A 72,089-nucleotide genomic window follows, 5' to 3' on the forward strand; every position below is an offset into this window, starting at 1 on the left:
TTATTTTTGTTTTCTGGTTGAGGACAAGAAGCCCAAAGAGGCTGAATAATTTGTTCAAGGTTGTGGTTAGTTTGTGCTAGGGTTGGACTTGGAACCCAGATTTGATAGATTCTTTTCTCGATCTTCAAGTTTTTGTTAATTTAATCCTTCATTATAATCTCTGTGCTTGGTGGCTATGGACTAGTATTGCTTTTGTATCCATCTCTCCATGGTATCTCTCAATATACACTCAACTGATTATTTGATTAGTAAAGTAAGCTTGGAAGCTACATATTTGGTTATCTGAAAATCAACAATTGTCAGATATAACTTACTATAACCCTTTCTAATGAACCCTGCTGCTGCTGCTGCTAAGTTGCTTCAGTCGTGTCCGACTCTGTTCGATCCCATAGACAGCAGCCCACCAGGCTCCCCTGTCCCTGGGATTCTCCAGGCAAGAACACTGGAGTGGGTTGCCATGTCCTTCTCTAATGCAGGAAAGTGAAAAGTGAAAGTGAAGTCGCTCAGTCGTATCCGACTCTTCACGACCCCATGGACTGTAGCCTACCAGGCTCCTCCGTCCACGGGATTTTCCAGGCAAGAGTACTGGAGTGGGGTGCCATCGCCTTCTCCTAATGAACCCTACTGAACTACAAATCTGGTGGCTTTGCATTTACTTGGAAGAAAAGGGTTACAGACTTGAGATCTAATAATTCAGATCTAATAGGACCCGACTTTGTATGTTATTAATACTGTAAAGTTTTCCAATCACTTTTATATATTTTATTGCATACAGTTCTCACTGTGTCTCTGAGGCAGTTATGACAGCTTTGAAACCCTGATTCATCTGGGTCTGCCACCCTCTGGGGTCACATTTCACTTGAACATGCAGATATGAAGACTCACGTCTCCCTTCTGTGTGGTTCAGAAGGGAGCATTCAATGGTTCTGTGTATTTCCGGGGGAGACAAGCTTGGGGTGGAGAATGGAGAGATGAGTTCTGTTCTGCTTCAGAGGGGCCCTTATGAGGGAAGTTTGCAGCCCCCTGGTCAGTGTCAGCCTACCCTGCTGCCATCTGCTGGCAGGATGCTGTCTGATCCTCACGAGTGCTGTACCCCGCCTGACTGTCACCCTATGGACAGCCTTTCTTCATCCTGACAATTCACTATTCATATCAGATTGCTCTGTATTGCAGACTTTTTTGAAGTTTGGGGGAAAATGGAAGATAATTACACTGCAGGTAGAAAACTACCTTAACTGCCATTCAGATGTTCTTGTTCATAGAAATCTACTAAGCACTTTTCACCGCAGGGAACTTCTTATTCACCTGCTGCCATTTTGTCCAGCCTTCTCACTGCCAACAAGGTCTCCATCTTCCTTTCCGACAACTCTCCACCCTTTTATTCTGGGCCTAAATTTTCTCTTACTTTGGTTTGCAGAGCAATTCCTTTCTTCAGCTTGTTTTTAACCTTATCTTTTCAGACCATGACTCTGGAAGTTCTTACCTTTGATTCTCAATACTTTGATAAAGTATTTTCCTAAATAAAGAGCTATTAGATTTGAATTCCTAGCTATACCAAAGTGACTACAGCTGGTTCTTATATTAAGTATTGATTTTTCTTTCCTTTTCATGAATAATTCTTTCCATTTAGCAGATGAGGAAACTGAGGCTCCAAGTCTATAATTAAATGAGCACCAGAGCTAGTAAGTGGTGGTGCTGAGACCTTATTTTTCCACTCTGTTCTGTTTTTCAAGAGACTTTAATGACAACTTCATTGTTTAATGTTGTCATGATATCAAGCTGTATCTTAATTTATTTTTCTCCATTAGAACTGATTACCTCAAAGAACACTTTTCATTGACTTTCCACTGCTCAGAATGCAAGGAACAAAATCTCCACCCTAAGGAGCAATGGATGTCATAGCTGCTGTTCACATAGCTGAGTCAGGCTGTTTATATTCCTTGTAAAAGTAATTGTCTCATTAATCTTCACCTCAATCACCTAGTCCTGTGCCAAGGTCAAAGATGCAGGTAAATTGCAAATGTGTCCCCATGCACGTGGAACACAGCACCTATGTCAGTTTGGTTTGACATGGCAATGAATGTTGAGGAGTCAGAAGCTGGAGGTGAAAGAGATGGAGGCCCACCTTTTGCAAATGTGCACAGTGTCTCTACTTTTAGTAACACCAGAAATAAGTATGTTAACCAGGCATGGAAAAATCCTGTTCAGCAAGGGAGGGCTAATTTCCCTAAATTCTACCATTGTTGCAGAAACCAGTACTTGATAAACCACGCACCACACTTGGAGAGTTGGAGAACTTAGGTATATTATGCCGGTGGCCCCAGAGGAGTTAACACTCCAAGCTCTGACCTCCCAACAAAGGGGTTACAGAGTTTTTATATATGGACAGGCGTGATTGAGCAGGTTTGTGGGTTTGTAGGGGCTCGAATGATTGCAAAGAGTGGGACAAGGGTGGGTGAGATAAGATCCAGTTCCTAGTATTGTGAGTCCCCACTTTCTGAGACCTACATGATCTAGACTTTGCAAGGAGCAAGCTGAGTTACAGAGCCAGAAGGAGAAGGAGGTTATATAAAAATTTTCATTTTTCCTCTTCACCATAAAAAAGGCTCAGCACTGAAGAATTGATGCTTTCAAATTGTGGTGCTGGAAAAGACTCTTGAGAGTCCCTTGGATGGCAAGGAGATCAAACCAGTCAATCCTAAAGGAAATCAACCCTGAATATTCATTGGAAAGACTTATACTAAGGCTGAAGCTCCAATACTTTGGCCACCTGATGCAAAGAGTTGACTCATTAGAAAAGACCCTGATGCTGGGAAAGATTGAAGGCAGGAGGAAAAGAGAGTGACAGAGGATAAGATGATTGGATGGCATCATCGACTCAATGAACTTGAGTTTGAGCAAACTCTAGGAGACATTGAAAGACAGGTAAGTCTGGCGTGCTGCAGTCTATGGGTCACAAAGAGTTGGACATGACTGAGTGACTGAATAACAACAGCAACAGATTTACTCATTTACTCAGTATTGAATTAAATGGTAAACTTTTACTCCATTCTTAGGCCTTCGTTTGTTTTTTACTCATCATCCTGCTGTCACAGAGGCAATGACTTAAATGCAGAAACACCCATACAGACAAGAGTTTTCACATCAATGCTCAAGTTACATCACTGGGCAATCACTGGAAAAGAACTATATCACAGCAGGTCACTGATTTGTGGGCTAAGCTTAGGAGAAAGAAATAAGGGAAAGGATCCTTAGAGATGGATTATACATCTTTTAGGAGAGAGAATCAAGTGTGTGCTTTTTAATTTGATTTTCTTATTCGACAGTTATTCACTGGGCCAGGTACAGTGTTAAATACAGGAAAAGCAATACATAAGATGCTGAGCCTGTTGTCAGAAGCTGAGGGTAAACAGGTGATTATGTTATGACTGCGCAGATGAGCTGACAGGTGATGGGAGAGAGGTAAAAATCCAGGGTGCTGTGAGACCCTAGAGCAGCACAGTCTTGGTGGGCAGAGAGAGCTTCTTTGAGGAAGTGTCACCTAGAAGAACCCTACGGGGCCTTCTTGGAACAGATTCCCCACCCCCATGTCCTCCACCTACCACTTGTCTGTAGAAAACTTCAGCCTCTTAGAACTTCTCACTTCTCTGAATTCCAAAGACTAAATTTAATCAGAGAAGTGAAAAAATGCAGAAAGAAAGGAAAACAGACAAGCAAGACAAAATAATAGCCCAGCCATTAAACAAAGTCAAGGCCTTTTAGTTCAAGGACTATGAATAATATTCTGAGCCCTGTCCTTTGAGCTATTGTGCAGATGCTGAAACCCCCAGCAGGTGGGAGAAGTTAACTGTGTGCTCCCCACAAGCACGGAGACCTCCAGACTGGTTGGAACTAGAAGGTTGATGATGTCACCTCCCAGTTACCCCACCACTAACCAATCAGAAGAATGTTTACATGCTGATCCCGCACCCCACAATCCCCTCCCTCCTCCTGTTTTTAAAACATTTCCCTGAAAGCGATCAAGGATCAGTCTTTTAAGTACAACTGTCTTGACTCCTTCACTGAAAGTGTTAGTCACTCAGTTGTGTTCGACTCTTTGCAACCCCATGGACTATATAGTCTGCCAGCTCCTCTGTCCATAGGATTCTCCAGGTAAGAATACTGGAGTGGGTAGCCAGTCCCTTCTGCAGGGGATTTTCCAGACCCAGGGATCGAACCCAGGTCTCCTGCATTGCAGGCAGCTTCTTTACCATCTGAGCCACCAGGGAAGCTGGTTCCTTGCAATAAAGGATGCACTTTCCTTCATCAAACCCAGAGTCAGTAGATTGGCTTTACTGTGTGCCAGCAAATAGAACCAAGTTTGGATTGCTAAATGGAAGTAAGCTGGTATCTGAAGGATGAGAAGGAGTTTGTTAGGCAAAAAGAGAGGTGCAAGTGGATGTTCTAAACAAATGGGACAGCAAAGTTCAGAGGTTGGAAGAAGAATTGTGAGAGCAACTGCTGCTGCTGCTGCTAAATCGCTTCAGTCGTGTCCGACTCTGTGCGACCCCATAGATGGCAGCCCACCAGGCTCTCCCGTCCCTGGGATTTTCCAGGCAAGAACACTGGAGTGGGTTGCCATTTCCTTCTCCAATGCAGGAAAGTGAAAAGTGAAAGTGAAGTCGTTCAGTCGTGTCCGATTCTTAGCGACCCCATGGACTGCAGCCTACCAGGCTCCTCCATCCATGGGGTTTTCCAGGCAAGAGTACTGGAGTGGGGTGCCATTGCCTTCTCCGGTGAGAGCAACTAGGTGTGGTCAAAGGGGAAGAAAGAAAATAAGGATTAGTTTTGGACTCAGTGAGGTTGAGATACTTTAGAAGCATCTAAGTAAAGATGCTCAAGAGAAAAATGGAGCAGACACTTGGGGAATGAGCACTGCATGATCTCAGGAAAACCTTCTAGGGGACTGGTCCAGGAGATGTCACAAGTCAGGCAGAGCTGGTGGGATGTGGCACATGGTAAATGTGGCATGTCTGCCGGCCAGATTCAGCTTCAGGATGGCCACTTTGAGACCCTGAAAAGAAATCAATTCATTGCATTTGCAGATGAAGAAACTTGACAACCATGGTTCAGTGACTTGCCCGGTGACTCATCTTTGGTTATTGTCAAAGCAGAGAGAAAACACACATGAGTCCTGAGTGCTTTCCCATGCTCCACCCTGCTTCAGTTTAGAATAGGCATTCACAACCCCCAGTTTGGTGCCAGGTTTCAGGTGAGGTGAGGAAGACCGGATACTCATTTATCTGCCAGGATAAAGTCATGAAAATTCTCCATGCTGTAACTGATCCACTTTGCTTATGCCTGAAACTAACACAACATTGTAAATCAACTATACCCCAATAATTTTTTTTTTTTTTAAGTAGAGAATACAATTCACATGAGCCTATCTAGGAAGCAGAAACAGACTCACAGACATAGAGAACAGACTTGTGGTTGCTAAGGGGGAGGAAAGGTTGGGGAGGGATGAAGTGGGGATTTGGGGTTAGCAGATGCAAACTATTGTGTATAGAATGGATAAACAACAAGGTCCTATTATATAGCACAGGGATCTATATTCAATATCCTGTGATAAGCCATAACGAAAAGGAACCAGGAAAAGAGTATATATATATATATATATATATATATATATATATATATATATTGAGTCACTTTTCTGTACAGCAGAAATTAAACACAACTTTGTAAATCACCTAAACTTCGATAGAATTAAAAAAATAAAACCCACTCTCCATGCTGTACCGAAGAAATAAGGCTTTTCATGCACTTTTTTCTCTTTCTTTTGTGAACAGAGGACAGTGTGTGTGCTTTTCCTCCACTTGGTACAAATGGTATACTCATACCCCTGATTCACAGAACATTCCAGAGTCTCCCAGAAACCTCTGGAATCCTTTGATAACACAGACCTCACATTAGAGAGTAACATTCCCACTCAACTCAGCTAGCACTTTTGGGGCTGCTGCTGCTGCTGCTGCTAAGTTGATTCAGTTGTGTCCGATTCTGTGCGACCCCATAGATGTCAGCCCACCAGGCTCCCCTGTCCCTGGGATTCTCCAGGCAAGAGCACTGGAGTGGGTTGCATTTCCTTCTCCAATGCGTGAAAGTGAAAAGTGAAAGTGAAGTCTCTCAGTCGTGTCCGACTCTTTGCGACCCCATGGACTGCAGCCTACCAGGCTCCTCCGCCCATGGGATTTTCCAGGTAAGAGTACTGGAGTGGGTTGCCATTGCCTTCTCCTACTTTGGGGGCTAGCACTGGGCAAATGGGCTTCCCAGATGGTGCTAGTGGTAAAGAATCCATCTACCAATGCAGGAGACTTAAAAGATGTGGGTTCGATCCCTGGGTCTGGAAGGTCCCCTGGCGAAGGGCATGGCAACCCACTCCAGGATTCTTGCCTGGAGAGTCCCTTGGACAGAGGAGCCTGGTAGGCTACAGTCCATAGGGTCGCAAATAGTCGGACACGACTGAAGCAACTTGGCACGCACACACTCTGCAAAAACTGTTTTTAGTTTCTTTTCATTGGGAATGTAAGAGGTTGAGGGTGACTGGCTGCTTCATATTAGGGCACAAATAATACCAAACTTGTCTTTTACATCTTGAGGAACATCTTAAAACTCTTCACAAGCCACCAAAGCTTTGGGGGAAAACAACAAACAGTTTTCTCTCAAAGCTTGCCAAGCATAGCCGGGCCCCTTGCATCCTCCGAGGCGGGGGCAGGCCTCCAGAGCTTTGAGGGCCTAGAGAAACATGAATGGACACAGTAAATTCCTTCTTTCTTTCATGTTTTGAATAACAAAGATTTTATTGTATGGCGTTGCCAGATCTGGTTCTCCTTTAAAAAATTCTTTAAACTGAATTTCCTTTTGGCCTCAGGCAGGACAAGCCCATTTCATTCACTGCCTTGGGCACAGGAAGTGACACACCTTTGTCTCTTTTTGAGTACTCTGTGCAGAGAGGCCAATACTAGGATAGCGTTTGGAGAAAAGAGTTTCACTCAGAGATCAATCAGAAAGAAGACAGTAGGTAAAGCTCTCAAGTCTGTCTCCTGGATCCAGGGTGCAGTGTGAGATGTAAGGAGTTGGGGGGAATTTCAAACTTGGAAGCTGGTTGCTGGTCTTGAATTAGTCCACACAAGCTATTCCTGCTGCTGGAGTCAAATTTTCCTTACTGAAGAACTTCTTGCTTGCTATGGAGAAGGAAATGGCAACCCACTCCAGTGTTCTTGCCTGGAGAATCCCAGGGACGGGGGAGCCTGGTGGGCTGCCGTCTCTGGGGTCGCACAGAGTCGGACACGACTGAAGCGACTTAGCAGCAGCAGCAGCAAGGGGTTCTGGAGGCAGCATTTCTATTCTTTAGGCTCTGCAGATGGAAGGTTCTTGGTTCCAGGTCATCCTGGCAGCATGGGTTCCCTTCGTGCATATGCGCAATGCTGTCTCTAAAAACCATTCAAGGTTTGATTAATCAGCCTAAGGAGGCAAAACCAGTTAAAACTGGCCAGTGTTTTACACATTAATTTACTGCCCTGCTTCCCTTTCCTTGCTTTTTTTCCCTCTTCTTGTTTCTATTTCTAGCTTCCCCTTTCTTGCTTTTTTCCCACTTTCTTATCTTGCTTCTTGACTCTTTTTCTTTAAAAATTTTTTATTGTAATATTGTGAATTTACAATATTATATTAATTTCAGCTGTACAACATTGTGATTCCATATTTTAAAAGATTTATACTCCATAGAGATCTCTTCAAGAAAATTAGAGATACCAAGGGAACATTTCATGCAAAGATGGGCACAATAAAGGACAGAAATGGTATAGACCTAACAGAAGCAGAAGATATTAAGAAGAGGTGGCAAGAATACACAGAAGAGCTGTACAGAAAAGATCTTCACGACCCAGAAAATCACGATGATGTGATCACTCACCTAGAGCCAGACATCCTGGAATGTGAAGTCAAGTGGGCCTTAGGAAGCATCACTTTGAACAAAGCTAGTGGGGGTGATAGAATTCCAGTTGAGCTATTTCAAATCCTGAAAGATGATGTTGTGAAAGTGCTGCACTCAATATGCCAGCACATTTGGAAAACTCAGCAGTGGCCACAGGACTGGAAAAGGTCAGTTTTCATTCCAATCCCAAAGAAAGGCAATGCCAAAGAATGCTCAAACTACCACACAATTGCACTCATCTCATATGCTAGTAAAGTAAGGCTCAAAATTCTCCAAGCCAGGCTTCAGCAATATGTGAATCGTGAACTTCCTGATGTTCAAGCTGGTTTTAGAAAAGGCAGAGGAACCAGAGATCAAATTGCCAACATCCACTGGATCATCAAAAAAGCCAGAGAGTTCCAGAAAAACATCTATTTCTGCTTTATTGACTATGCCAAAGCCTTTGACTGTGTGGATCACAATAAACTGTGGAAAATTCTGAAAGAGATGGGAGTACCAGACCACCTGACCTACCTCTTGAGAAACCTGTTTGCAAATCAGGAAGCAACAGTTAGAACTGGACATGGAACAACAGACTGGTTCCAAATAGGAAAAGGAGTACATCAAGGCTGTATATTGTCACCCTTCTTATTTAACTTATATGCAGAGTACATCATGAGAAACACTGGGCTGGAGGAAGCACAAGCTGGAACCAAGATTGCCAGGAGAAATATCAATAACCTGAGATATGCAGATGACACCACCCTTATGGCAGAAAGTGAAGAAGAACTAAAGAGCCTCTTGATGAAAGTGAAAGAGGAGAGTGAAAAGTTGGCTTAAAGCTCAACATTCAGAAAACTAAGATCATGGCATCTGGTCCTATCACTTCATGGGAAATAAATGGGGAAACAGTGGAAACAGTGGCTGACTTTATTTTGGGGGGCTCCAAAATCATTGCAGATGGTGATTGCTGCCATGAAATTAAAAGACGCTTCCTCCTTGGAAGGAAAGTTATGACCAACCTAGACAGCATATTAAAAAGCAGAGACATTACTTTGCCTACAAAGGTCCGTCTCTTCAAGGCTATGGTTTTTCCAGTAGTCATGCATGGATGTGAGAGTTGGACTGTGAAGAAAGCTGAGCATCAAAGAATTGATGCTTTTGAACTGTGGTGTTGGAGAAGACTCTTGAGAGTCCCTTGGACTGCAAGGAGATCCAATCAGTCCATCCTAAAGGAGATCAGTCCTGAGTGTTCATTGGAAGGACTGATGTTGAAGCTGAAACTCCAATAGTTTGGCCACCTGATGTGAAGAGCTGACTCACTTGAAAAGACCCTAATGCTGGGAAAGATTGAGGGCAGGAGGAGAAGGGGATGACAGAGAATGAGATGGTTGAATGGCATCACTGACTTGATGGACATGGGTTTGGGTGGACTCTGGGAGTTGGTGATGGACAGGGAGGCCTGGCGTGCTGTGGTTCATGGGGCCACAAAGAGTCAGACACGACTGAGCGACTGAACTGAACTGAACTGATACTCCATTTAAAGTTACTATAAAATATTGGCTATATTCCCTGTGCTGTACCATATACCCTTGTTGCTTATTTATTTTATACATAGTAGTTTGTACCTATTTATCCCCGGCCACATGCTGCCCCACCTCACTTTCCTCTCCACACTAGTAAACACTAGTTTATTCTCTTTATTCCTGGAAAACTGGGGCTCAGAATTTCCTGTCTAAAATAGGAAATTCTTCATATTTCAGCCCGGAAACTTGGGGCACAGATAAAAATATGGGAAATACATTTACACAGTTAACACATTTTGAATTGTTTTTGAAGAAATCATCAAAATTTTTATATGTCTTATGGTACTCATTATCAGAGTACTCCTTATGAGAACGAGTATCAGAGGTACTCACTATCAGAATGTGGACTTGGTAAAACGTGACTTTCGCATGGCTTTCTTGTCCATATTTATCTTGTTGGTAGATTCATTGGCTTCTTTTGACTAATTAGTTCTTTCTGAAGCAAAGATTAAAATGGTATATCTAGTTCATGTGGTTTTTAATAATTTCATGCAAAGTAATTTATCAGTTGATTTTTCTATTGTATATAATTTCCCATTTTCATTTTGTCACTTTTTTCTTCTTGTTGTTTGTAGCTATACATCAATTTTTTTTTAATTGTAGTAGAGTCTGTATTTGTGTTGCAATACAACATAGTGATTCAATATTTTTATGGCATAAGGTTTATTTAAATATTACCAAGTTGTGAGCTGTTTGGAGATGAATTGCTTGTGGGTATCTTGGTTTGCAAATATTTCTTTGCTTTCTGGGTTGCTTTCTTTCATTCCTTAAGGCCCTTCTTTTGGGCACCTGCTTTGAAACTGAAGTAGGTCGTGTTTTCCTGGTTTTGGGTTTATTTCCCATTGCTCTATGAGATTGATTCAAAAAGACCTTGCAGTAATGTCATCCAAACTCAAAAAGACCTTGTAGTTTATATCATCACATGTCCTACCTATGTTTTCCTTAAGACTTTCATAGACCCCCTCCTGACCTTTAGAAATTTATTAATTGGAGTTAATTCTGTGTATGGTGTTAGAATGTTCTAACCTCATTCTCATTTTCTTTGTTTTAATAACCCTCACAAGATCCTTCAGAGTGTCTCTTACCATTGTATATCCCCAGCATCAGGGGAGGAATATTCCCTTTTCTCCACACCTTCTCCATCAGTTAGTGTTTGTGAAGTTTCTGACAATGGCCATTCTGAGTGCTGTGAGGTGATTTCTGCTGAAACTTCCTGTGGTTTCAATTTGCACTTCTAATATTTAGCGAAACTGACCTCTTTTCATGTGGTTTATTTTCAAGGGTGAGTTCATGTTACGTCTCGAGGAGGCTTCTTATAACTCAGCCCTGTTTTGAATTCTTTTCTGATAACCACCCCTAGGACGTTTGTTGAGATCAGCTGTTTTTGACTTACAGACGCTTTGGCCTTGAAAATACTCAGTGCCCGTCAGCACACTTGCTCCTTGGAAGAAAAGCTATGACCAACCTAGACAGCATATTAAAAGGCAGAAATATTACCTTGCCAACAAAGGTCCATCTAGTCAAGGCTATGGTTTTCCAGTGGTCATGTATGGATGTGAGAGTTGGACTGTGAAGAAAGCTGAGCACCAAAGAACTGATGCTTTTGAAATGTGGTGTTGGAGAAGACTCTTGAGAGTCCTTTGGACTGCAAAGACATCCAACCAGTTCATCCTAAAGGAAATCAGTCCTGAATATTCATTGGAAGGACTGATGTTGAAGCTGAACCTCCAATACTTTGGCTACTTGATGGGAAGAGCTGACTCACTGAAAAAGACCCTGATGCTGGGAAAGATTGAAGGCAGGAGTAAGGAGTGACAGAGGATGAGATGGTTGGATGGCATCACCGACTCGAGGGATATGAGTTTGAGTAGGCTCCGGGAGTTGCTGATGGACAGGGAAGCCTGGTGTGCTGCAGTCCATGGGGTCGAAAAGAGTTGGACACCACTGAGCGACTGAACTGAACTGAACTGATCAGCACAGCTTTTCAAGATGTCATTACAGAAAATGGCCACAAAGCAGCAGCATTATTTAACCTGATACATTCCCCTCCCCCCACCCACCCCCGACCCCCTATCGCCCGTCATTTCTGTGTGCTTTTACATTGGAATAGAGGTGATTTCTTTCTTTCTTTCTTTCTTTTTTTTTTTTTTTTCCCATGGGGATGGTCTGCTGGTAAGGATTGGGGGTAGGAGGAGAAGGGGATGACAGAGGATGAGATGGCTGGATGGCATCACCGACTTGATGGACTTGAGTTTGAGTGAACTCCGGGAGTTGGTGATGGACAGGGAGGCCTGCTGCTGCTGCTGCTGCTGCTGCTGCTAAGTCACTTCAGTTGTGTCTGACTCTGTGTGACCCCATAGATGGCAGCCCACCAGGATCTGCCTGGCGTGTTGCAATTATTCATAGGGTCACACAGAGTCGGACACGACTGAGTGACTGAACTGAACTGAACTGAGAGGTGATTTCTGATTTTATGTGTGTTTCAGGTGTACATGAACTTGATTCATTAATGCATGAACAATTATCTATTCTCTTTCAAGTTCTTGTTCCCATCTAGGTGATTACAGTGTGTTCAGTAAACTTCTACCTGCTATTCAGTAGGTCGTTTTCCATCACCTATTAGATACATGTATGTGTGTCTACGTGAATTCAAATCTCTTAATTTACTTTGCCTGTATCTAGAGATTGACGGAGAAGGCAATGGCACCCCACTCCAGTACTCTTGCCTGGAAAATCCCATGGATGGAGGACCCTGGTGGGCTTCAGTCCATGGGGTTGCTAAGAGTCGGACACGACTGAGCGACTTCACTTTCACTTTTCACTTTCATGCATTGGAGAAGGAAATGGCAACCCACTCCAGTGTTCTTGCCTGGAGAATCCCAGGGATAGGGGAGCCTGGTGGGCTGCCGTCTATGGGGTCGCGCAGAGTCGGGCACGACTGAATCAACTTAGCAGCAGCAGCAGCAGAGATTGAGGGCTCCTGCAGAGGGCAAGAGGCACTCCAGAAACATCGTGAGGTCACACTGCCTGCCACATCCTCCCAGGACTCTGAGCCCCACAACAATCCAGCCTTGGGGGACCCAGGCCTGCCCGGTCTCCAGAGATGTGATTCCAGTCAAAGTAACCATGGGATGAGGGGAATAGAGTCAGCATATGTTCTATACTTATTGTGTTTATACAGTTATTTGAACTTGAGTATATACGGGGGAGCCTGGTGGGCTGCCGTCTATGGGGTCGCACAGAGTCGGACATGACTGAAGCGACTTAGCAGCAGCAGCAGCATATAGGTGAATTACAAGGCAGTGGGTGTTTTGTTTTTTGCTTTTTTCAATTCATAGCCACTCCATTCACTTACACATAGATGTGTATATGCTGTATTTCAGGCACTGTTCCTGTATTGATTATTACAGAAATTGGAGTATCATTCCTAGTGTTACCCAGTGGGTCCTTGTGATTTGTTTTCTAAATAGTAGTATGCACATGTTAGTCAAGTAGCTCATTTTCATGTGCCCAACACCTTTTTTCTCTGCTAACAGTAAGTGAGAAGAGTTTTTCCCAAGTCTGTGAACTATTAATCTTGGCTTAAGGAGCTCATATGTATCCATTTTTAGGTTCCACCTAGAAGTGACGTCATATTTGTCGCTGCCTGTCTCTTACGCCACTTGCTATGATCATCTCTGTCTTCTTGCCTGTGCCTGAGCTTGGCATTGTTTCATTGCTCCTTATGGCTGATTAATCTACCATTGTGTGTATAGAACCCATTTTCTTTATTCATTTCTGTGTCCTTGTACACTTAATTTGCAGCCATGTCCTTGCTATGGAAACTGGTCTGGCAGGGATGGCATGGCTACCCTTTGTCTTTGAAAATGTTGCTTTTCCCTGACTGTATGCCCAGGCATGTGAATGCTATTTCCTAAGGCACTTCCATGTTTTGTTTCTAACCATCCTCCATGTTGTTCTTTCTAGTGAGTGAAACAATGGACATTTTTAGTAATCCCATTCAAATTAATCTCTTGATGGGAATTCTGTTCCTGAAACTTCCCCATTTTTATTTTGCTAACCTTCATTCTTGATTATTGCTTTTGTTTGTAGGTATCCATCACTCCTTTTCAACTGGGGCACAGTTGATTCACATTACTGTATTTGCTTTGGGATACAACAGAATGATTCAATATTTTAATGGAATGCAAATGCCAAGTTGTTTCAGTTGTATCCAACTCTTTGCAGCCCCATGGGTGGTAGTACACCAGGCTCCTCTGTCTATGGGATTTTCCAGGCAAGAATACTGGAGTGGGTTTCCATTTCCTTCTCCATTTAATGGAATATCTACCATTTAAAGCTATATGTCAAGGCTGTATATTGTCACCCTGCTTATTTAACTTATATGCAAAGTACATCAGGAAAAATGCCAGCTTGGATGAAGCACAAGCTGGCATCAAGATTGCCAGAAGAAATATCAATAACCTCAGATATGTAGATGAAACCACCCTTATGGCTGAAAGTGAAGAAGAACTAAGAGCCTCTTGATTAAAGTGAAAGAGGAGAGTGAAAAAGTTGGCTTAAAATTCAACATTCAGAAAAGTAAGATCATGGTATCCGGTCCCATAGCAAATAGATGGGAAAACAATGGAAACAGTGAGAGACTTTATTTTGGGGGGCTCCAAAATCATTGCAGATGGTGACTGCAGCCATGAAATTAAAAGACACTTGCTCCTTGGAAGAAAAGCTGTGACCAACCTAGACAGCATATTAAGAAGCAGAGACATTATTTTACCAACAAAGGTCTATCTAGTCGAAGCTGTGGTTTTTCCAGTAGTCATGTATGGATGTGATAGTTGGACTATAAAGAAAGCTGAGCACCAAAGAATTGATGCTTTTGAACTGTGGTATTGGAGAAGACTCTTGAGAGTCCCTTGGACTGCAAGGAGATCAAACCAGTCAATCCTAAAAGAAATGAGTCCTGAATATTTATTGGAAGGACTGATGCTGAAGCTGAAACTCCAATACTTTGGCCACCTGATGCAAAGAACTGACTCCTTGGAAAAGACCCTGATGCTGGGAAAGATTGAAGGCAGAAGTAAGGAGTGGCAGAGGATGAGATGGTTGGATGGCGTCACTGGCATGATGGACTTGAGTTTGAATAGGCAGGCTCCGGGAGTTGGTAATGGACGGGGAAGCCTGGTGTGCTGCAGTCCATGGGGTTGTAAAAGTCAGACATGACTGAGCAACTGAACTGAACTGAAAGATGTTATAACATCTTGGCTATATTTCTCTCTGATGCATACTATATCCTATTTTCTTCTTACATTATACATAGTAATTTTTGTCTCAATTTTTACTTCAATCTGGCAACACCCACAACCAAATCCCCACAGGCATCCATTTTCTGGATTTGTGAGTCTCTTTCTGCTTCATAGATAAGTCCATTTATGTCTTATTTTAGATGGAACTTAAATGTGATTTCTTATGGCAATTTTCTCTGTGTTTCTGACAACCTAGCCTTAGATGAGAATATGTAAATATATTTTTCTGAGAAGAGTGTAATTTTGGGGAATAGTATAATGTCAAATAGAAGTTTATTCTCTAGATCTATGAGTCTGTTTCTGTTTTGTTATATTATTTATAATATTTGTTTGTTTTACTTTTTCAATTCCACATATGAATGATAAGGTACAGGTTTGTTTTTCTCTGTCTGACTTTTATTTCACTAAGCATAATACCCTATATGTCTATCCATGTTGCTGAAAATGACATTATTTCATTCTTCTTAATTGCTGAGTAATATTCCATTATATGTATATACACACACACACACACACACAAACACACACACTCATCTTTATCCATTCATCTGTCCATGAACACTTAGATTGTTTCCATACTTTGGTTTTTGTAAGTAATGCTGCTATGAACATTGGGGTGCATGCATCTTTTCAAATTAGTGTTTGCTTCTCTAGTCTTGCTTCTTTTTCTTGGTTCCTTTTCCCCTCCTTTTCTGTATCACTTTTCTCATTTCTCTTTTGTTGTTTCCAATGATGGCTGGGCAACTTCAGTGGCCATTACACTGCTTTCCCTGGTGCTTACCCATCCTACAGCAGTCTGGGGTTCTCCGCTCTGTTATACCAAGAAAGAAAAGCTATGACCATGAAGGTAGGGGCTGGCGAATGTGTTTCTGGCTGAAAATCTGTCAAGAAAAAAGGCCTTTTTGGTATGTGAAGAGGGGGCTGGAGATGTACATCAAGGGATCATCTCATGATTGAAAAGTGAGTTTGGTCCTCTCAGTCCGACGCCTCTAACTTCACAGAGATGAAGTCACTTTATTCTCAATGACATTCTCAGGCTGTGGTTCTTTCCTCTTCTTGAGGCAGAATTAATTGCTTCTTCATCTTTGATGCCTTTGCTTTCATGTATTCTTGTGTTGGGGCACTATCACCTTGGAATAGAATTGGTTGTCTGGGGTCTGCTTCTTCCCTTACACAGTTGAGCATGTACACATTCGCCCACAACACACACACACACACACACACACACACACACATACACACTCTTCTTTGAGGCCTTTGTTCATCTCTATTTTTCCTTACTTGGTGCCTGGAACATAATAAGACATCAGTAAATGTTTGCTGCATGAATAAGTGACTGAATGAGAGTTGTTCCACCTAGGATTGCCTCCCTCTCTGTCCACGAGTTCTTACCTGTGTGTTCCCTGCTATGAAAACACACATATACATTTCAATGTTTTTTCAAGGTCCTGCTGGGACCTTGGACTGGCTCAGACATTTGATTTTCCAAACCATGGCAATGCAATAGTGAATACAATGGGTTATGTGTTTCCCTGCACTGGTGTTATAGATAAGTGTCTTCTCATCTTAATCTATACAGAAAGATTTCCCCATGTGCCCTCTTCAGCAATCCGGTTATTTTGTAGTGTTTCTGATCAAGTGTGCTTGTACTTCTCTCCTAAGTGACATGTCTCCATCGGCCGCCTGTGTTGCCTAATTATGGTGCAACCTTGGGTTAACTCCTCCTCAAGCTGACTGTCCATCTTCCCTTTTCCTCCACTGTTTTTTATCCCTGCAATAATTTCCAAGCCATGGCAGCTACCCGGGACATGGTCATTTTGTACTGAGCTTCCCTTCTTGTAGCTGAGTGAGTGGCGGGGGGCGGGGGGCGTGGCGTGGGGGCGGGGTGCTGTTTCCTGCCTTCCTGAAGATATTGAAGGGAGTCTCCTGGCATCTCTAAAGGTGGTGTGGAAGAGATTCATGTGTATTTGTGCCTGTGTATTAAGCCTGTGAGTGTGTGTGTGCTCAGTTGTGTCTGACTCTTCGGAACCTGATGGACTGTAGCCTGCCAGGCTCCTCTGTCTGTGGGATTCTCCAGGCAAGGATTGGAGTGGGTTGCCATGACCTCCTCCAGGGGATCTTCCTGACCCAGAGATTGATCCTGGGTCTTCTGCATTGCAGGTGAACTCTTTACCGCTGAGCCACTGGGGAAGCACATGTATTAAGCCTAAACTACTCATATTATAAAAATATGATTGTGGTCAAAGGAGTGAGTTCAGCGCACAGAAATCAAAATTTTTTTAAAAAAAATGAGTGCTTTCCTTTCTAAAGTGGTATCAATGTTGGTGTCTACCCAGATCGGAGTCATTTTGCAGATGTCTGGGCTCTCCTAGTTCACCAGCATTCTGCCATCTGACAGCTGATAATTCAGAATTTGCTGATTCAGAGGCTGCTTATGGGTACAGAAATTTTAATCCACTTACTGTCTATAACTGATAGCTCCTCTGGTTATGTATAATCCCCCATAGGAGTGCTGAGCCTTGCATATGCCAGGTTTTTGACAAGTGATTTTTGCACATATAGGATTAAATTATTTCACAGGGGAGAAAAAAGAACAAGGAATGGGAACACTGAAGGCTCCAGAAAAGGGGAGAGCAAGGTCACAGTAGCTCTTTTTTCTCAGATCCTACAGGAATCTCTGTAAGTTTTCTGGCTTAGGGAAATGACTCTGATATATCAGAATATTTTCCTAAGATTGCCCTTTTCAAAGACCACAAGCCTAAAGGTTTGAACCCAAAAGGAACAGTTCAGAGTCAGGGCTCCAGAAAACTCTTCAGTCATAGAAATCTTTGTAGATACCCTTCCTCTTATTTTTGCAATACCTTATTTGCTGAAGCACCTAGTATGTTTATTATTTTGACTGTTAGTGGTGTCCTTTAGATGAATGTAGCCACTATGAAGAACAGTATGGAGGTTTCTTAAAAAACTCATAATAAAACTGTCATATGACCCAGAAATCCCATTCCTGGGCACACTCCCGGAGAAAACCATAATTCAAGGAGGCACATGTACCTCAATGTTCATTGCAGCACTATTTACTATAGCCAGGACGTGGAAACAACCTATATGTCCATCAACAGAGGAATGGAGAAAGAAGATGTGGTACATATATACAATGGAATATTACTTAGCCATGAAAAGGAATGGAACAGTGCCACTTGCAGAGATGTGGCTAGACCTAGAGACTGTCAGACAGAGTAAAGTTAAGTCAGAAAGAGATAATCTCTAGGTTTCTTAATGACAGGGATTTGACTTCATTCATTATGGTAACTGTGCCTGTTATATACCAAGTATTCAAAGTCCTTAGCTATGAATGTTGTGATAAAATGTGGCAATCAGAGAACTGACAAACCAGCATTTTTCAGGTCCTCTTCTAATACAAAAGAGAGATAGAGATAAAGTTACAGTGACAGTGTAGCAGAGAGAAATGCCACAGGAGAAGGGGAGTCTGGGCCACCGAAGTGTTTACATGTAGAGGAACCAGTGTGTAGCTGAGGCCAGTAGACCTTGGCAGGCTGTGCTGGGGTGGTGTCATGCTTTAGAAGCTTGGTGATCAGGGGATCATACAGCAAAGCAAGCTGTAATCCTAACATAAGCCAGGAGGATCACCTTGGTGCTCAGAACATGGTCAAGGTGTCCAAAAGCATCACTCAAAGCATATCACCACTGACCTCAATGGGACCAGTGTTGATTCTGTGATTACATTTGGAGTGATGGTGCCAGTGGTCAAATTGAACCTTACAGTTCTCTCTCTACTTGGCATTTGGAAGTCACATGGACTCTGGGTCTGAAAAAGGGTCTAGAATATCAAAGAATCATAGTAAATGTGGGTCTTGAGAAGGAGCATCTGGACTTCCTATTGGTAAGAACAGTTTAGTGCACCAGTGATTAACTGGAAAAACAAAAAGAAGCTTTGTTTTTTTTTGATCCCAGGTTGAGGTGACCAGACATAAAGTTTCAAATGTAAAATCTGAAACATCTATGAAATATCAAGGTGGAGGTTCCAGAAGGCACATATGAGCCTATAAACAAGGACAGGATGGGGGTGGAAATAAAAGCTTGAAAATCATCAGCATATAGATAAGACAGTCTTGTATTTAGCTTAATATCCCAGTACCTATAGAGGAGGGGTGAAAAATCAGCCTTTGTTGAATGAACAACTTGATGAATATGTGAATGAGTCAAGTTCCAACGACAAAGTAGAATAATTAGTTTTTTCAAGCAAATATATTAGGAATTTTCATCTAGATTTTTCTCTACTTCAAAGTAATCATGTTGGATGTATTCCTGCAATATCTTTATTGCTCAAGGCAGTTTCGAGCTCCTGTAGGAATTAATTGCATTCAGAGCACATGTTTTTACTTATCTTCAGTGGTGACGACTTTTTATCCTTTGAGGAGGATTGTGATTTTTGGAAACAACTGAAAGCAATTCATAGCCATGTTTGGTGAATGATTTGGGAAACAGGAGAGAGAACACAATTTTGGTCATTAACAGTTTTAAATTTTAAAGTGAAAGAGCTTAGTTCCTAGTTCTGAAGTCAGTTTTAAAATAGGAGCACGAAAACCACAGCCTCCCATGGTGATTACTTTGAAGCCCATATTGTATTTATTTTAGTATAAAGACCTAAAACAAAAGAACATTTATTTTTAAAAATATTTATTTAAAAATTTCATTAAGTATAATGTGAAGATCTTCAGCGTGGGCCAAAAGTATGCTTCCTCAACTTTCTGTTCTTCCTCATTGGAATTCACCTTCTCTTTCTTTTTTGTCCCAATCCATATATCATTCCTTGAGTCATAAGAGCTGGGTTGTTTAAAATGCCCTATGAGTAGACATAAGTACTGCTAACGATAGGACAGACTCTGGCAAATGGCAGGAGATGGGGTTGATACCTCACTACACTTTGATTCTTGTGTCTTTCGTTACACTGTGCATGCATGCCTGCATGCTAAGCTGCTTCAGCCATGTCTGACTCTTTGTGACCCTATGGGCTGTAGCCTCTCAGCCTCCTCTGTCCATGGGATTCTCCAGGCAATAATACTGGAGTGGATTGCCTTCCCATACTCCAGGTGATCTTCCCAACCCAGCGATTGAACCTGCATTTCTTATGTCTCCTGCTTTGGCAGTTGGGTTCTTTACACTAGCATCACCGGGAAAGTTCCTATTGCGGGGATGGTAGGAAAAAACCCAATGGTAAGCTCAGAAGACCTGGGTTCCAGTTCTGCCAACATTAAAAATGTTATTACTTTTCCTTCTACTATTATTGCTGCTGCTATGATTACTAGTGTGTCTGTATTTTAGATTTACACAAAATTATGTATATTTTGTCCAATTAATCTTCACAATAGTCCTGTGAAATAGGAAGACATCAGTGGATCCATTTTCAGATAAGTAAAATGAGTACAAAGTAAACTTTTAATATTCAATCAAGAACAACATTGGACATCTTAGTTTAGATCCTGGAGCTAGACCCTGTAAGACTCATTTTATACTCTTTTCTTTTAATAGGGTGCAATATGTCATTATGTTATCACAGTATAGCTCTATATTTCATGAATTCCTCAGAAATGGGATCCTAGGGAAATACTCTCTCCTGGTAAGAGTTATAATACGTGCAACAAACAAGTTACATAAAGTCAAATACTTAAGGAAAAGATTAAGTCATGAAAGTGTTTGGAGCATATTGTAGTCTTCCTACTTTCCCCTCTACGTTGGGTAGAACCACTACTCTTAGCGGAGAAGTTGCTATGGAAACCAATTTGCACTGTCTCCCTTTGCCATGGTATTTTTCTTAGGCACGCTCTATCTCTCAAGAATCTTAACAGCAGTGAAACAGACATTCAACCCCAGAGGATTAAAAAATAGGATTTGTATTTCTTCTCTCCAGCCTCACCCTCCTCCCTTCAAAGGTATGTCTATTGACAAATTGGTGGCTCACAAACTCCAACAATGGTCTACTTTCCCCTCAGACAGATGCTGACAGAGGGGCTGCTGCCTTGGTGAAGGGAAGGCTGTGACTGCCAGTCTGTGACTCTCCTGCTGACTACAGTCCCACCTTCGGTGGACACAGGCGCTCTGTCCTGGTTTGAAGGACGAGAGCCATTCATCGTACTGGGAGGAACATAGGAAGCACAGAATTATTGTTCATCAACATCAAAATGATCAAGCTGGAGCAGAAAGAGGGGTGAGAATGAGGCTAGTTTTATTTTTAGGGTTCTGAAGGCACTGACCAAATAGGCATTGGGGAAACTTGGAAAGAATCTGGAAACATTGTGTTTGTGGGGTTCTTAATCTTGTAGGAGAGTTTTCAAGGGTTCCACTGCATGTCTAAAAATGGTCTCAAAACTTAGTGATGTAAACTGGCAGCCATTTTACTTTGCTCACTGAACTGTGAGTCAGAAATTCAAGATATTTCTGGCTTAGAAGCTCTCACTTAGAACCTCTTATGTGGTTGTCTACAAAGGTTGCCTGAAGTTACTGTCATCTGATGGCTCAACTGGGCGGGATGCTCAGGATGACTCAGTCATAGGGTGGCATTTAATACTGTCCGTGGGTTAGTCATTCAGCCATGGCTGTTTATTGACACCCTACATGTGATATCGGAATGACGGTTCATGATAGCTGTATTTCTTGCATGGTGGCCGACTTTCCCTGGAGTGAGCATTCCAAGAAAAGTAGGCAAAAGGTACATGAGCTTTGATGACCCAACCCAAGTCTTGGAGCATCATTTCTGCCATACTGAATTCGTGGAAGCAGTTATGAGCCTGGGAAGACACAGGAGAGAGGGATGTAGACCCTAACTTTTGCTGATAAGGCTGTCAAAGAGCTCATGGTCATTAAAAAAACCTCTAATTAGATGAATTTTCTGGAAAACTGCTGAAGACTTAACGTACAAAACTTTTAAAGGCAAATTCTTTCTGGATATCTCAGATCTCCATTAAGAGCATTTGTTAATGCACTGTCTGAAGTATTATCCCTAGGGCATATTGAATAGAATAATTTTCTTTTTAAAAAACTGCCTTTTACTGAGTGCTTCCTCTGTTCCAAGTGTTTTACATGTTTTATATCAGTTAATATCTGTAATACTCTGATGGTAGATAGATAGTGTTAGCTGCATTTTAAAGCTGAGGATTAAAGACAAATTGCCCAAAGACACGTAGTTAATAGGCCTCAGAAGTAGGTGGCTAAGTTTGAAGTGCCAGATTGTAAAACCCAGATTTTTTTTTGTTTGGTGGGGGAGTGATGGTGTTCTTAGTACTCTTGCCTGGAGAATCCAATGGACGGAGGAGCCTGGGAGGCTGCAGTCCATGGGGTCGAGAAGGGTCGGACCCAACTGAGCGACTTCACTTTCACTTTTCACTTTCATGCATTGGAGAAGGAAATGGCAACCCACTCCAGTGTTCTTGCCTGGAGAATCCCAGGGATGGGGGAGCCTGGTGGGCTGCCATCTATGGGGTCGCAGGGAGTCAGACACGACTGAAGTGACTTAGCAGCATCAGCATAGTTGATTTATAATGTTGTGTTAGTTTCAGGTGTACAGCACAGTGATTCAGTTATATATATATGTTAGATTCTTTTCCCTGATAGGTTGTTACAAACTATGGAGTGTAGCTCCCTGTGCTATAGGATAGGTCCTTGTTGTTCATCCATTCTATATATAGTAGTATGTATATGTTAGACCCAAACTCCTAGTTTATCCCTCCCAACCCTCCCCCCTTTGGTAACTATAAGCTTGTTTTCTATGTCTGTGGTCTATTTCTGTTTTGAAAATAAGTTCATTTGTGTCATATTTTAGATTCCACATATGAGTGATATCATGTAATATTTGTCTTTCTCTGTCTAGCTCCCTTCACTTAGTATGACAATCTCTAGATCCATTCATGTTGCTGCAAATGGCCTTATCTCATTCTCTTTATGGCTGAGCAATATTCCATTGTATATGTGCACCACATTTTCCATTCATCTTTTGATAGACATTTATGTTGTTTCTATGTCTTGGCTATTGTAAATAGTGCTGCAATGAACACTGGGGTACATGTATTTTCAAATTTTGTTTTTCTCTGGATATATGCCCATGAGTTGGATTGGTGGATCATATGGTGGCTCTATTTTTAGTTTTCTAAGGAATCTTCATACACTTCTCCATAATGGTTGTACCAATTTACATTCCTACCAACTGTGTAAGAGGGGTCCCTTTTCTCCGCAGTGAGGATATTTTTTTTAAAAAAACTTCCTCTTGAAGGAAATAGGGGCCTTCTCAGGCCCAGCGTCTTCTTCACGTTCTCTTTTTTGTCTTGAGGACAGCCACTTTCCACTCTTTTGTGATGAAGCCCCTTCTTTACCTACATTTTTGAGTCCTTTTCCCTGATAAAATGATTGACAGAGAGCTCTGTCTCCTTGATTTTCCCTCTAGCTTATTTTACTGCCCCCCCAAAAAACTAAGAAACACTTTGTGCTTAAAGAGTTTACTGCTGATCCTCATAGAAAAGACAGACAGAAGGCAACAGAAATTTCACTTTTGCAAGCTGAGTAAGAGTCCACATAGCTTTAGTCTCTGGCCTAAAGTTCTTGATGATATTTTTGCTATAACTGGTAGGTCTGGGACTCCCAGTGCTTGCTTCTAAACAAGGTTAGGTTTGTACTCATTATACTCAGATGGAGACTGACCTCCAGCTTGCCTCTTCCCAGCCTATTATTAGAAACCCTTCCTGGTGTTGTCTCAGGGGACCTTGTTACTAGATCACTGCCAGCTTGTGTCTTCCACTCCGGCCTCCTCATTCTGCTATCTGGCCATGTCTCTGCTGGTGACCCTTGCTGGTGCTCTCTGCTGCCACCACCAGTCCTGCCTCAGATGGGGGCAGTGGGCAGAGAGAAGTCATTACCTCCGTGTTACCATGGCTTTCCAAGTGTGGAAGAGATCTTTCTCTGGATTTCCCACTGCACAGCCAACGCCAGGCTCCTTTTGATCACAAGCTGGAGATTCAGTTATACTAGGTGGAGGAGAGTGAAAAAGTTGGCTTAAAACTCAACATCCAGAAAATGAAGATCATGGCATCTGGTCCCATCACTTCATGGGAAATACATGGGCAAACAGTGGAAACAGTGTCAGACTTTTATTTTTGGGGGCTCCAAAATCACTGCAGATGGTGACTGCAGCCATGAAATTAAAAGACGCTTACTCCTTGGAAGCATTATGACCTTACTAGATAGCATATTGAAAAGCAGAAACATTACTTTGCCAACAAAGATCTGTCTAGTCAAGGCTGTGGTTTTTCCAGTGGTCATGTATGGATGTGATAGTTGGACTGTGAAGAAAGCTGAGCACCAAAGAATTGATGCTTTTGAACTGTGGTGTTGGAGAAGACTCTTGAGAGTCCCTTGGACTGCAAGGAGATCCAACCAGTCCATTCTGAAGGAGATCAGCCCTGGGGTTTCTTTGGAAGGAATGATGCTAAAGCTGAAACTCCAATACTTTGGCCACCTCATGCGAAGAGTTGACTCTTTGGAAAAAGACTCTGATGCTGGGAGGGATTGAGGGCAAGAGGAGAAGGGGACGACAGAGGATGAGATGGCTGGATAGCGTCACTGACTTGATGGACGTGAGTCTGGGTGAACTCTGGGAGTTGGTGATGGACAGGGAGGCCTGGCATGCTGCAATTCATGGGGTCAAAAACAATCGGATACAACTGAGCGACTGAACTGAACTGAACTGAGGTGGGTCACGTACCTCAGCAGGAAATAGTAGCTCTTACCAGACGAGCACCACCTGAAGGGTCCCTGAATGTGAACTTCTTTTCCCACAAAGGAGCAGAGCCCTTCTCCACCTGGATGCTGGCCTGCCACCTACACTAGTAGGTAGTTCTGGTCTCAGTAGCCCTGAAAACCAGAAACAGAAAAGACATCTCCTTCCCTGAATTGAAGTCCCATCCAGGACTCTTCATTTCCTGCCTTAAGGCTGACTTCTTTCTAGGAAGCTTGAGGGTAGGAATATTCACTTCCTTAGGGGAAAACCACCCCTCCTTGATGGTGTATTTTTCTGGTTTCTCCTCTCCTTTTTTTTTTTTTGGCCAACTTCTGAGGTTTGGAGAGTGGCAATTTGGGGATGAGAGGTATCCACATCACTGAGATGATGAAATGAGGATCAGCCACTAGTTCATCACCCACCTCCAAGCTCTGCAAGGGGAGCTGGGACTTCACAAGGAGGGAGCAGGCCATATGTCTTGTGTGTTGTCTGCATCTTGACTGGGGAGGGAAGGAGGGCAGGCTGGGTGGGTGTGGAGATTTCCTTCAACCTAGATCCAACTTTAAGAAAAATAATTAGAGAGCTTTTTATTAATCTCTTGGAAGTAGGGGATGTGAGGCCATCTAACTTATATAATGTATGAGGCATCTAACTCCTACCCAGTAAAACTTAGAGTTGTATCATGTGGTGTAAAAGTCAAGCTGGTCTTGGAAACGCCCTGCAGTCTAGGGGGTGCAGCACACTCTGTAGGTATGTACTTCCTGTGGGTCTAATGTGAATTCTTTGAAAAAGAATCAGGCATCTGTCTTCTTTATTTATTGATTGGTTGTTCTGTGTCTTCATTACTGCGCATGCTTTTCTCTAGTTGCGGTGTCTGGGCTTCTCATTTTCACCGGGGTGGCTTCTCTTGTTGCACAGCACAGGCTCTAGGGTACTCGGGCTTCAGTAGTTTCAGCATGTGGGCTCAGTAGTTGCAGCTCCCAGGCTTAGTTGCCCCGTGGCATGTGGGATTCCTCCCAGATTAGGGACTGAACTTGCATCTCCCGTTTGGCAGGCAGATTCTTTACCAATGAGTCACCAGGGAAGCCCTGGCATCTGTTTTCTTATCCTATACAAGGGGACCCTCTGGAAGGGAAGATAATTCCCAATAGGAAGAAGAACTCTAGAGAGCCAGGAGCTGAGGGAGCATCAGAAGTGAATAGCTAGGAGAGATGTCGTTTGTGGCAGGGGAGCTGCAGGTAGGAGGACCTCAGCCTCCAGCATGGAACAGGTTCTCCCAGTGCCTCATGGAAGATTTGGCACTTTTGCAATGGCACACATCCAGAAGGCTCATGGCCTTCCACAAGTGTGCTGGCCAGAGACGACTGTGTTCCCTCCTTTTCTCCCAAGCCCAGGCCAACCCAAGAGTGGCCAAATAGCTCTGCTAGTGGAGAAGGCAATGGCACCCCACTCCAGCACTCTTGCCTGGAAAATCCCATGGATGGAGGAGCCTGGTGGGCTGCAGTCCATGGGGTTGCTAAGAGTCGGACACAACTGAGCGACTTCACTTTCACTTTTCACTTTCACACATTGGAGAAGGAAATGGCAACCCACTCCAGTGTTCTTGCCTGGAGAATCCCAGGGATGGGGGAGCCTGGTGGGCTGCCGTCTATGGGGTTGCACAGAGTCGGACATGACTGAAGTGACTTAGCAGCAGCAGCAGCAGCAGTGAGTAAGGAAAATTACAGGGAGAATAGTAAACTTCTTATCAAGTCTGTGCTCCCTACTGCTGGCTCCTCAGTCTGGAGCAGAAGACAAGGCAATCCAGGAAGGCAAAGACTGTCTATTTTAGGTGTTTAAGTACTCTGTATGATATTGTAATATTGGATATGACATTGTGCATTTGTCAAAACCCAAAGAAATTTATGGAACAATGAGTGAATCTTTATGCACACAAATTTAAAACCAGTTCAGAATGTTAGAGGATTTCAGGAAAGAATGTATCCTATAATAAAAGAATCTAATTGTATCACAAATGTATGAAACAGCCCACTGAAGGAGTTTCAGGGGGAAGGTGTTGAACTAAGTCACTTTGGAAATTAATGGAGTCTGTAAAACTAAAGGCAAAAGGAACTGCCCATAAGAGATATATTTTAGTTAATAAAGCCGGTTTTCCACAGGGTACAGGTTAACAATTCTGATACTGCTATATATGTATAGTGGAGTGGACCAATTAAGCAAATGGATGGTGGATGGTGGGATCAAGTTTTCTCATTGTAGAAGTGGGAATTTACAGATAAGCAAGAGTAGGGGATGTTAGAATCCATGTGGGGTGGTCCAAAGGTACAAACTTCTAGTTATAAACTAAATAAATTCTGGGGATATAATATATGGTGTGATAATTGTAGTTAACACTACTGTATTTTGTATTTGAAAGTTGTTAATAGAGTATATCTCAAAAATTCTCATCACAAGAAAATAATTGTAACTAGTTGTGGTCATGTATGTTAACTAAATTTATTGTGATGATCATTCCACAATATAAACAAATAACAAATCATTATGTAGTATAGGAAAAGGAGTCTGTCAAGGCTGTATATGGTCACCTTGCTTATTTAACTTATATGAAGAGTACATCACGAGAAACTCTGGGCTGGGTGAAGCACAAGCTGGAATCAAGATTGCTGGGAGAAATATCAATAACCTCAGATATGCAGATGACACCACCTTTATGGCAGAAAGTGAGGAAGAACTAAAGAGCCTCTTGATGAAAGTGAGATAGGAGAGTGAAAAAGTTGGCTTAAAGCTTAACATTCAGAAAACGAAGATCATGGCATCCGGTCCCATCACTTCATGGCAAATATATGGGGAAACAGTGGAAACAGTGGCTGACTTTATTTTTTGGGGGGCTCCAAAATCACTGCAGATGGTGATTGCAGCCATGAAATTAAAAGATGCTTACTCCTTGGAAGGAAAGTTATGACCAACCTAGACAGCATATTAAAAAGCAGAGACATTATTTTGTCCACAAAAGTCCATCTAGTCAAAGCTATGGTTTTTCCAGTAGTCATGTATGGATGTGAGAGTTGGACTATAAAGAAAGCTAAGCACTGAAGAATTGATGCTTTTGAACTGTGGTGTTGGAAAAGACTCTTGAGAGTCCCTTGGACTGCAAGGAGATCCAACCAGTCCATCATAAAGGCGATCAGTCCTGGGTGTTCACTGGAAGGACTGATGTTGAAGCTGAAACTCCAATACTTTGGCCACCTGATGTGAAGATCTGACTCACTGGAAAAGACCCTGATGCTGGGAACGATTGAGGGCAGGAGGAGAAGGGGATAACAGAGGATGAGATGGCTGGATGGCATCACTGACTCAATGGACATGAGTTTGTGTCAACTCTATTAGTTGATGATGGATAGGGAGGCCTGGAGTGCCATGGTTCATGGGGTTGCAAAGAATTGGATGACTGAGCGACTGAACTGAATGTAGTATACCTGAAACTAAGACAATGTTATCTGTCAGTTATATCTCAACAAAAATCGTAAAAGAAGAAAGATTCATGTGGACTAGAGATAGATACATCAGTTAGAATTAATGTTAACTTAAAGGAGCCATAGGTAGTTACATATAGAAATGTTTATACAAAGTCACATACACACATATATTTGTTCTGCCCACTGAGAAGGCCAGTAATCAATGAGCACAACTAGAGTCCAGATTTTGGTTTCTAATATCTTTCTCTAAGAGTAACCAGGGCTCCTTGAAGACATGGCTGATTCTAGGATTGGGGCAGGAGATATGCAAATGAACCAGAAGCATCTTGTAGAGCCAGAAAATAAGGAAGTCAATAAACAAAAACAAAACAAAATGATGACTCATTGGTGGGGCATCATTTGTCCAGTATGTCAAAGGGACACAGGAGTGAACTGAAAGAACCCCCAGTGGCTAAAGCTGGAACAATCTGAGTGACAAATTAAAGTAACATTGGGTCATAACCCAAAGTTCCCTTTTCCAGGGGATCTTCCCAACCCAGGGCTGGAGTCTCCAGCACTGCAGCAGACCCTTTACCATCTGAGCCACCAGGGCAGCCTTATCCAGGAGCCTCCAGATCACAATGCATTAATAAATGGGAGAAGAAGCCATTTTCCTGTGCACAAGAATTCCAAATAAATTATGTAGATATTCCACCCTACAGGAGCATAACTCCCCATACCTTAAATGTGCATAGTAATTTCCTTCCAAAGAATACAGTATGGAAAGATGGGAGGGAAAAGGAATAACTTTACTGATAAATACTACCTCAGCCAGATGATCATGGTCAACATCAACTGTATAAATCATGTTGATAGTGTGCACACTTGATACAGTGTGCTGAAAATGGCATTTTATGTCTGTGATCTTTCTCCCCCAAACCCATTACCTCAGTCTAATCATGAGAAAGCACCAGACTGGTTCTTATAAAGGGGCATTCCACAAAATCCCTGACCAGCTCTAGTAAAATTGTCCAAGTCATCTAAAACAAGGAAAGTCTGAGAAACTGTCAGTGTAAAGGAGCCTCAGGAGATATGACGACTAAATGTAATGTGGTGTCCTAGATGGGATCCAGGCGTAGATAAAGGACAGTAGGTAAAGCTAAAGAATTTGAGCAAAGTATGGACTTTAGGTAATAATAACAATGTATTATTCTTAGCGCATTAGTTGTGGCACGTGTAACATCCTAATGTAAGATGCTAATAATATGGGGAAACTGGATGTGGGAGGTAGATGGGAACTTTCAGTACTATCTGATCAATTCTTCTGTAAATCTAAAACTGTTCTGAAAAGAAGCTCTGTCAATTAAAAATTAAACCAATGGATTCTATATCTAACCATGATCTTATCCAGGCTATAGGAAAGAACAAGTTGACATGGCTTCAAGTTAGAAGACTGTGGAGTTCAAGTCTTCTTTGCCATTAACTCTCCTGTGACCTTGTAATGGTCATTTGATCTCTCTAGATCTCAGTTGATTTATTTATAAATGGTAGTAATATTATTGTATTCGCCAGGGTTCTTCAGAGAAAGAGAACCAATAGAATGTACTATATATACGTATCTATAGAACTGCTGCTGCTGCTCAGTCGCTCAGTCATGTCTGACTCTTTGCGACCCTATGTACTATAACCCACCAGGCTTTTCTGTCCATGGGATTTTCCTGGCAAGAATAACAAAGTGGGTTGCCATTTCCTCCAGGGGATCTTCCTGACCCAGAGATTGAACCTGAGTGTCCTTCATTTTATTCATTGCCAGGGGATTCTTAACCACTGAGCCACTGGGGAAGTCCTCCATACAGATACAGATACATATACACATACACACACATATACACATACACACACACATACACACAGTACATCCTATTGGCTGTATACATGTCATATTATAAGGAATTGGCTTACATAATTATGGAGGCTGTCAAGTCCCAAGGTCTTTAGATTGAGACCCAGGTAGAGACCCAGGAGAGCTGATGGTGTAGTTTCATTCTGAAGCCCAGCAGGCTCAAACCCAGGAAGAACCAATGTTTCAGTTCAAATCTGGAGGCAGGAAAAAGCTGATGTCTCACTTTGAAAGCAGTTAGACTGGAGGCATGCCCTCTTATTCAGGGTAAGATTTTTCTTCTATTCAGGCCTTCAACTGATTGGCTGAGGTCTACCCACATTAGGGAGAACAATCTGCTTTACTTAGTCTACTGATTTAAATGTTCATCTCAGACAAAATCACCCTACTTTGAAAGAGACATCAAAATAATGTTTGACCAAATATCTGGGCACTATTCTTGCCTAGGAAATCCCACAGACAAAGGAGACTGGTGGCTACAGTCCATGGGGTTGCACAAGAGTTGGACACAACTTAGTGACTAAACAACAACATGCAAAGAGCACTCTGATGTACTCAAGAATTACAAGGCCTTTGGCCCTGCCTGCCCTGTCTAATTGCCTATGTCTCTCTCTGCTTCTGGTCACATTGTTTTCTTTTCAGATTTTGTTCTTTCCAGTTCAAACCCTGTATTTTGCTCTTAAGTTCCTGCTTGTTCATGGCCTTGGTGCATCAGGACTGACATCAGCTTACCCACTTTGTGGCTATTCACACAGTCCATGGACTAGGTTCTTAGCCACTCTCTGGGTCCCCTGACTCCCTGCCCAGTTCATGTTTATTTCATGTGGTCCCATCTCTGACCAGTACCCTCCTAGCCAATATTTTGTCAGGCTCCTTGTTCCTTGAACATCCACACGTGCCCTTTTTATTTTGCCAGGAGTCCATCGTGCCCTTTTCCCCCTGGAGGGCAGACTGGAAGAAAAGGAAGGAAATGAAACATGGGATCAGTTGGCCTCACTGTAGCAATTCGTCTGTGATGCTGGTGTCTCAGGTCACTCATTCCCTCAGGACCCTCTGTAGCAGAGTACACAGAACTCACTCTGATGTCTGATGTCCTGGCTGGATGTGCAGGTGAGGGAGCTGCTCCTGTTTCCAAATCTGAAGCCTGCACATAGCTGTTCTCATTACAAAATAATTCCCTTCCCACTGGCTGCTCTGTTTTTCAAGTAGGAAAAAATTGTCCCCCTAAATGGCTGACATTTGTTACTCTCCCTCTCAGATTGCATGCTTAGCTATGTCCTCAGCTCAGCTTCATTTGGGTCTCAGCAGGATCCTGGAACCAGTGGAGATTAACAGTGTGACTAATGTTGGTGTCTAATCAGTGACTAGCTTCCCAGTGGCCATGCCTCCAAGTCTTCCCTTGAAGCTTGTGAGTCCAGCTCATTTTAGACCCCAGCCAGCTGCTCACATCTCTCCTAGCAGCTGCTGAGCATGCAAATGAGAGCTTTTTCGGGAAAATAGTTCTATGACTACTATGGACCTCCACTCTTATCGCAGAGAGGAAATGCTTATCTCTGAGTCATAATTCAAATGAGAGAGCTGCATAATGTCTCACTCCTTTAAACTACAGGGAATCAGTGTCTGTCCTTCTGAAAGTTCTGCTCTTCTGCCTGAACGTAAATGATGCCAAAGTAGGGAATGTCTAATGATGCTTGTCACTAACAGGACACTAACAGGACGCTCAGCATCCTCACCAGGCAGGGCAGCCAGTAGGCGCCTCAGATATTTCAGATACTGTTGTCCCTTGAGATCTCCTTGAGGTTCCCTACATTAATTAGTCTATTCCTGACATTCACATCAGATAAATATCAGGAGGGAACACTCGGGTAAAAGAGGGTTTTGAAACTGTCTCCCATGAATGAGAAAATTAGGGTGAAAATGCCCACCTGCTATCTTTTGTGGGTGAACTGGACTCTTTATGCAAAGATTATAAGGATGGCTGCTTTTCTGCAGAATATTTTTCAGCCTGAAGGCTAGATAGCAATTTGCAGGGATTTGAAAAACCTATGATTATGGCTAGTTTGCTGATCTGTTTTTTTTTTTTTTTCTGTGCCTTTCAGAAGTATTGTGACTGCCTATACTTGGAAAACAATAGTTCTCAGGAAGCTCTACACTACTCCAATTGTTTTATGTATGAATGTTGGTTTAAAAGTGAAGTTATACACAACCATGTGTTAAATAGAGAGCTAGTGGGAAGCTGCTGTATAGCACAGGGAGCTCAGCTCACGGCTCTGTGATGACCTAGAGAGGTGGGATGGAGGGATGGGAAGGAGGTCTAAGAGGGAGGGGATATATGAATATCTATAACTGATTCATGTGCAGCAGAAATTAACACAACAACATAGTAAAGCAATTATACGCCAATTTAAAAATAAACAAAAAGTGAAGTTATGACTCATGTTTGGGGGCGGTGGGGCCAAATTTTATTATTTCAAGTCACTGCTACAAGCTTTTATATGGAATGTCACTATCAGTGATGACCCATTTCCAAGAGCGCCATCATGGAGAGGGGCTATGATATGGGTTAAGAACAAATTCCAAGTTCAGGGATGTGTATGAAGGTATTTCTCTTGGGGAAGAACTTTTAGGAGGAGGAGGAGAAAAATGGAAAGCTATATAAAATGATGAGGGACAAAACTTTATTTTTAGAAATTGAGATATAATTGACATGTAAAATTGTATTAGTTTCATGTATACAGCATGATGATTTGGTATTTCTACATACTGTGAAATGATCGCCACAGTCCATCTAGTTCTCATCCATCTGCACACATAGCTATCGTTTTTTCTTATGATGAAAACTTTTAAGATTGACTTCCTTAAGCAAATGCATTTTTGGAATTCTCTTCCTGGGGTGCATTCTGAAGTTGTTGGAAAGCTGAAAGTGAACCTACCATTGGAAAGTTGAAAACGAACTGGGGTAGGGTCTAGGGGTAAGCAGCCATGGAGTAGCCTGTAGTTCAGGTGAACCAACCCCTTCTCATACCCTATTTGCATAGGCAGCTTACCAGGTAAAGGTGACTCTGAACTTTGGTCCCAAAGCCTTAGCAAGTGTTTACAAAGCAGGGATTTCTCCTGGTTGCCTCAGACCTTTAGAGAGAAGTTGCCTCTGGCCATGGTAGGTGATAAATGAAACCTTAGAAACATCAGGATCTTGGGCCTCAGCCAGTGGAGGCTTACTATTTTTTTTTTTTAATTGAAGGATAATTGCTTTACAGAATTGTGTTGTTTTCTCTCAAACCACAACATGAATCAGCCATAGGTATACATATGTCCCCTCCCTCTTAAACCTCCCTCCTATCCTCCTCCCTATCCAACCCCTCTAGGTCCTAACCCTGTTTCTATTTAACATCTCCTAATAACGTAGATACATGTGCCAAGTTACAGGATAAGGTTCTGATGCTGAGAACCTTGAAACTAACACAACATAGTACATTACAATTCAATAAAAATTTTTATTTACATTTACTGGTTTTCCACTTAACCAAGCATCCTTCCTTACTGTCTTCCTGCCTGAACCTTTGACCTCTTAATACAGTGAATGGACATGCTTGATCTACATACCTCGACAGGTTGACAAAACAGTTTTCATATTTAAAACTCGTGAAGTATTACACACTTTGTCTACATGTCATATTTAGGAGCTCAGCTATTTTCAATGAAAGGTGTACTTAGCTGTGGGCTGAGACCTACAGTCTACCCTGTGGAGTGGCTGCAAGTCACCTAATGTTATATTGGGTTCACTAGTGTATTAATGACCGCGTACTATTATTTAATTCAATCCCAAGTTTCATGTCATTAAGGAATGAGAGACAGGGAAACAAATTTGTGGAACTAATTATTTAAAAGGTACACATGTTGAAAATAATTTATTGGAAACAAAAACTTTTCAATTAAAGCATAATGTATGATGTGTTAGTTTTAAGTGTACAGCAAAGTGTTAGATATATATGCTGCTAAGTCGCTTCACTCGTGTCCGACTCTGTGTGACCCCATAGACGGCAGCCCACCAGGCTCCGCCGTCCCTGGGATTCTCCAGGCAAGAACCCTGGAGTGGGCTGCCATTTCCTACCAGGCTCCTCTGTCCATGGGATTTGCCAGGCTTAGGAGTCGGACACGACTGAGCGACTTCACTTTCACTTTTCACCTTTATGCACTGGAGAACGAAATGGCAACCCACTCCAGGGTTCTTGCCTGGAGGATCCCAAGGACGGTGGAGCCTGGTGGGCTGCCGTCTACGGGGTCGCACAGAGTCGGACACAACTGAAGCAACTTAGCAGCAGCAGCATATATATCAGATCAGATCAGATCAGATCAGTCGCTCAGTTGTGTCCGACTCTTTGCAACCCCATGAATTGCAACACGCCAGGCCTCCCTGTCCATCACCAACTCCCGGAGTTCACTCAGACTCACGTCCATCGAGTCAGTGATGCCATCCAGCCATCTCATCCTCTGTCGTCCCCTTCTCCTCCTGCCCCCAATCCCTCCCAGCATCAGAGTCTTTTCCAATGAGTCAACTCTTCACATGAGGTGGCCAAAGTACTGGAGTTTCAGCTTTAGCATCATTCCTTCCAAAGAAATCCCAGGGCTGATCTCCTTCAGAATGGACTGGTTGGATCTCCTTGCAGTCCAAGGGACTCTCAAGAGTCTTCTCCAACACCACAGTTCAAAAGCATCAATTCTTCAGCGCTCAGCCTTCTTCACAGTCCTACACATATATACACACCTTCAGTTCAGTTCAGTTCAGTTCAGTCGATCAGTCGTGTCCGACTCTTTGTGACCCCGTGAACTGCAGCACGCCAGGCCTCCCTATCCATCACCAACTCCCGGAGTCCATCCAAACCCAAGTCCATTGAGTCGGTGATGCCATCCAACCATTTCATCCTCTGTCGTCCCCTCCTCCTCCCATCCTCAATCTTTCCCAGCATCAAGGTCTTTTCAAATGAGTCAGCTCTTCACATCAGGTGGCCAAGTATTGGAGTTTCAGCTTCAACATCAGTCCCTCCAATGAACACCCAGGACTGATCTCCTTTAGAATGGACTGGTTGGATCTCCTTGCAGTCCAAGGGATTCTCAAGAGTCTTCTCCAACACCACAGTTCAAAAACATCAATTCTTCTCTAGTTGCTCAGAGATCCAGGTTCAGTCCCTGAGTTAGGAAGATCCCTGGAGAAAGGAATGCCTACCCACTCCCATGTACTTGCCAGGAGAATTCCATGGACAGAGGAGCCTGGCGGACTACAGACAAAGGGTTGCAAACAGTCCGACATGAGTGAGTGACTAACATACAGTCACACACACACACACACGTTTCTTTTTTTCAGATTCTTTTCCAAAATATAAAATATTATAAGATAATAATTCCCTGGGCTATACGGTAGGTCTCTGTTGGTTAAAATAAAAAAAAATAATTTTTTGAAGTTTTGGATATAGAAAATGGAGTCTTAGATGATTGACTCATGGCTTGATGTAGTTGTGAGGAGCATTTGGGAGGAGAAGGTTATCAACAACATATCTGCCATGTTCCTTTAAAATGTTCTATGGATCCTTTCTTGTGCAGGATGGGTCACAGGTCTGACCATTTTATTTTTTATTTTGAGTCTTACTGATGTACTTAGTTAAGAAGACATCTTAACTAGAAGACATGCTGAGGTGACATTCTCGAGTGCTCTTTTGGACAAACTCACCAGCTCTTCCTTCGTAGTTCTTACACCTAACCTACTGATTAATTTGGGTCTTGTTCTTTTCCATGGCCTTGGAGGAGGTGCTGGTAATAAGTGTGACTCTCTAGAAGAGCAACAGAACAGGGGAGGAGGAGAAAGAACCAGATATTAGATGATTTACTCCCAGATGCTTCAAAATATTGACAGTATATTGCATTCCTGTCCTTTGCCAAGATAGAAATGAGCCTGACTTCACTGACGCAAGCCTCAGTAAATCTTCCTCATGCTCAGGCAGCCATCATTAAGCACTTCTGGTCTGCCATAGGCTTTGAAGACCCACTTCCAGCCAGACCAAGGAGACACTGGGTTTTATCCTACTCCTAAAGTCCACAGGGAAGCCTGGTGGGCTGCTGTCTATGGGGTCGCACAGAGTCGGACACGACTGAAGTGACTTAGCAGCAGCAGCAGCAGCAAAGTCCATGAGCCATTTGACCTCAGTTGTTTCTGTTACTTTCTAAGCTCGTTTCTTGTTCAGATGCTAACCAGCTGTCTACCAGGACTATTCTTGGTGTCACTTGTCCTGACATCTGGATGATGGAATTCTTCATCAGCTCAGCCATGTGTGTTCTCAAATGTGGACTGGTTGAGTCGGCTGCTCTAGGAACTGGTCACAGGCTGGTCCTCATTTCAGGGTTTCTGGGCTCTGTTTGAGGCCATTTCCCACTGCTCTATTTTCAGAGATTGGCGTGAAGACATGGTAGATTTGGAAGACTTGGTTGCTTTAGAATTTCAATTTTCACTTTTTAATGAGGTGGCACAGCTGTGGAGTTAGATTAGCTATTGGAATTTTATGGTGTGTGAGATTTGAGATGTCAAGGGAAGGGAGGAGGAAACACAAAATAATTAGTTACAAATTCATCCTCTTAACTTTGTCCTCAGAGGATCTGTAAAGTTCACACTGGCAGCTACCTTCAGTGCTGTGGGAACTAGGTTCCATCCAGCTGCTGTCCCTGTCTTGGGGTGGGCCTCTGGCCGGCCAGTTGTCATCTTTGAGTCTTCATTTTCTACTAATGGGGATTTTGAGCTTAGGAACATTAGGATTTTAGCTTTGGTAACCCTTGCCTAGGAGCTTGTTGAACCCACTAAAATTAGATATATAAGTATGGATGTTGGATGAATTTTTTTGGAGGAAGAGTATCCAAAACCTTCATCTAATTCTAAAGGATCTGTGACTGGAATAATATTATGAGAGACTGTATTGGATGGTTTCCATAGCCCATTCTAACCTGGATGTCCCTGGATTCTGGAATGCTTTATAACAAAAAGAAGTGGACGTCAGGCTCAGTTCCTGCCCACTGCCTGTGACGGAGCATCATCTAACTACTTTCATCCATGCTGAACTCTGCTTATCTCCTATAGGCTTTAATTAAATCATTCAATTATTCATTCATCCACTCATTCATTAAATATCTACTAGAAAGCCAATTAACAAATATTGATTGAGCACCTTCTCCATGTCAGGCAGTGTCAAAATGAAGCCCAACTGCTCAAATCAGGCATAATGAGCCTGAAAGCATTTTTGGAATCCCTCCTATACTTCCAGTACTACTGAAACTGGTGGGTTTTAATTTTGGCTGAATATTGGGGATCATTAAAGCTCTTACATCTTAGCCTTAGCCTAGACCCATTAAATCAGAATTCCTACGGGTTAGAGCTCAGGCAGTAGGGTTTTTAAAAAGTTGCCCCCATGGTCCAGTTGATTCCAAAGTGTAGCCAAGGTTGAGAACTGGTAATTGGGCTGGTGTTCCCTGGCCTGGAAATGACGTGAGTGGGCTAAGAAAGACCAGTAGCATGATTGTTTATAATTGTCAAATTGATTGGCATAAACTCCAAACCATGGTTTCAAGTCCTTAGAAAATCTGGCCCCTCTCCACATTTTTTCATTCATTCCACAAGAATTACTGTATGTCCAAGTTGTGCCAACCAATGATCTAGGCAGTCAGGATAGAATGAGGATAAGTCAGATAAGTTCTTTACTGTCTGGAATTTACATTCCAATGAAAGAGGCAAACCATTAGCATGTAAACACATTTATTGATAAGAGAGTCTCAGTGGTGGTGGTTATTGTTTAATCACTAAATTGTGAGTGACTCTTTTTGACCCCATGAACATAAAACAGTTATAAAACTTGTGTAGGAAACACGTTAGGTTAGTGGTCCCAAGAGTGATAGGATGGTGGAAGGTTAATTTAGGTTGACATGTCAGGAAAGGGCTCTCTGGAGAGATAAACTTGAAGCTGAGGTTTCAATGCTTAAAAGGAGTAAGCTTTATGAAAACTAGGGGAGGAAGGACTCTAGGCAGTGATAAAAGCATGTGCGAAGCTCTTGGGGTAGTAAAAATGGAGATGAAATCTGAAGGTGGTCTTTTGCCCTGGTGATTTAGAGCCTTGCAAGCATGGTTTGGGTTTCCTTTGAAATGCCCTGAAGAGAACTTGCCCTGAGGCCCCACTTTAGAATTGGGCATTTATTAAGTATTATTAGGTACAGGCAGTCCTCATATTATACAGTACTACATGGTCAAATCTCAGTTCCCACTGAATCCTGCAAAGCAAGGACAAGATTCCTATGTGTACAAGCTCCATGTAACATGGTACCATGCAAAGTGAGGACAACTGTATCATGCATAATCCTATAATTATTTTTATGCTAGTCTTGTTTTCTTAATTTAATTGAGAGATCATTTGGCAAGGTGATGAGCCATTGAGCTGGTGGATTATTGCTCCCAGCTATTCACTCCCTTTGTGTGATTAGCTTACACCTTCCATGGGAGAAGTAGAAAGCCTTGCCTAATTTACTTTGGGCTTGGTCACATGACTTACCTTGGCCAGTGGGATAAGTAGACTGGACATTTGCTATGTTCAAGCAGAGTCAGTAAATGTGTGTTCTGCTTAGCCTCCCTCTACTGCTTTGCAATTCCTGCCCACTGCATGTCCCAGGAGGAGCTCCTCATTCATCTTGGTCCTACAGGGAGGAGATACACATGGCTGAGCTAAGTGGAGCTAAGGCAAGCCCAGCAGAGTCAATCAGAGTTGTAGTCAACCCACAGCCCTTAAGTAACATGAGCAAGAAATAAACATTCAACACAGTAAGCTGCTAGTAAGTGGGAGGTGTCTGTTTCTGAAGTGAAAACTGACTAATATAGCCTAGGTGGTACTGAAAACGCAGGACTCATGAAACAGTCCTGAAATATTTAATGACTGATTTAATGCAATCAGGAGCATGGTTCCTGAAGTCAGATTGCTTGGGTTTAAATACCAGCTCTGACACACAATCTGTGAGATCATGAGCAAGTTACTCAACCTCACTATGCCTCAGTTTCTCCATCTGTAAAATTGAGATAATAGTAGTACCAACCACAAAGGTTTTTGTAATGATTAAATTAGTTCATATATGAAGTGAAGTGAAGTGAAGTCACTCAGTCGTGTCCGACTCTTTGGGACCCCATGGACTGTAACCTACCAGGTTCCTCTGTCCATGGAATTTTCCAGGCAAGAGTACTGGACTGCGTTGCAATTTCCTTCTCCAGGGGATCTTCCCAACTGAGGGATCGAACCCAGGTCTCCCGCATTGTAGGCAGATGCTTTACCATCTGAGCCACCAGAGAAGTCCATATATATGACCGTACATATATGTCTAAAGTGCTAGTGCTTTTTAACATACATGAAGGACTTAGACAAAAACACTGATTTTAAAAGATACATGCACCCTGATGTGCACAGAAGCATTATTTGTAATTGCCAAAATATGTAAGCAACCTAAGTATCCATCAACATATGACTGGATTAAGAAGATGGGGTATGTATATATGTGTACACACACACACACACACACAATGGAGTACTATTTGACCATAAAAAATAATGAAATTTTGCTATTTTCAGAAACATGGATGGACTTGGGGGGCATTATGCTTAGTGAAATAAGTCAGACAGAGAAAGACAGATGCTGTCTGATATCACTTCTGCTGCTGCTGCTGCTAAATCCCTTTAGTCTTGTCCAACTCTGTGTGACCCCATAGACGGCAGCCACCAGGCTCCCCCATCCCTGGGATTCTCCAGGCAAGAACCCACTCCAGGCAAGGAGTGGGTTGCCATTTCCTTCTCCAATGCAGGAAAGTGAAAAGTGAAAGTGAAGTCACTCAGTGGAATCTAAAAACTACTTTGAATATAACAAAGAAGCTGACTCACAGATTCAGAGAACAAACAAGTGTTTACCAGTGGGGAAAAAAAGGGAGGAGGGGCAACACAGAGGTAGGGGAATAATTGGTACAAACTATTAGATATAAAATGTGCTACAAGGATGTATTGTACAACATGGGGAATATAGACCATATTTTGTAACAACTATAAATGGACTATAATCCTAAAAATTGTTATTACTATATTGCACATCTGTAACATATAAAATTGTACAACTATGCCTCAATTACAAAAAAAAAGGGAATTAAAAAATATGTACATGAAGTGCTTAAAATTGTGCCATGGTACATAGTATTTGCTGCTATTGTTATTATTCAATATTTAGCCTAGCTTAATTTTGACAATACAGTCATCTTTATTATACATTTAAGTTTTTTCTTTCATTTTATGCATTATTTAAGTGACTTCTTACCAACCACAGTTCATTTTATTAAGTCGATTTTGTGTTGAGTATCTAAGAACTTCTCTGTGAATGTAATATTCCCCTGTATTCAGTGAACCTGTTTTTATTCTCATTTCAGGTCAAAGATGAAAAGTTTCAGCAGAACCACATTTTATACATAATACATGTCTTCTACATGATGCTTTAGCAAGTGAGAAAGGATTTTTATTAAGTAGAAAATAATTAATTAAAAAGAAACACAGAGTGAAATGAATGTCAAGCAATGGAGGAGATTCCAATATTGGAAACTGGAATCATGACAGAGGAAGAGATGCTCATATTTAATAAAAGTGATGGACATGTGCTTAAAGCCAAAGAGCAAAAACAAGAATCAAACTTGCAATTTCATTTCAGAGAAAAGTCAAAAGCTTGTAAATCACGAAGTCTGTCAGTACAAAATTTACTTTAATTTCTCTTTCTTGCTTTATTGGTGATGCCTATTCACTCAAGCTTCTATTGTATAATGTACCCCTTTTTGTACAGCTCGCTGTGCCTCAGTTAAGCTTTACTAGCCAGCCCACCCTAAAGCCTAATGCAAGCTAAAGGTTTTTCTTTTATTCCTTTATCTTTATTGGGCACCAAACTTAAGCCATCTATCAGGACTTTATACTCAGTTCCTGAATAGCCATTTGTTACCTGAAACTCTTCCCCAGTTTCCCAGAGTGTTCAAAATATTCACTGCCCCTTGAAATACTTTTACATCCAAAAATACAGACCTTTCAGCCAGAACTGATACTGCCACAATATAACTATTGATTGCCTGAGTTTTTATTTTTGAAACATCATCAGACAGTGGATGTGAACAGAAATAGGAAAGTCATCCAACTTAACCAGGTTTATCTCTGTGATAAGGATGTTCAGCAGCAGAGAATTGTCCCTGGGCATCAGAAGCCCTGAGAACAGAGGGAGAGTCATTGCTGAGGTTTTATTGCTACAGATCATCTTTGGGTGAGCTGGTGATGATAAAGAAATAATAATAAAACTAGAAACAAAATTTAGAGTTATTGGGAGACAGTCTGATGGACTGGAAACCTCATGGACTTGAGCAGCAGGTTATCTGTGATCTGATGTCACATCTTAGAATAAGTGCATCTTTCCATAAGTATTTTAGGTCTCATTTTCCTCATCCATGAGTCCAAAGCATCCTTTGAGCAAAGAGAAAAAAACATTTTTTCATTCAGGAACCGACTGCCTTGTCCCACACTATTTCATCACCAACAACTCACAAGACATAAACCTCCTATGGGCCGGGATATTGCCTGATTTGTTCATCCCTATTTTCAGTGCCTAGTACAGTACCTGACACACAGTAGACACTCAGGTTAGTTCAAAGAAAGGGGTGTCTTTGTACCGATGAGCTGGTCTCATGGGAGTTCAAGTTCAGGAACAGTTTCTGGCTGGACTTCATGAAGGTGAAATGCCATGAAAATTAAGAATCTGAGGCAGGATTGGGGAGCAGTCCCTTTCACTCTCAGCTAATCTATGCCTCTCTGTGCATTTGCTAATTTCTCTCCTTTCTTTGCATTGCTGCCTCCTAACATACATTTGCATATGGCCGTAAATATTTCCCCAAGCTTGCCTCCTGATCCTCATTGGTGGCTGTCCTGTTGTCTCTGTCTCTCAGTTCCTAAGAGAAGAATCTGCTTAGCTGAGTTCATCTGTTGAACTCAGATATGGTAACCTGCAAACCTGCAATAGGATCTTCTGTTGGGTGACCAGGCTTGGTCTGGTCAGCTGTGGCTGGGGCGAGCAGAAAATGCACACAGGACAATGCATGGCTTTTAGGGGTATGGATGGTTACACAGAGCAGTTTCCCTTGAGTGCGGAGTAAGCCAGTAAGCAGACAAGTAATGAATGGCGTGTACATCAGGGCCCAGCAAGAAAAATGGCAGCAATCCAAGAGAGTTTCATAAAGGGAGTTTTTCAAAGGTATGAGCTGGGTGTAGGAAAGCCATAGTGGGTATCACAGTACCCGGGGCTAGAATGCCTGAAGGAGAGGTACCAGCAGCTACCAGAGCTCAGAGACAGAAGGCCCCCCAAGTTGCTACCCTCTGTAGGTGGTGGTGGGATCTGTGACTCTTATGGGCAAGAGCAGGGGAGTAGTGAGTTACCCTGATCTTTATCCCTCTTCCTGCTCTGCTCTCCTGCCATGGCTTCCATTAGCCAGACCCAGCTAGAAGCCAGAGAGCAAGGAAACCATTTAGCAGGGAAAATGGTGGAGATGTGGAGAACAGATATGATGGGCACACTGAGATATCCAGCATGAAGGGCATCACCAGTCTGAGAGGACAGAAAAAGGCAAGGATGCTGAGACAAGGGATTTTCATAACACTTCCCAGAGGCAGGATTCACACCAGAACTCAAGTCTCTTACTAAGCAGGGACTTTTTGAAAAGCCTCAGGGGACTATTTTGTGGGAAAAAAGGTCTCTGATTTATATCTCTGTTAATAATTTATCCTCACTTGGATTATTGGAGATGTAACTAAAGTGATTTTAGATATATATAGTCAAATGTTAAATAGATTTTCAGACACCTGAAGTTATACCTACACTTTTGATTTAAAGCAAAAAAAAAAAAAAAAAAAATTCTTTCATAAAAGGGAATGTATGTGTGTGTGTACATATGTGTGTTTTTGAATGCATATGTGAAATATATATATATAGATATAGATAGATAGATAGATCTGTGATTTGTGTCTATGTATGGATTTGTGTATGGGTTTCCCTGGTGGCTCTGTGGTAAAGAATCTGCCTACCAGTGCAGGAGACACAGGTTCAATCCCTGGGTTGAGAAGATCCCCTGGAGGAGGAAATGGGAATCCACTCCAGTATTCTTGCCTGAGAAATCCCATGAGCAGAGAAGCCTGGCAGGCTACAGTCCATGGGGTCCTAAAGAGTCAGGTAAGACTTAGCAACTAAACAACAACAATAACAACAACAATGTGTGTTGTTATATGTGTGTATAAACAAACATGGATTAGCCAAGAATATCTTTAAAAGTTTTTATTTGGCATATTTAAAATATTTGTTGACATATAATTGATTTACCATATTGTTTTAGCCATGGATAACTTAATGAGTTGATTTAACATTCCTAGTAGATGAAAATGTCCCAAGAAAACTGAACATGAGACAGGGCAAGGAGGGCAGTGGTGGAGAGACATAACAGGAGTCTTCTGAGGCATTGCACATGGAGGGAGGGCCCGCCAGAGGCATGGAGGTAATGTCAACAGCAGGCTCCCTTTAGAATTCTGCTTTGGTGTGGCGCAGTGGCAAAGAATCTGCTTGCCAGTGGAGATGCAAGAGACGCAGTTTTGATCCCTGGGTCAGGAAGATCCCCTGGAGGAGAAAATGGCAACACATTCCAGTATTCTTGCCTGAAAAATCCCATGGACAGAGAAGCCTGGCGGGCCACAGTCCATGAAGTCAGAAAGAGCTGGACATGACTGAGCAGGCGTGCACAGGGGCTATTCCCGCAGGAACCTTTATGCAAACAGCTGGGTATTTCACAGCCCCAGTTCAATGTTCTGCTGACCCAGCTCTACATCTTCAACCAGGTTGTCCCAATCTAAGCAGCATTTCATTTTTCTTTCCTTGTCCAAAGCCTACCGATCTGTGGGCACAGCTCAAACCCACTGCCAGGGATCCCCACTACTCCAAGCCCCTCAGATTCACATAAATCCCCCCTATATTTTCAACAGTAGCACTGCTTTCTTGGGCAGTTTATTCCATGCCAGCCACTGTGCTGAATACACGAATAAGTATTGCCTTTCATCCTCAGAAGTCTCCTATGAGGAAGGGATTCATATTCATATTCATAATAGTTCTGTGCTTTAAATAAGGAAGGTGGGGCCAGTCCCAGCCAGCGAGTGGTAGAGAGATACACAGCCCTGGGCTTTGAGGTTCCACGCCCAGACACCCAATGTCATGCCACCTGACTTATTAGTGTTCATAGAAAGTAAGTTCCTTTTACTTATGTTACTAGTTTATAAACAAACACTTTGAGGATAAGAATGACATTCTTTTCTTGGGTATTTCTCAAGGCACATAGCTTGTTGCTAAACCTAGTGAAGTGAAGTGAAACTGTTAGTTGCTCAGTTCTGTCCTACTCTTTGCAACCCCATGGACTGTAGCCCACCAGACTCCTCTGTCCATGGGATTCTCCAAGCAAGAACACTGGAGGGATTCTTGTATTGGCAGGCAGAGTCTTTACCACTGAGCCACCTGTGTCTGCCTACTCCTTCAGTAACCCAATCAGTTCATGGATAGGAAGATTACCTGTAGTCCAGATGTCAGCTCTTCCCAGCTTGATCTATAGATGCAATGCAATCCCAATAAAAGGTCCAGCAAGTTATTTTGTGGATAGTAACACAGGGATTCTAAAGTTTATATGATGAGATCCCAAAAAGATCTGTTGATAAAATACCCCCAAAACTAACATCAAATTGAAGGAGAGGAACAAAATTAGAGGACTGACAGTATCTGACTCCAAGTTGTGCTAGAAATCCAATCAGATTGGTTTTGGTTCCCAGTTCCTGTCCTGTGCTTTCTTGCATCCTTTGGGTTTGCTTTTGTATAGTGGGCTGAATGGTGTCCTCACCCTGGGCGGGGGGAGGTGGAAAGATATGTCCATCTCCTAATCCCTAGAACCTGCACATGCTACCTAATTTTAGAGAACAGACTTCTCAGACGTAATTAAGTTCATGCTCATGAGATGAAGAAATCATCCTGTATTATCTGGTGGGCCCTGAATCCAGTAAGTGTCCTTTTTAAAGCTAAGTCCAGGGTGATTTGACAAACAGGAGGGGAGAAGGCACAGAGGGAGATATTGAAGTGATGTGACCAGAAGTCCAGAGGAGCTGACAGTCACTGGAAGCTGGAAAGGGCAAAGAACTGCAGAGGGAGTAGGGCTGTGCTAACACCTTGACTTCAGACTTCTGGCCTCTGGGACAATGAGAGGTAAATTTCTATTGTCTTAAGCCACCATTCCATGCTAAGTTGCTTCAGTCACGTCTGATCTTGGTGACCCTATGGACTGTAGCCCGCCAGGCTCCTCAGGCCATGGGATTCTCCAGGCAAGAATACTGGAGTGGGTAGCCATTTCCTTCTCCAGGGGATCTTTGCAGCCCGGGGATCCAACCTGAATCTCTTGCGTCTCCTGCATTGGCAGGTGGGTTCTTTACCACTAGCACCACCTTAAGCCACCCAGTTTTTGCTAATTTGTTATTGCAGCCACAGGATACTAATACATTGAGCCCCCTTCACTGTCTGAAATCTTATTTACCATTAACAGCCCAGCTTACATGTGCACTCACTTATGCAGCCTTCCCTGATCTCTCAAGCTAATGCTAATAGTTATCTCCTCTTTATTTCCCTGTTATAATCTATGCCTCTCTCATTGGGTTGAAGACATCAGTCTTGACATCCAACATAGCTGGATGGTTTGTTGTTGTTATTTAGTCACTAAGTCGTGTCTGACTCTTTGAGTTCCCATGGACTGTAGCCTGCCAGCCTTCTCTGTCCTTGAGATTTCCCAGGCAAGAATACTGGAGTGGGTTGCCATTCTCTTTTCCTGACCCAGGGATCAAACCCACATCCCCTACATTGGCAGGTAGATTCTTTCCCGCTGAGCAACCCAGGACACCCAGCTGGATGGTTAGAGGTAGGTTAAAAATCGTACCTCTGCCTCTTGCTACCTGTCAATAGATGAATGGAAGCAACTTAACCTCTTTGAGACTGTTTGCTCATCTACAAAATGGGTATGATAATAATGCCATTGTTTTTTACCCTTATCAGTGCTGTAATGTATGTAACATGCTTGGCATAGAGTGAACATTCAACATTGGTAGTTATTATTATTAATTATTATTATTAACATGGCCTTTTGTATATCCTTCTATGCATTATAGCATTATTTCAGTTCAGTTCAGTAGCTCAGTTGTGTCTGACTCTTTGCGACCCCATGAACTGCAGCACGCCAGGCCTTCCTGTCCATCACCAACCCCCGGAGTTTACCCAAACTCATGTCCATTGAATCAGTGATACCATCTAACCATCTCATCCTCTGTCACCCCCTTCTCCTCCTGCCTTCAATTTTTCCCAACATCAGGGTCTTTTCAAATGAGTCAGCTCTTCGCACCAGGTAGCCAAAATATTGGAGTTTCAGCTTCAACATCAGTCCCTCCAATGAACACCCAGGACTGATCTCCTTTAGGATAGACTGGTTGGATCTCCTTGCAGTCCAAGGGATTCTCAAGAGTCTTCTCCAACACCACAGTTCAAAAGCATCAATTCTTTGGTGCTCAGCTTTCTTCACAGTCCAACTCTCACATCCATACATGACCACTGGAAAAACCATAGCCTTGACTAGACGGACCTTTGTAGGCAAAGTAATGTCTCTGCTTTTGAATATGCTATCTAGGTTGGTCATAACTTTCCTTCCAAGGAGAAAGCATCTTTTAATTTCATGGCTGCAATCACCATCTGCAGTGATTTTGGAGCCCCCAAAAATAAAGTCAGCCACTGTTTCCACTGTTTAATAACAATATTTAATAATTATATAACAATTCTATTATATAATAACATATATATATATATATATATATAAAATAACTCTCTTCTCTCCCAATGAACCACATTTTTCTTGATGGCAAAGGTCAGGATTGGTTCATCTCTGCCCTCCCCCACCAAATGATTGTTGGGAGAGCTTGTAGGTGATCAGTCTTCAATACATATTGAAAAATTTGGTTTTGCAAAAATAGCCATATCTCTTGTTTTGTCATCTGTAAAATGGAGATCAAATCATACCAAAGTCACCTTCAAGACCTCTTTCATTTCCAACAGCATCAGTCCATGAGCTCAGATGCCAGCATCAAGTCAGCTCCATTGGTCATGGTACAGCATGACTCTGTGTGTGTGTGTGTGTGTGTGTGTGTGTGTGTGTGTGTGTGTGTGTGTGGTGGGTGGGGGGATACAATAAAATCTCCAGAAGTACCCTGTAGCCCTTGATTGCTGCTGGCTGGGCTTTCTGTTGTGACTTTGAAGATGGCATGTTACTTTAGGAAGTAATTCTTTTCCCTGAATTTGAAAATTAGTACTTTCCTTGAACATCATTAATAAGGGCATGTACCCTGGATTTAAATTGCTTGCATTCAAATCCCACACCTGCCTCTTATTCTTTGTGTGGCTCCGGGAAAAATGACTTCGTTGCTCTCTGCCTCTGTTTCCTCAAGAGTGAAATGGGATGGCCAGGGTCATTGGGTGGATTTAGTAAGTTATTAGAGGTACTTCGGATTTGGCTCATGGTTAGCGTTCGATAAATATTAGCCAGCACCTTCGTCACCATCACTGCCATCATCACCATCATCACTCTGAAGTCATGTTTGCTAAGAACTAAGCAAGTTAACATTGTTTTCGTGTTCATAAATTTCCTATACCTTATTGTGAGGGCCTGGTTTCTTCTTCCTCCTTTCTTAATTGTCCATTTCTAAGCCACTTCCAGCCTATACTGTTAGGACTTATCTCTAATGGAGAGAAAACCTTAATAGTGGGTGGGTTAATAGGAGAGATTCTTGTCTTTAAGAATTTTCTGTTTATTAGAGGTCCTAATAATATTGTACATCTTAATGGAAGAGAACAGTTACATTTTTATGCTTCTTGGCTGAGCTGCAGATAGAACTGGTCTCAAAAGCCATTTGTGAGGTGACCTGATTCAAAGTTCCTTCCCTGGGGGTTTCCCTGGTAGCTCAGATGGTAAAGAATCTGTCTGCCAATGCAGGAGACATGGGTTCAATCCATGGGTCAGGAAGATCCCCTGGAGAAGGGAATGGCAACCCACTCTAGTTTCCTTGCTTGGAGAATTCCACGGATAGAGGAACCTGGAGGGCTACAGTCCATGAGGTTGCAAAGAGTTGGACACGACTGAGCCACTAACATTTCCGCTAACACTTTCCCTGGAGGCTTAGACGATTAAGAATTTGTCTGCAATGTGGGAGACCTGGGTCGATTCCTGGGTCTGGAAGATCCTCTGGAGAAGGCAATCCACTCCAGTATTCTTCCCTGGAGAATTCCATGAACACAGGAGCCTGCTGCTGCTGCTAAGTCACTTCAGTCATGTCCTGGCAGGCTACAATCCATGGGGTTGCAGAGTCCCAGACAACTGAGCAACTAACACTTTCACTTTCTATCCATTCCCACCACTAGATAGCACTGTGCCCGTAGTTTTAGTGTCTTCTTTATTGGTTTAGAAAAATGAAACCAGTTCACAAAACATACAAAGAAGTTTCTCAACACGATTACTTGGTGTGAAAAGGTACCTCCCAGGATTAAATTAAGAGCTTTTAGAAACAGTTGGTGGATGGAACAATTTAAATCTCTTTTTGTGTTTTCTTAATTCCTGGTAAGATGATTAGCCAGCAAGCAGAAAATTGGTGAAATTCCTCTGAAAAGGGTAAAGTTGCTGCAATAGTTCTCTTAATGAAACAGCAGTCACTTTCTTTGCCCACCTTTCCTGTCCCGTCTTTAATCCTGAAATATAATCTTCCCACCTGTGCAAATGGAACTTTGAATTTACTTTTAAAGATGGATATTAAGTGATACCAACAAAATAGTGAGGATTAGATTAATACCCAAAGAGCTGGAATGAATTAAGCAATTAAAGATACTTTCCCTCATGAGTGCCCTTTTGGATACAGGCATTTTTAGCTACAGGGCTTCCCCGGTGGCTCAGGCATGAAGAACCTGCCTGCCAATGCAGGAGATCTGGTTTGATCCCTGGTTCGAGAAAATCCCCTGGAGAAAGAAATGACAACCCACTCCAGTGGTCTTGCCTGGGAAATCCCATGGACAGAGGAGCCTGGTTGGCTACAGAACATGGAGTCGCAAAAGAGTCAGACACAACTTAGCAACTAAACAACATTTTAGTTAGAGTGCCTGCAATTTGAATATATGTGAAAGTAATTTATAAAACCCAAAGTATAAACTATTAATACTACCTTTAATTACATATGTCTCATTGAACACAGGGGAATCGTTTATTGGATTGTGATTTTTTGATAGTGGCCAGGGAAAATTATGTTTTGGTAAGAAAATAATCACACTGAGAGAAAGAGATGAGAGAATGCTTCAATAGTATTGTGAAGTGAATTAGACATATGGTAGCAGAGAAATGAGAAAGCGGAGACAAAGAAAGAATGCATCTCTCATTTCTGCCTTTGAGAATTTTCAGTGTAAGGGGAGAAATAAAACATTAGCATCTATGAAGAGTCATTTTGTGAGATAAACAAAGCAAATATCAATTGGTTTAGGGCAGGGTATAGCATGCTTTAACTGCTAGGAGGCTGCCTGTTGACCTAATAAGAAGGCAAGAGGCTTATGATGGGAGGTTTCATAGTATGAATGGATTTCAAAATGAAAGAGAGGGACATGGCTTGGTGAGGCCTGTGAAAATGGCATTTGGGACGAATTTGTGTGTTGGGGAGAGATAGGGCACCTCTGAAGCTTCAGTGATGAAGACAGATGGGAAGAGAACCTGTTTAAATTATTGAGTATCCACAGTAGATTCCAACATCAGGGTGAAAATTATATTTCTCTAAGCGTGCTGATTCACCTGTAGAATTAGGAGCATTGCTCCTGTTGGTTTTCAGCTCTCTCATTGATCCTACCTCTCTCTCTCTTCTCAGAAACATAGGGCACTCATTTGAAATGGAGTTGATTGGTGGAGAGCTCAGTGACTTTTCGTAAAATAGGTTTTCTTTAGAAACAAGATTCAAGGTAATTTTTTTTTCAAATTCCCTTCTCTTCAGGTGGTTTCCATTTAGGGAATCAGTATGAAGCTGTGTCTCCACACAATTGGGAACCAGGGGTAGAGGCACTTGAAGGAAAGTGTAGGAAGGAAGCTGTCATGGCAACGGGATGTCTATTTCAGAAACTATGAGACCATGATGCCGCCTCTCCTTTGGGACTTGGTTTCTTCATCTGTGAAGTGGAAGGAATACTGCCTGCTGTCTCTGACCACATGGTTGTTAAGTGGTAAACGGATGTGAAAACTCTGAAAAGCGGTAAAGAGGATACAAAACAAGGCCAAATATCATATTGATAAAAAGCTGTGACAAATATGAGCAATGCCTTCCTTTCAATGCCTCCTCACAACATCGATAGGCAAAATGCTCATCTTAGCATTGAGTCAAATGTTGTGTTTTTATATCCTTTGGATCCATAACCTTATAAAATTTGTACTTATTAAGCATTTATTGTGCACAGCTCAAGGCTCCTTTCTTTTCTCAAGGAGCAGAAGAAATGCAAAGATCCTCGAATAAGCTCCCTGAACTTTTTATTGTTACATGATTACTTTGTTTTTCCTTTTTTTCCTTTTTTAGTGGTGGGGAAAGAGAAATCTAGAAAATTGGTCATTAAGAAAGGCATGATTGTAAAATTTTTTAAAAAGTGTGTTTGGGTGCTCATTAAAGGTATCCAATTACATCACGGCAAGTGAGTCAGCTCATAACTGCCGCGTGTTTCCTACAGCATCTCAAGGCTGCATGTGGTCCTTCATTGGCCTCCGGGGTGCTGTCTGGGGCCTATCTCCTGAAGCTGGCAGTGCCCAGTGGAGTCTTCAGAGGCAGTGGTGGCGGGGACTGCTGCTTTACATTTGGCTGCTGTTTTGAATGTGGCTGCTGGTGGATTTTAAGGGTTCTAATTAACTTCACTTTTTAATTGTGCAAGTTTTCAGGATTTCTGAAATGAAGAGCCCTTGTTTTGGAAAAGGAACATCAACCACTGTCTGTTCAGCTCTGTGGGGTTTTGTCTGGTTTTAGGGGGTGCTCAGGGAAGGGATCTGGCTCCTCATTTCTGAGCTGCAGTGGGGAGGGCATTGAAATGAAGATATTGCTAATATCTATCACAACTTTTTATAAATACGATATCCACTTTTGTGGTATAGCTGGGGATCAAGAACAAACGACTGAATAATCAAACACACAAGCAGCCTAGAAGTAGGGCCTGGGGGATATTGAGAATGCTGGAGTTGATGATTTGGGGGGGAGCATGCTGGAAGGCAGAAGTGGGGTCAGGCCTCTAGAGGTCAGCACCTGGGGAAGCTCACAGCCCAGATCCAGGGGCCAGAGCAGCCTGGGAACCTAGAATCGGATCAGCTGACAGAGGGTCCTGATGGACTGCCAATATCTGCTGGACCTTGTCCCCTGGGTTGGCAAGTCAACTCCCACTTTTGGCTTCCTTCCAAACTGCCACCCCCACTGACCACTCTTCATGGAGGTGGAGGCTCACAGAGATAGAGGAGGCTGAAAGCAAAATGTACTTTCATATGCTCAAGGCTTGCTGTTGATATTCTCTGCCTAGAATGCCATGTTCGTGCCATGCTTGCCCAATGCTTACCAGTGATCCTGGACTTAGTTGCCATGTTTCCTCTTCCAGGAAACTTCCCTGGGTTGGTCCCTAGCCTTGGTGCGTCTTGGAGGCCGTGGTACATTCCTTTGTAATGCTTCACTTTCCTCACCACCCCTAGACTCTGAACTCCTTGAAGGCAGATGCCCCCTGACCTGAGTGGTGCTTGGAGCAGAGGCTGGAGCTTGGTTCTCACTCCAATGTTTCCTGAGAACATGCCAAGTGTCTAGATCAGGGTTTTCAAAACTGCATTTATTTTGATGCCTCCTTCGCAATTTTTGCCATGCCCACAGGACCCTTTGTAATTTAACTTAATCTTTTCCTCAAATAAATTTGAAATCAAATCATCCTTATAAAACTAGCTTTGTTGTAAGCGCTAATACCTGTGAAATGACAGGTTTGCTAAGCTGGCAATAATTTTTTCTAATGTACATGTAAATGAATATATAAAAATTAAAGCAAAAGTTCTATCTTTATACTCATATCGCATGCCACTTATGCTGAGTCCATGTGCACTGGGGTGCTTACACTAATCCTGAGTGACTGAATCCCCTGCTACTGCCCCACTTTGAGCATCACCATCACTCTGCTACAGCCACTAGTGCTAGGGGCACCGCTGCTGCCCACCTGCCTGCTCTAGATGCCCTTGGTCACACAGGACTCCCCCCATCATTTTTTTTTTTGTAATTTTCCTCTTTCTTTTTATTGGGGTATAGTTTTTCTTTTATTTTTCAAACTTAAAAAATTTTAAATTAGAATATAACTGCTTTACAATGTTGTGTTAGTTCCCACTGTACAACAAAGTCAATCAGCTACAGGTATATATATATCGCCTCCTTCTTGGACCTCCGCCCCATTCTGCCTCTCTAGGTCATCACAGAGCACTGAGCTGAGCTCCCTGTTCTATGGAGCAACTTCCCATGAGCTATCTGTTGTTATACACATGATAGTACATATATCTCAATGCTGCTGCTGCTGCTGCTAAGTCACTTCAGTCGTGTCCAACTCTGTGCGATCCCATGGACGGCAGCCCACCAGGCTCCCCGGTCCCTGGGATTCTCCAGGCAAGAACACTGGAGTGGGTTGCCATTTCCTTCTCCAATGCATGAAAGTGAAAAGTGAAAGTGAAGTCAATCAGTCGTGTCCGACTCTTAGCGACCCCATGGACTGCAGCCTACCAGGCTCCTCCATCCATGGGATTTTCCAGGCAAGAGTACTGGAGTGGGGTGCCATTGCTCTTTGTCTAAAATAAATCTCACCAGCTTCTTATGCTTGAGTGGTCTTGCTTTTACTTGTGAATGGTGGATTTTAATCTGTAACAAGGTATTAAAAGCTATTAAGATGATACAAATGAATGGCAACTATGGGCTACAGGGAATGGAATTTTTAGTCAAGAGTGGCAGATTCTTTAAGGAATAACTTTGCAGTGGAGGGACATTTGGGGCAACTCTCATAACCTCTGTGGGACTTCCCTGGTGTTTCAGTGGTTAAGAATCTGCCTTGCAATGCAAGGGAAACAAGTTCAGTCCCTGGTTTGGAAACTAAGATCTCACATGCCATGGAGCAACTGGTGCCACAACTAGAGAGCCTGTGTGCTGAAACAAAAGATCCTGCATATCGCAACTAAGACCCAATGTAGCCAAATAAATAGAAACAAAAACCCAAAAAACTATACTCCAATAAAAAGAAAGAGAAAAAATACAAAACAAACGAACAAAGACAGGAAAAAAGAAATGCAAAAAGGCAAAATGGTTGTCTGAGGAGGCCTTAGGAATAGCTGAGAAAAGAGACTCAAAAGGCAAAGGAGAGAAGGAAAGATATACCCATCTGAATGCAGAGTTCCAAAGAATAGCAAGGAGAGATAAGAAAGCCTTCCTCAGTGATCAATGCAAAGAAATAAAGGAAAATATTAGAATGGGAAAGACTAGAGATTTTTTCAAGAAAATTAGAGATACCAAGGGAACAATTCATGAAAAGCTGGGCATAATAAAGGACAGAAATGGTATGTTCCTAACAGAAGCAGAAGATATTAAGAAAAGGTGGCAAGAATACATGGAAGAACTGTACAAAAAGGATCATCATGACCCAGATAACCACAATGGTGTTATCACTCACCTACAGCCAGACATCCTGGAGTGCGAAGTCAAGTGAACCTTAGGAAGAATCACTACAAGCAAAGCTAGTGGAGATAGTATAATTCCAGCTGAGCTATTTCAAATCCTAACAGATGATGCTGTTAAAGTGTTGCACTCAATGTGCGAGCAAATTTGGAAAGCTCAGCAGTGACCACAGGACTGAAAAAGGTCAGTTTTCATTCCAATCCCAAAGAGAGACAGTGCCAAAGAATGTTCAAACTACCATACAATTGCATTCATTTCACATGCTAGCAAAGTAATGCTCAAAATTCTCCAAGCTAGGCTTCAACTGTATCTGAACCAAGAACTTTCAGATGTTTGAGCTGGATTTAGAAAAGACAGAGGAACCAGAGATCAAATTGCCCACATCTGTTGTATCATAGGAAAAGCAAGAGAATTCCAGAAAAACATCTACTTCTGCTTCATTGGCTATGCTAAAGCCTTTGATTGTGTGGAACACAACAAACTGTATAAAATTCTTAGAGAGATGGGAATACCAGACCATCTCACCTGCCTCCTGAGAAACCTGTATGCAAGTCAAGAAGCAATAATTAGAACCGGACATGGAACAACATACAGGTTCAAAATTGGGAAAGGAGTACATCAAGGCTATATGTTGTCACCCTGCTTATTTAACTCATATGTACATCATGTGAAATGCCAGGCTGGAATCAAGATTGCCGGGGGAAATATTAATAACCTCAGATATGTAGATGTCACAACCTTTATGGCAGAAAGTGAAGAGGAAACTAAAGAGCCTCTTGATGAAAGTGAAAGAGGAGAGTGAAAAAACTGGTTTAAAACTCAACATTCAAAAACTAAGATCATGGCATCCAGTCCATCACTTCATGGCAAATAGATGGGGAAGCAATGGAAACAGTAACATACTTTATTTTCTTGGGCTCCAAAATCACTGCAGATGGTGACTGTAGCTATGAAATTAAAAGACACTTGCTTCTTGGAAGAAAAGCTATAACCAACCTCGGTTCAGTTCAGTTCAGTTCAGTTGCTCAGTCATGTCCGACTCTTTGCGACCCCATGAATAGCAGCACGCCAGGCCTCCCTGTCCATCACCTACTCCCGGAGTTCACTCAGACTCACGTCCATCGAGTCAGTGATGCCATCCAGCCATCTCATCCTCTGTCGTCCCCTTCTCCTCCTGCCCCCAATCCCTCCCAGCATCAGAGTCTTTGCCAATGAGTCAACTCTTCGCATGAGGTGGCCAAAGTACTGGAGTTTCAGCTTTAGCACCATTCCTTCCAAAGAAATCCCAGGGCTGATCTCCTTCAGAATGGACTGATTGGAACTCCTTGCAGTCCAAGGGACTCTCAAGAGTCTTCTCCAACACCACAGTTCAAAAGCATCAATTCTTTGGTGCTCAGCTTTCTTCACAGTCCAACTCTCACATCCATACATGACCACTGGAAAAACCATAGCCTTGACTAGACGGACCAAAAGCAGAAACATTACTTTGCCGACAAAGTTCTGTGTATTCAAAGCTATGGTTTTTCCTGTAGTCAAGTACGGATGTGAGAGTTGGACCATAAAGAAGGCTGAGCACCGAAGAATTGATGCTTTTGAACTGTGGTTTTGGACAAGACTCTCCTGAGTCCCTTGGACTACATGGAGATCAAACCAGTGAAATCCTAAAGGAAATCAACCCTGATTATTCATTGGAAGGACTTATGCTGAAGCTGAAGCTCCAATACTTTGGTCACTTGATATGATGAGCCAAATCATTAGAAAAGACCCTGATGTTGGGAAAGATTGAAGGCAGAAGGAGAAGGGGATGATAGAGGATGGGATGGTTGGATGACATCACTGACTCAGTGGACATGAGTTTAAGCAAGCTCTGGGAGATGGTGAAGGACAGGGAAGCTGGCATGCTGCAGTCCATGGGGTCACAGAGTTGGACACACTGAGTGACTGAACAACATCTCATAACTTCTACACCATCACCCTTAGGTTAGAAGTATCTGTAGTCTTGACATGCACCCCAATGTTCATTGCAGCACTGTTCACAATAGCCAGGGCTTGGAAGTAACCTAAATGTCCATCAACAGAGAAATGGATAAAGAAGATGTGGTTCATATCTACAATGGAATATTACTCAGCTATAAAGAGGAAGGAAACTGGGTCATTTGTAGAGATGCAGATGGACCTAGAATCTGTCATACAAATGAAATATGTCAGAAAGTGAAAAACAAGTATCATATATTGATGGATGTATGTGGAATCTAGAAAAATGGTACAGATGAACCTATTTGAAGGGCAGAAATAGAGATGCAAATGTAGGGAATGGACATGTGGACTTGGTAGGGGAGGGGAGTGGGATGGGTTGGGAGATTGGGATTGACATATGCGCACTGCCATGTGTAAAACACACAACTAGTGGGCACCTACTGTATAGCGCAGGGAGCTCAGCTTGGTGCTCTGTGATGGCCTAGACGGATTCGATGGGGTGGGGGTGGGAGGGAGTTTAGAGGGAGGGGATGTATGTATAGACATAGCTGAATCACTTCACTGTACAGCAGAAACTAATGCAGAATTGTAAAAGAATTCTTCTACAATTTTTAAAGTTGTAAAAGAATTTTACAATTTCAACTTTAAAAAATTATAAAAGTTTTTTATTTTTTTAGATTTTTTTCTTGAACTTTTCTTTTTTTTTTAAATTTAATTTTATTTTTTAACGTTACAGTATTGTATTGGTTTTGCCATATATCAACATGAATCCACCACAGGTATGCATGTGTTCCCCATCCTGAACCCTCCTCCCTCCTCCCTCCCCATACCATCCCTCTGGGTCATCCCAGTGCACCAGCCCCAAGCATCCAGTATCGTGCATCGAACCTGGACTGGCGACTCATTTCATATATGATATTATACATGTTTCAATGCCATTCTCCCAAATCATCCCACTCTCTCCCTCTCCCACAGAGTCCAAAAGACTGTTCTATACATCAGTGTCTCTTTTGCTGTCTCGTATACTTGGTTATTGTTACCATCTTTCTAAATTCCATATATATGCGTTAGTATACTGTATTGGTGTTTTTCTTTCTGGCTTACTTCACTCTGTATAATAGGTTCCAGTTTCATCCACCTTATTAGAACTGATTCAAATGTATTAAAAAAGAACATTATTGATTATTATTACATGACTGTAACATTTTCTATTTCAAGATTAAACAATCCTAGCTTCCCTAACTTTTGGCCTACTAGTTATTTTGTATCTGCACACACACCTTCCCCCCCGCCTTTTTTTTCTGAATTCCCCTCTTTTTTTTCCCTGAATTTTTCCTCATTGACTGGAGGCAGCAATTTAATTAGTGACTTCTGAGGAAATTAAGGACTCAGTGCCTGGGTTTATGAGTATAATTGTGCCCTGTTTCCTAAACACATGTCTGTGTATAAGAAACAAATGCTTTATAAACCTGAGTGCCACAGCGGCTAATGGGAGGAGCATTCCTCTGGGGTCACAAGAGCAGGTCCTAACCCTGCCTTTGTGAGTCTGAACTCTGTGACTGTGAGTCAACCACTGATCTTTTCTTTCTTAGCTTCTCATCTGTAAAAGAGGGAAAGTGATATTTTCCACATCCTATTCACCCAAAGTTATGCTTACGGTGAGGAAGCAAACAGAGTATGCTGTCCTGTACCTGCCAGCATCATCTCAGAGCACCTGACACAACGTATGCCTGGTTGTGCTGGACATGTTGGCTGGCCGAGCTGAGGGCCACCTGCCTCTCCTCTGTAAGAGAGGATGTCCAGCTGACAGTGTCAGTGCTGCTGAAGATGCTCCAGAGACTGTGGGAAACCCAGGGGAAGCTGTGAAAGATTCTGAAACACCCCACACCTTTTGAGTCATTGTACATCACATGTGGAGGCCACGCGGTTGACACTGACTATAATATCTCTCTTATCCTTTATATTGGGTGAACTGAGCCCACAGTGTTTAGCCATTGCATTCTACGGTCTCCTTGTTTTTGTTCCATTGCTTTAAGGAGACTGTAGGGCCGGCTCTGAGCCAAGTTGAGGGCAGTGGCTGCCAGGATTGTCTGAGAGCCAAGTGTGAGCCTTCTGTAAGCCCAAGGGGGCCACAACACCTCATATCCAGCAGGGAGGGAAACTCATGGCTCATAAAACTCAGCGCAGGAGAACAAAAAGAGACATTCAAGTCGGTCTAACTCAAAGGACGTTTCAATGGAGTCTGGCTGATAGAGGCTCAGATTCTGGACTCTTCGGTCAGATGGTTGCCTCTGGGGTGACACTGCTAGGTCGTTGGTGACCTCATTTTTGCTCTGGAGAGACATGGATAGGTATCACAAGACTCTCGTCTGACCAGGGCTGAATGGCGGCCTCTGTTTAAAGACAGATGTCTGACAGGACCGGCCTGGCTGATGGAGGATGTCAGGAGAGCCCTGACAAAGACAGGGGTGGGTGGGGGCAGTCAAACAGTGTTTCCCTCTGTACCGGCTGGAACCAGTCCGAGGTCCCTGGAGGCTCTTTTCACGAGCCTCTTCTTCCTCCTCCTCGCCTCCCACCCCAAGCCAAATGATGTAATTGTGATAAATAACCTCAGTGAGCATCCTGGCCGGCATAAATTCATCCTTGTTAATTTGTGCTTAGCTTGAAACCTTTGTCATCACAGATCACGCCTAATCCAAATACATGCCTAAACTTAGTTCTGGACCTGCAGTGTTATTAGTGAATTATGTGGGTTTGGATGAGGGTAGGATATTGTTAGCAGGCTAGTCAGCTGGAGGAGGGAGCTCTGGGTGTTCCCACAGGATCTGAATGAAAACACGATGTCTAATATTTCAGCAAGCACTCCCCCCGCCGCTTCCAGAACCATTGCAAAACCCAGCCATTAAGGCTGCTACTGGAATGTTGGCACATTCTTTCTGCCTCGTTGCTGGGAATCATTTGTAAAGTTATGTTGTGGCAATGTACTTGAATGATACTAATCACGTCCAGCTCTGTTATTTCTTTCACACGAGGGACTGTGTGTTAGTAACCAACTCAGAGCTTATTCCCACAAATCCATTTATTTCTCTCTGCGAATTGAGGATGGAATTTCTTCTTTAAAAATCACATATGTTGATTACAGTTGACCTTTCTATTGTCTAGAGATGAACACCAGAAACCATCAGTTTGAAAGGTATTTCCAAGATCATGTTTTGGGATTGAGTTTATCTTTGTAGAAAGAATCAAATGAGTAGGGAGTATAGAAGGAGTGTGCTTTGAAGCAGCATTGAATCTGATTTCATGCAAGTGGTTTAATTATATTATATGGCTATTGTCTTTCTCTAATTAAAAAATTGGAGAGTGGTTGCAGATAGCTCTTGAACTTTGTGAAACCTTCAAATAGTACCAAAAGATAAACAGAGTGAAAGTGAAGTTCCCAATTCTGACACTCAGTGCTGCAGTACACCTGCGCCACCAGCAGCTGTTACCTGTTCTTTGTTGCCATTGCTGAGATGGTCTATGCATATAAAATACAATAGAGAGAAAGTTCTGTGACCTGCATTTTGTCTTGCTCACTGCTCTATTTCCAGCTTCCAAAATAGTACTGGGCACATAGCAGGATCTCAACAAATATTTGTTGAGATATTTTGAAATGAATATTGAAATGAATAAGCAGGGATGTAAGCACAAGAACACACACCCAATTCGTATTATACTATTTACACTGCTCTGCACATTTCACATTTTTTATAGTTATACCTGTAGATTTGCCTCATTGTATTAACAGGTGCCTTGTATTAATACATTGTAGGAATGTGCTTGGTTTACCAAGCCACTAATAATGGGTATTTAGGATACGTCCATTTTTTTCTCTGTAGAAAAAAAAAGTTGCAGCACTATCTGTGTATCTTTGGCTTCATGCACATTTTGAAATCTCATCCATAAGATAAATTTCTGGTTAGGTTCTGAGATATCTGTAGAATAAAAATTTGGTAATGACTTGATTGAAGTATATGCATATGACATGGCTACTTTCTAAGTAACTAGCCCTTGCAAACTCTAAGGAGGGTTTCCCGTATTCATCAGTAAATGCAAAACTTTTCTTCATTGTTTCCTTTTCCTGAAACTCTCTTCTCATGCTCTTTAATTGGAGAATTCCTAGTTAGCTTTTCTGAACCATTCAAATGTTACTATGTCTATGAAAATCTTCGTATCACATTAAATTATTATTTATTTATGCACTTATTTCTTTAGATGGACTGAAAATTCCCTGGTAACCAGGGCTGTGTGTTATTTAATCTCCATATCACCAATGACTGGCATAATGACTGCTATATTGTAAGTACTGATGAAGATTTATTTAATGGTGAACATGTCAGTGAATTTTAGAAAGTCAGTGTGGAAAACAAAAGTATAAGTACTCCTCAATGTTGAGACTTTGGCAGTGGAGGCAAGAAGAAACATTTGAATTAGCACTGTGAGATTCAAGAACAGGACCAGAAAGCTAGGTAGGCTTGGATCCAGCCAAGCTGGATCTAGCTGGTCAGGTTAGATGGGACTTGAAAGTCAAGGGCATAGCCTGTCAGTAGGTTAATGCTGAGCATCAGGCCTGGAACCACATGGATGGAGATACAAGAAGAAAACAAGATGAGTCTAAAGCCAGTTATTTGAACAGAACTGACGGGATGAAAATTGGGTTAGGAATTAAGGTCAGCTGTCTCCAAGGAGAGTTTTCTTCAAGGACCAAATGCAGTGTCTTCAGTTCAGGTATGGGCTTTTTAGCCAGAAGAAGCAAAGTCATATGCAAACTACTTCAAAGAAGTGGGTGCTTTTTGAAAAGAAGCTTATAAGGTAATACATGGACAGATATCTCTCAGGAACTAAGAAAGGCTATTAATTATCTATTGCTCTATAACAAATTACTCCAAGACTTAGTAGTTTAAAATAACAAACATTTATATCTCATAGTTTGTAGGGGCCAGAAATCCAAGAGCAGCCTAACTGTGTGGTTCTGGCTCAAGGTCTCTTATACAGTTGCAGTTCAGCAGTCATCTCAAGGTAGGTTGTGCTTCCAAGTTGACTCACATGCTTTTTGGCAATTCCTCACTGGCTGTTGGCTGAAAACTCCTGTTCTTCTAGGCAAGCTCTCCATGGGCTGCCTGAGTGTCCTCATGATGGCAGCTGGCTTCCCTCAGAGTGAGTGATCCAAGACAGAGCCCAAGACAGAAGTCACAGTCTTTAATACCTAATCCCAACCTTAAAACCTAGTAGTCTTGAGGGGAGTTCCAATAAGGCAGAGTAGAAAGACCCTCAGCTCACTTCCTTTCACAGGCGTACCAGCATTACAACTATTTACAGAATCGCTATTGATGAAAAAGCCTGGAACCCAACAGAAAAAAATCTTGTACAACTAAAGATATAAAGAAGGAAACACAATGAGAGGGATAGAGTTGTGATACATTCAAGACCCACACCCCTGGGTGTGTGATCCACAAATGGGAGAATGATTAAAATGGCAAAGGTTCTCCCCAAGGAGTGAGGAGTTTGAGCCCCGTATCAGGCACCTGGAGGGGAAGAAGAAAGAAAGTCAGGCTTTCAAGGCCAGTGGGTTTCCTTTCAGGAGACCCAGAGGATGATGGGAAATAGAGACTCTGCTCATAAAGGGCACACACAAAACCTCATACATTCTAGGACCCAAGGCAGAAGCAGTAATTGAAAGGAGCCTGGGCCAGACCTACTTGCTGATCTTGAAAAGTCTCCTGGAGGGGCAGGAGGCAGCTGGGGCTCACTCTGGGGACATAGACACCAGTGGCAGCCATTTGAGGGATTTTGTTCTACCACACGGATGCTGGTACCATTTTGGAATGCACTTGGTACATTTGGAATGCAAGCACCATTTTGGAATCCACTCTCAAACTCATTAGCCTCAGACCCCAGCTCTGTCTTGGCCACAAGCCTGTGGGCACCACTAGTGGAAGATCTCAAGCCAAGCAATTAACTGGCCAGGGATGCAGCACCACCCACCAGCAGATAGGCTGTCTTAAGACCTTCTGAGCCCACAGCCATCCTTGGACATGGCCTTGTCCACTGGAGGACCAAGAATCTGGCCCAAGACACCAGTGTGCAGGCGCTGTAATTGGGACCCACAGGACACTATAGCCAGAGACCCGAGGACCAAGATCCATACACCAGTGGGCAGGCACCAGACTCAGAATCACCTGAGCCCCAGACCTTCACCCCAGCAAGCCTACTGTAGCTATGACCAGCTTCATCCTCCAGCAAGCCAGCACCAGCACTGGGACTGGTGGCCCTAGATTCATCCACCAGCAGGCCAACACAAGTTTCAGAATACCTCAGACCCTGCAGCCAGGTGAGTCAGGAACTGGTCCTACCCACCAGTGGCCTGACACCAGCCCTGGAAGCCTAGAACCCAGTCATGCATGTCAGTCATCCAGAACTAGACCCAGGAACTGGGATTGTCCTCTAGTGGATCTGTCTCCTGAGCAAAAAAAAAAAAAAACCTCAGAAGCAAAAATAAACAAATGGGACCTAATTAAACTTAAAAGCACATGCCTGATAAAGGAAATCATTGTCAAAACAAAAAGACAACCTACTGAATGGGATAAGTGAGTGAAGTCGCTTAGTTATGTCCAACTCTTTGCTACCCCATGGACTGTGGCCTACCAGGTTCCAACATCCATGGGATTTTCCAGGCAAGAATACTGGAGTGGGTTGCTATTTTCTTCTCTAGGAGATCTTCCCAACCCAGGGATTGAAGCCGGGTCTCCAGGATTGTAGGCAGATGCTTTACTGTTTGAGCCACCAGGGAAGTATGGGATAAAATATTTGCAAATGATATGACTGATAAGGGGTTAATATCCAAAATATATAAACAGTTCATACAAATCACTATCAAAAGGCAACCTAGTTACAAAGTGGGAAGAAGATCTGAATAGACATTTTTTTCAAAGAAGACATACAATTGGCTATAAGGCACATGAAAAGATGCTCAACATTATTAATCATCAGAGAAATGCAATTAAAACCATAATGTAATATTATAGCACACCTGTCGGAATCAGATCAGATCAGTCGTTCAGTCATGTCTGACTCTTTGCGACTCTATGAATCGCAGCACACCAGGCCTCCCTATCCATCACCAACTCCCGGAGTTCACTCAGACTCACATCCATTGAGTCAGTGATGCCATCCAGCCATCTCATCCTCTGTCGTCCCCTTCTCCTCTTGCCCCCAATCCCTCCCAGCATCAGAGTCTTTTCCAATGAGTCAGCTCTTCGCATGAGGTGGCCAAAGTACTGGCTATCATCAAAAAGAACACAAATAACAAATGTTGGTGAGGTTGTGGGGAAAAGATCCCTTGTACACTGTTGGTAGAAATGTAAATTGGTGCAGCCACTGTGGAAAATAGTATGGAGTTTATTCAAAAAACTAAAAATAGAACTACCACATGATCCAGCAATTCCACTTCTGCATATATATATCTGAAAAATGAAAACACTAATTTAAAATGATACATGCACTCCAGTGTTTATAGCAGTGTTGTTTACAATTATTAAGCTATGGAAACAACCTACATATCCAAACAGAGGAATGGATAAAGAAGATGTGATGCCTATATATACAATGGAATACTACTCAGACATAAAAGAAATGAATTTTCTCAATTTGCAACAATGTAGAATGACCTAGAGAGTATTATGCTTCAGTGAAATAAGTCAGAGAAAGAAATACTGTATGTTATCACTTATATGTGGAATTTGAAAAATAAAACAAACTTATGAATATAAGAAAGAAAGAAACAGATTCAGAGATCTGGAGAACAAACTAATGGTTACCAGAGGGGAGAGGAAGGGGGAGGGGGGCAGGATCAGGGTAGGGGATTAAGAGGTACAAACTACTATGTATAAAATAAATAAGCTGCAAGGATATATGGCACAGCACAGGGAAATAGATAACATTTTACTATAAGTGCAGTATAATCAGTGAAACATGTGAATCACTGTTGTACCCCTGGAACAAATACAATATTGTAAATCAACTGTACTTCAATAAAGAGTCTTTCAAAATCTAATCCCAGAAGTAATATACTATTACTTCTGCCATATTCTATTATTAAATACACCAGCTCTGGAGAGGGCTCCATGAGGGTGTGAATACTAGGAAGTGAAATACATGAGGTGCCATCTTCGCTAGTGACTATTAGACAAATGAACTATACCACATCAGACCTCACTGCAACTAGGGCAGGAAGACTATAGGTACCAAGTCTACTTTTCATTGACTCTTTTAGAAGCTGTTTAGCCTTTTCCTCATAGCATTACTGCTACTTTATGCTCATCTTCTGCCCATTCATTCCACCCTCCACTAGTTTTACTCATTGACTTCCTCTCCTTATTCATCATTCATTGGCTGACACATGGTTCTACCAGGGCTCGCTGGTCCAGCCCTGCTCATATGTCTTTATTTCCTCTTCCTAACTGCTTGATGCCTTGATCACCCAATTCTAAATTTATACAAGATAAATCTGATTGTTCAGGCTCATCTTTTTACATCAAACTATAGGTAGTGGGTCAGCCTCTAGTGGAATAACACCTGGGATAAATGCCCACGTGCCAGCATTCAGTTATTGTTAGGGGCTTGCTCTGGATGGTACCCAACAGGAACCCTGAAACACGAATACCTATGGTGGGAGGTAAATCTCCTAGAAACTTTGTGGACAAGGTAAATACTGATGGAAAGCTGGAGCTTTCCAAAGTAGGGCCTGAATCTTGGTCTGTAATTCACTAGCCATGTTTCCTTAGGGAAGGTGTCTGTGCCATCTCTGTAAAATAGACATAATAATAAGAGTATAGTTTTGTGTTTTCATGAAAATTAAAGGACATTATACATTGGCACAGTGCTGGGAACATAACAAACTTCAATAAATGCTAGCTGTCATTTCTATTGAAATGACAAAACAGGTTTTGATGATGTTTTGGAGGTCAGTGGATGGAAGAGAAAATGTGTCTCTGTAGTTTTAGCCATTCATTCATTCATTCATTCATGAAACAAGTACTTATTGATAGGTCTTCTTCCTTTCTCTTGGAATTTGCTTTTTGTTTATAGTATAGGCATTGAAATTATACATATGATCGATTCATTATCATGTGATTCACAAAAGCTCTTTCAAGCCTTTTTTAAAAGTTCTCTACAGATGCCCAGCTCTCCTGGAACCTTTTCTCACTTTTCATGGATAACATCTTGTCTGCTTTCCTGAGAACAGGTAATAGTAGGTAATGGAAAGAATCCTGAACTTGGCACAGGAAGATGTGAATTTGAGTCTTGGCTTTGCCTCTGATGGGTTGGCAAGTTACTTGTCTTCACTGAACTGACTTTCTCCTCTATAAAAGGGTTATAGTATGACTTACCTCACCCTCACCTAAGAAGCCATAGGGTGTGGTGGTTAAGAATGGTCTCTGAAGCCAGATTATTAGGTTCAAATTCCAGGTCTCCCTCTCACAAGCTGACCCTGCTCAAGTTACCTAACCTTTTAGTGCCTTGGGCTCTTCATCTGTAAAATGAGATGATGATACCAGGACCATGTCCATAGAGTTGAGTTGGGAGGGTTCAATGAGCTGAGAATAACCTGGCAATCATAATTGACACATAAATGTTACCTCTATCTACCTTTGCTCCTGGCTCTGAGAACCAATAAAAATAACATTTTAGTGTCTTCATTAGACACAAAATACAACAAGAACAAACATTTAGAAGTTGGAAGTCAGGAGTTACTTCTGTCTCTCCCAGGGATGCTTTGCATCATAGCCTCTTCTTTGTTGCAATGTCCTTCTATGCTGTTTCTACCAGTTTCTATCACCAGCTTCATGAAAAGGGAAACACAGTTCCCAGTTACATTTTTGTTTTCAATAACTTCTGTCTCCACTGACCCTCCAGTCTGGTTTCTAGCCTCCTGCCTATCTTCAGACTCCTGAGAGTCCCTTGGACTGCGTGGAGATCAAACCAGTCCATCCTAAAGGAAATTAGTCCTGAATATTCATTGGAAGGACTGATGCTGAAGCTGAAACTCCAAAACTTTGGCCACCTAACACGAAAAACTGACTCATTTGAAAAGACCCTGATGCTGGGAAAGAATGAAGGTGGGAGGAGAAGGGGACGACAGAAGATGAGACGGTTGGATGGCATCACCGACTCAATGGGCATGAGTTTGAGTAAACTCCAGGAGTTGGTGATGGACAGGGAGGCCTGGCGTGATGCAGTCCATGGGGTTGCAAAGAGTCGGACATAACTGAGCGACTGAACTGAACAGAACCTGTCTTTATTCACTCCTCCTCTTCACCAGAGTCACTTCCTTGACAGTAACTCAGGGCCTCCTCTTCTGGCATAGTTCTGTCTGCCTTCAGGGCTTCATCATTCTTAGCATCCACCTGGAATTCTGTTCTATGTGCCACCTCCTTTTAAAACACTTTGGATCATACTTTTCTTTCCTTTTTTTCTTTTTAATGTGCTTTTCATTTGTTTTATCCTCAATTTTCAAGTTTGTCGTCAACAGCCTTCTCATCAAATAATCCTCTTGCTTTACAAGTCAATCTTCTCCAATGACTTATTCTCATCTCTGTGAAGAAGGCTTCCGAAGTGTAGTGCTGAGTCCAACTTGCCTTTCTGAGTTCAAGTTCTTTGGGTTTTATATTCAAAATGTCTGAAACAAAATTCATCTTCCAATCTAACTTCTCATGTCTCCTTACCTCTATAAATTGCATCTCCCTTGCCCTGATCACCTAAAGTTCAGAGTCATCCACTCATGGCTCATTCAATTCTTTCAGCATCTATTGTGTAACAAGTATTTTGCTGGGTGTCAGAGTGCAAAGATGCATCTGACACAGTCCTTGGGCTAGGGAGAGAGAAACGGGGTGTTGGGAGAGTTTGGTGAGTGTGAACAGGGCTCCTTCAAGTGCTCAATATGCCTGGTGGGACTCACGAAAGGATACAAGGAGGAGGTATGGGTTGATCAGAATATCACAGGTAAGAACGTTTTCAAAAAGAGCTGGGAAAACCCAAACAGAGAGTCTGAGCCAAAACAAGAGAAGAGAAACAGTCAAGAGCTGTCATGACATGAGCACCTGCCCAGCCAGGCACTCTGGCTGGGTTTCCCGGCAGACCCAGAGAGATATGTCTCTGCCATTTGTCTTTGCCTCTCTCTCCCCAGTTCCTTATTCAGTCCTCCATCTTTATTATTGGCTTGACTTTACTATTATCCTTTTCTTATGAAATGTTTAAAACACATACAGAAATAGATGCTATCATAACTTCCCATACACCTATCACAGCTTCAACAGTAATCAACTCTATATTTCCACCTAGCCCTTCCCGTCTGTATTGTAATGAAGAGTCTCACACATTATCTCAGTTTATCCACAGCATTCCTGAAAGATGAGTGCTAAATAAACATAGCCACAACATACTATTTACAGCTCAATAAAGAAATTAATAGTCATTTCTTATCATATACTCAAGTCTCAGACATGGCTTTATTTTTCATAGTTTGTTTCTATCAGAATCCATATAAAGTCCACTTTTGTGGTTGGTTGATCACTTAAAAAATTTTCTTTTAATCTATAGGTTCTGCATCCATTTATTTCTTTCTCTTGCAATTTATATGTTGAAGAACCAAGTCTTTTGTCTTTAGGTTTTCCTATGGTCTGGATCTTGCTAATTGTATCCCTGCATTGTCACTAGAAATATTCTTCTATCTGTTGAATTTCTTATGAATTGATTGGTAGACCTACACATTTGATCTACAGATTAAACCAAGAGCCTCATAGTGGCATGGGATGGACATAGTTTCTGCTTGTCTCTCTTTTAACATTACTGATGCTCAGGACCATTCATTCATAAGAAGTGGCAAAATGGTGATATTCTAAATTCTATCTTTCCTTATTCATTTATTAGTGTAAATATTATATAAGAGTAAACTTCCTTCATTTAACATGTGGGTTCCCAGTGGTACATTATTTCATGGAGGAAAGACAAGATCAATGCTTGATTCCTTCCCTTACTTACTGGTTGGTTTCCCAGTGTCTTCGAATAGAGAACAATTAATGTTTTTCTTTTAAATACTGTTATGATATTGTAGATTTAACATCTGTGATGTGTTTTCATACCCTTAAGTTATGATTCTAATTGGATGCTCAAATTGCTCTGTTTTTGGCCTTTGGTCACTTCTCCAAGTTGTCTCTGAGTTCTTTTTATACAACCCAGTGGTCTTTGATAGCTTCTCTGTTATTTGACATAAGGTACTCCAGATTCATCTTGTAAATCTTCTGGCCCAGACTTGGGACCAGCCATATCTCTGAGGACTTCCTGATTTCTTGTGGTGGGAAGTGTATTCCAAGACTACAGTTTGGGTACTAGGGGTCTCCATTACTTTTAATTTCAGCTGCTATAGTGAACTTGACCCACTAGTTTCTGATTACTATATACTTCACAATTATACTGCATCTCTGCTGACAGATCCTCCTGAATCCCAGAACTAGTCATGTCTTTCTTCCATGTAGCCATTTCATGAGCCTCCCTGACCCATCAGATCCACTACTAGCTGGGCATTCTAACATGTTTCCCAGTCTGTCTAACCTGATTTCCCAGGTGTGACCCTGCTTCTCCCCTGTGTACCCTGCCATGTACCAACCAAACTGATCCACCAGCTGTTTCATATTCTGCCTCCTACTTTCCCATCTCTGTGACATGGTTCATGCTATATATTCACCTGGGCCTTTGGATTTTAGATGTCCTCTGAACCTGTGCTTTTAGATGTCCTTGGAGATATGGCTGATTCCAAGTCTGGGACAGGAAATGCACAAGCCCTCCCTTAAATGTCCCTCTGCTTTGGGGGCTGGATTGATTGCATCATAATGAAAGTTCTCCTGTTTTTGAATTCCTGTGACTCTGTCTCATGGCATCAGACATACACATATCCCCTGTGGGACTATGAATTCCTAGAAGGCTGAGATCCTGGCTTATTTATTCTTTAAATTCCCAGGGCTAAGCATTTTCCCTGACACATAGCAGATACTCAGATACATGTCTTTTTAATGAAAGACTGTTTCGATGACTAAACAGTTACTTATAGTCTGCCTAGTGTTATGGCTATTAGGTCGCAGTCCAGCTCTCATCTATTCAGTCTCACTGGATGACAGTCTCCTTGAAGGTGGAGGGAGGGATGGAACTTCCTCACTTTTGTCTTTTCACTCCTAACAATGCTAGCTAAACTTAGAGTAGCTACTGACTGTATATTGGTTGAGTTGAATTTATGGCAAAAAGAGAGGAATTTAAATCCAGAGACTCACTCTTTTGCCTCAGCCAACAAAGGTCTGAGCTTTTGACCCATTCTCTTCTGCATCAGTGACAGAAAATTTCAGAAGCAAAGGAAGGCACAATTCAATTTTCTTTTTTGCCACTTTTCTTTTTATGCATTTCTGGATAGGCCAGCTTAATATTGCAATTCTTTCTTTTTTCTCTTCTTGCTTCTTTTCCTTCTCTCTGAGGCATCTTGTGTGATTGAGGCTCTTCTAAGCTCACTGTAGAGGCTCAGCATGGCAGTAAAAAGCTTCCCAGAAAGCAGTCGTAGAACAAACAACCAGTGACCCTGGGGATGACAGCACAAAAATGCTATTGACAAAAGATGGGCAGAGAGCGGTTGCCTTTATTTGGACAGCGTGAGGAAAAGAACTCGCACTGAGTCTGTTAGCCAAGCACACCCTGGGTGTTCTATTGCTCTTTTGGGGAGAGTCGCATGCCTGCAATATCTGAAGCTAGGGAAAGGATCCAAGACTCTCAGCGGCTGCCCAAGGGCCTTCTGATGGCAGTGTGGAGATGGGTGATATGAGCTGGACCACCAAATCACCCAGCCTGGTGTCTAGAGTTGGGACTTGGACCCCGTGGGCTGAATGTTTAGGGCAGGTTCTTTCTGCCATGCCAATCTCTATTTTGTAAAGAAGGTTGGTTTTATTTCCTGAGGAAATGCAGAAGCCAGCAAAATATCATGGAAGCTGGTTGTCCTAAGACCTGCTTTTTAATTCTTGTTCTTTCAGTAACTAGCAGTGAGACACTAGTTCTCTGGTCTAATTTTCCTCATTCTCTTTATATACCTAATATCTGGTTTAAGTTATCCTCAAAGTCCTTTCCAGTTTTAAATATTTTTAAATTAAATTTTCTGCTATTGGAAATTCTGCTGATTAAAGTAATTTTTAAACGGGCCTTTAGAATACTGTGGCTGATGATTTTAAAGAAATCATCAACACTGGAATTCTCAACTCTGCTATTCAGGATTGTTCTTAAATCATAGAATTTTAAACACAAAGGGCGGATTTCCCAAACAGCAATGCATTGACTTGTGCCCTTGGTCTCCTGGCCAGCCTATGAGAATCTTGCCTGCTAGCATCCTACTTGACAGAAATGGAGCTCGCTCATGTTGAGGGTGTTCCAGTTGCCTAAGGAAGAGAAAGATGCCTGACCACCCAGGACTAATATGAACAATGAAGTTCTTTTCTGAACTCTTGGAATACGCATGTCAGCTGACTGAGGCTGTTATTACTTTGGGAAGGCTGGGAATTTCCAGTTCCTAAACGCCTCCCCTGTGCTGGGCATGGGACTCAGTGCTTTATGTAGAGTCTCCAAATTAACTCTCACAACAGTTCTGTGAAGCAGTTATTATTTTCCTCAATTTCCTCATGAACTGAGTAGAGAGAGGGGGCTTACTGAAGTGTTATTATGAAGAAGGGAAAAAAGAGCAGGGAAAGGAGGAAAAACAGAAAAATTATTTGCTCAAAACCACACTGAATAATGTACTCTGAAACCAGGTGTGTCCCATTCCAAATCTGGTGTTTATTATTTCTTCCTAATTGTTATGGTTAAAGAAGCCTATGAACACCTCCCTTCTTCCACTTAGCGTTTTCTGGGTTAAGTCATTGAAGGGCTGTGTGCAAATACAGGTATTTCTTTTGAGAGGAAGAGATTGGAAGACTCTGTCCATCTTTCCTGTCTTGGGTGGGATTCCTTGGTCAGGCTCACTTCACCTTCCACCAGGGTTGGAGGCAGAGGCACTTAGCACAGGCAAGTTTTAACCATGGATCTGAATAAAGACAGGGAGCTCAGGCATGTGAAGGCACCCAGTAGAGTAATCATCTCATCCTTGTAGGGACAGAGTCCTGAAAAGAAGCACAAATGGGTCCATGTCCTTTCTGCTTGCCTCTCTCTCACTTCAGAGTGATGTGTACTATCTCAGTCTGTGCTGGTCATGAGTGAATCAGGCTCATCTCTGTCACATGACCAAGCCTAACTACTCATTAGAGAATTAGGCTTTTGATTTACACAGCTGAACCTTGTTCTAGGCATTGCTGCCCCTCTGTTCACTAGGGACAAATAAGCAACCTGGTTTTTACCCAAGTGCCCCAAGAATAGGTAGACATAATCATGGAGAGAAGGAAGGACCCCTTAAGCCGCTGTTGCTCCATGGTGTGGACCAGCATTTGTGGGCTCCATTTTGATGTGACTCAGTCAACATTGCTTTCTTGACTTTTGACTCTCCTTTCAACCCTGACCAGCCAGCTTACAACACCAAGAAGTAGATCTGGGACCAAAATGCTAATGACTCAACACGGCTCTTTGTCTCCATGGTAAAGTCATGTATTTCACACGCTCCCCAGACAGAGACTCACCACCCCACATTCCTCCTGCTCAGAGAAAGAAATGCTTTATTTCTTAAAGAGGAAACTATGATGGCCCAGGAGGAAGTTGAGGGGCTGCCTCAAATTATCTCTCCTCCCTTCCCAGTGCCATTTCCTCACTGGCTTCACCTTGGGCAGGGCAAGGAGGTAGTACTACTTTCTGTTGAGTGCTTTAGCTAAAATGTATGAACAAAACCCTTTTCACTTCAGACATTTTCATGCAGCTGAAACAAGAAGATTGTCAATCATGTGACCAGAAGTCCAAGGACAACTAAAGACCATGTCCATTGTGTTTCCAGCAGCATTGCATCCTCAAGGAACCTCTTCCTGGTGTGGATTCAGGCAGTGGAAGGAGCTCCATTTTAGCAGCTCTGACTTTGCCTACACTCTGTTCAGCTGATGATTCCATTCTGAACTTCCTGCTGCCATGTCCCCTCAGTTGGTTTACCAGCAATGATATATCCTAATTCCT

General features: G+C 42.4%; 1 long non-coding RNA gene across 2 annotated transcripts; it reads left to right on the forward strand.

Moving 5' to 3' along the window:
- Positions 1-3,984: 3,984 nt before the first annotated feature.
- LOC112442684 (uncharacterized) lies at positions 3,985-46,911 on the forward strand. Of its 2 annotated transcripts, XR_003030932.2 has the most exons (4): positions 3,985-4,152; positions 20,852-21,066; positions 30,896-31,089; positions 40,460-46,911. It is a non-coding gene; the product is annotated as an uncharacterized lncRNA (long non-coding RNA). The 2 variants fall into 2 exon arrangements; XR_003030933.2 differs by lacking the exon at positions 20,852-21,066 and having other exon boundaries at positions 3,986-4,152.
- Positions 46,912-72,089: the final 25,178 nt, after the last annotated feature.

The sequence above is a fragment of the Bos taurus genome, chromosome 2 (genome assembly GCF_002263795.3).
Source record: "Bos taurus isolate L1 Dominette 01449 registration number 42190680 breed Hereford chromosome 2, ARS-UCD2.0, whole genome shotgun sequence".
NCBI lineage: Eukaryota > Metazoa > Chordata > Mammalia > Artiodactyla > Bovidae > Bos > Bos taurus.